Source organism: Elaeis guineensis, chromosome 6, assembly GCF_000442705.2.
Source record: "Elaeis guineensis isolate ETL-2024a chromosome 6, EG11, whole genome shotgun sequence".
NCBI lineage: Eukaryota > Viridiplantae > Streptophyta > Magnoliopsida > Arecales > Arecaceae > Elaeis > Elaeis guineensis.
This window is the reverse complement of record NC_025998.2, coordinates 4450318-4522406: the sequence shown is the minus strand read 5'-3', so window position 1 is coordinate 4522406 and position 72089 is coordinate 4450318. Positions and strand designations below refer to the sequence as shown.

Sequence of the window (72089 nt, the reverse complement as noted above, 5' to 3'; positions counted from 1 at the left end):
TAATCTTTTAAATCAAAAGATATTATGAAATACGTTAGTTGTAAATAAGAAAAGATTTTACTGATAATAAATGGATGCTAGAGAGAAAATCTATCTGATCAAGAAAAGACTCAAAGCAGTACAGGATAGACAGAAGAGTTGGACAGATAGAAAAGAAGAGAATTAGAATTTCACTTCGGTGATCATATTTTTCTAAAAGTATCACCTACAAAAAGTGTCATAAGGTTTGAGAGATATGGCAAGCTGAGTCTGCGATATATTAGACCTTTTGAAATTTTGAGCCGAGTAGGAGATGTTGCTTACGAACTAGCTTTACCATCAGATTTATTCTAAGTGCACAATGTCTTTCATGTTCCACTACTAAAAAAAAAATTATACCTGATCTAAATAACGTGATAAAGTATGAGCCATTGCAAGTTCATGAAGATTTAACCTATGAAGAATTTTTTCTCTAAATTATTGATCGAAAAGAGCAAGTTCTAAGACGACGCATCATTCCGTATGTGAAGATTCACTAGAGTAATCATGAAGAGAGAGAGGCTACATGGGAGCTTGAAGATGATATGAAGACGAGATATTCACACTTATTTGAAAATGAAGGTATGTTAAATTTTGAGGATGAAATTTTTTTTAAGGGGGGTAGAATATGATAACCCGACCCAATTGGGCCCAAAACCAGCCCACAAAGCCCAAACACAAAAAAAAAGAGGAAACACAGGACGAAGACTCCTAATGGGAGTCTTCTTCCTCCTTGTGTCTGACCAGGAGAAGAACTCCCAGGGCCATCAAAAACCCTTGGGAAGAACCCTATAAATCCTCCTTCTCTCCCTCAAAAGCCCGCCACGACCAGCCGTGAGATCTCCCTCTTCTTTCTCTCGAAATTTCTCGTTGAAGCTGCCGACCCTGTTCTTGTGTTCGCCTCAATTTCTTGTCGAAGACCTCACCGGAGTCGAAGGTAAGCTCCGACCCTCCTTCTTCTCTTCCTTCCCCTCATTCTCGAAGCTTCATGCACCCTCGCCGGCTATCGGGATCGTCGAAAAATTCATGAAAAGATAAGATCCTCTTCTGTCCTGTTCGGACGAGTCCTTTCCCCCTCTTTTTCGGCCATCGGTGCCGCCGTTTGCGGCGTCTTACCTTTAGGATAGAACCCTCACCTCTACCTCTCTTTCCATGGAGGTCTTGACTACCGGTGACCGGCCAATGATCGAAAAATAAAAAGAAAAGGGGCGGGTCCCCTATTTTTTCGAAAAAAATTTTCCCGCCGGTCGAGTCTTGCTGCCGGCGATCCCTTGCTCTCCATTGTCGGCCGTCGCTGTCGAATCTCTGACCGTACTGCCGCCTTCGTTGGAGTCGAGCCACCCTCTGGTCCTCCCCCTGTTCGGCCAAGGAAGAGAAAGAAAGAAGAAAACGAAAAAAGAAGAAGAAGAAGGAAGAAAGAAAAGAAAAAAAAAAGAAGAAAAGAAAAAGAGAGAGAGAGAGAGAGAGAATATTCTCTCTCTTTCCTCTCTCTTCTCTCTACCTTCTCTCTATTTTTTCTCTCTAAATTTTCTTCTTATTTTCTCTCTCTAGACCTTTTATCTCTTTTTATGGATTTTGTCTCTCGAGGATCATTCTCTCTCTCTGATTGTATCACAGACCCTAGGATAAACTTGAGATGAAAATATGATAATCTGATATTGCTCCGAAATTCATGCAGTAGATCGAATCCCGATCCGATCCTTCTTCGAAATTGATAACATTGATCATGGTTAATTCATATTAAGTCATCTTGATATAACCTCTGATGATCTCAATCATGATTGTCACTTTTGAAGGATATGAAGATTCTCTCTCCACTTTCTCTCTCTACTTTTTCTCTCATGATTGACTTTCTCTCTCTAAGAAGGTCTATGAATCCTATACCAAGTCATGCCTTCATCTTTTAGGGACTTATGTTGACTCTAACAAGATGATCCAAAGTTGCTTTGATATCCATGCTGTATGTCAACCTCATTTGATCATATCAAGTATCTTTCAAATTCATTATTAATAAACTCTATTGATTGATCTTGATCTAATCTATGCTTTACAATTTTTTGATCAAGTCACTTGAATCTGATCCTCAGATCAGAGATCCTGAATTATCCTGGTATCTAGATGGTCCAACACATCTGGTTAACAGTCTTCTTTCCTTATGATTTAATCTTGTTATAGTTATGGAATAGAATTTGTTAATGATTTGATATTTTAAATAGGATTAGCTGATTCTTCTAACGAAGTCTGAAGATTTAAGATGAACGAGGTAAGTAGATCTTATGCTCCTTATTTATTTTTAAATGATCATATTTTTATGCAAAAAATTGCTATTGATGAAATCATAATTTTTTATAAGATAAGGATCGACATATGTGATATGAAAAAATATATTTTATTATGAGTATTGATTTCATGAATATGTCTTATGAAAATAGTATGATTATAAAGCATGAATTTTATTATTTTTCTGTCTATGTATATGTATGCTTTAAGAAAAAGGATATAATGATTTCAAAGGCTCTCAGATGGCTATGAATGAATCCCTTCGGGAAGGTTGACATCAGGAGCTAGCATCCACACGAAACATGGCCCTGTCAGCGGGTATAAAGTAGGCACATGAATTAAGAACTCTGTCAATTAAAAAATATGATCCTGTCATGGGTATAATAGAGATCTTAGCACGAATATCTGTAAGTAATATTTTGAAACATGACATGAATACATGATGAAAATGATTTACGATTCATGATTGTGAAATATACATGATTTATGCATGCATGATGAGTTTATAACTTATTTTGTTATATGCTCTATGAAATACTTTATTTTGTATTATCTGTAATTTTTTAAATATTATATTATCATGAAAAACTTATGCTTAATCCGATAAGGAAGCGCAAGTTCTACTTACTGGGCTAGTGTAGCTCATATTCTTTTTATTTTCTTTTTGTTTGAATAGAGGAATAAGATTAGGATCGGCAAAAGGAATTCAGGCTTGAAGATCTGCATAGCAAGCTTGAAAATTTGGTAGCAGAAGTTTAGTTTATTTTATAATTACGAATTTATAATTATTTATGAATGTTGAGATTCGGATTGGTACTTGCTTTTGGATTTAGATGCTCTGAACCAATATTGGTTCGATTATTTGATGAATAATAGAATTGAATCTTTTTATTTGATGAATTTTAGATGATTATGATGGATTGGCTTCGTGTTATCATGGGCTCCATCCCTCGGTAGTATAGCTGTGTTATGTCTCGGATTTAGGGCGTGACATTTTGTCTCGAATATATTGCGGGTGTGACGTCTTTCATGAATGTGGCATCCAATCACACTAGAGAAGATTGGAAAGCTCGTTGTCCATGTCGTCGATGTAGAAATTTATTTTAGTGTATCTTATCGGACATTCAAAATTATTTATACGAACACGGTATAGATGTGACTTACAGGAGATAGACTTGTCATGATGAAGATTTGCTGACTAGCTCGAGCATGTTGTCCAGGAGTCTCACAAATACATCGTCAGCAGGTGGATCATCCAGTCGTGAAAGGCAAACACTCGGTGCAGAAGATAGATAAATTTTGGAGGATCTCCATCCAGAGTTATTTGAAGCAAATATGGAAGCAAGATCAGAACATCAGCATCTCATTTCGAGACAAGAAGCTGAGGAGGACAGTAACATACCTATGAATGATAGATTCGAGCATTTATTAAGAGATACGCAAAGTAATGTTTCTCCTGGTTGTAAGAAGTACTCTCTGTTATCCGTCATAATAAAGTTATTACATATGAAAACATTGGGTAAGTGGTCAAACAACTCATTTAATTGGTTGCTCATATTTTTGAAGGACCTATTGCCTGAGGGAGAGTTACTTCCGTCAAGTCATTACGAAGCCAAAAAATTATCGAAAGGACTCAGGTTGGGAGTCGATGATTTGAGCCTATACTGCGAAAAGATACATACATATCCGAATGATTGTGTTTTATTTTGGAAGGACAAAAAAGATCTACAAGCATATCCGATTTGTCATTCAAGCAGATGGAAAGAAAGTCGTGGTAAGGATAAAAAAAATATATTATGCAAGATTTTATGGTACTTTTCGATTATGCCACGATTGCGTCGATTGTTCATATCACGGCATACTGCCTGTGGCATGTGATGGCATAAGGAGGAAAACAATATCGATGATGATGTCATTAGACATCCATCAGATGGAGATGCATGGAAACATTTCAATCGTGAACATCCATGGTTTGCAGCTGATTCACGAAATGTCAGGCTAGGATTGGCAATAGATGAATTTAATCCATATGGTAATCTTAGCACTATATACAGTATGTGGCCTGTTATGGTATTTCCTTATAATTTACCACCTTGGAAGTGCATGAAATCACCATTTAATCTGCTGGCTTTGCTGATCCCAAGTCTCCGTGCCCTTGGAAGAGACATAAACATATTTTTAGAGCCGTTGATCGAAAAATTACAATACTTGTGGAAAGAAGGGTGTGAAACATATGATCATATTGCATGAGGCATCTTTTGCATGTATGCGGCACTGTTTTGGACAGTTAACAATTTTTCTGCATGTGGCGATATTTCTGAGTAGTGTACAAAAGGATATAAAGCATGCCCAACTTGTAACGATGATATTACATCGACCGTATTCATGAAAAATTTATTTCACCGGTCATCGACGTTTCTTGTCGGATGATGATAGATGGAGGAGAAGTCTTAAGTTCAATGGCAAGCATGAACGACATGTCCAGTCAAGGCTCTGATCTACGGACAATATTTTAATCAGCTATCTGACCCACAGGATGTCATATTTGGTAAGGGTCCGACCATCCAAGTAGGCATGCGAACAAGTATCGAAAATTGGAGAAAAATGAGCAAGTTGTTCGATCTTCCATATTGAAAAATACTTCTTCTTCGACACAATCTTGACATCATGCATATTGAAAAGAATATATTTGATAATATATTTTATACCATCCTCAATATCGAAGAAGAATGAAGGATACCGTGAAGGCTTGTCTTGACTTGGAGGACATGCGGATTAGAAAAGAATTACATTTGATTCGACAGGAGGATAGGTTGGTGAAGCTATTGGCATGTTATGTACTAAATCGAAGAGAGAAAAATTAATTTCTCACATATTTGAGATCAGTGAGGTTTTCTGATGGATACGCCTCAAACTTAAAATGGTGCATCAAGTGAATGATGGAAAGATTATCGAGATGAAAAGTCAAGATTGCTATGTGCTTCTACAATATGTGCTCTCAGTTGGTTTGCGTGGATTGTTGTCGGATAATATATGTGATGCATTACTTGATTTGGAAACTTATTTTCGAGACTTATGTACGAAGACGTTGAGGTGAAGTCAGATTGACATATTAGAGAAGAAGATTATCATTACTCTCTATAAGCTCGAGATGATATTCCTCCCACCTTCTTTGATATCATGGTGCATCTTTCAGTTCATCTTCCACGTGAGGCTAGACTGGGTGGACCAATACATACAAGATGGATGTACCCAATTGAAAGGTAATTACATGATATTATAATATTTATTATTTATTATTATATTTTTATTATATATGTATATCAATTGATAATTTATTGGATAGGGAGATGCGAGAATACAAGAGTACCGTCGCTAACAAAGCATGGCCGAAGGTTCAATAGTGGAGGCACACATTATGAATGAATGTCTGACATTCTGCTCTCTGTACCTTCAGAGAGTGGAGATTAAATTTACGAGGCCATAACGAAATGTCGATGTTGACGATATTCTGATCGATGGATTGTCCGTGTTCTCCAATGTTGTCCGACCATATGGTAAGAAAGATTTTCGAATGTTGACACTATAGAAAACGGACGACATGCATTGGTATGTGCTAAATAATTACGAGGAGGTGGAAGTGTACATGATGTAAGTATACACATTTATTTATTTTTTTGTTGATATATGCATGAATATACGTACTCGTAGACTTTAAATTAAAATATACATGTTATTACTGTATTACTTCAGTGAGCACGAAAGTGAGCTCAGAAAAATTAATCCTACATTAACAGCGGCATAACATAGGAATCAATTCGCATCATGGTTTGACGAATGGGTAAGTTATGTTAATATTCACCATGATTTAAAAGTTCGTTTATATAGTATTTATTTTGTCAAACTTAACCTATTTATTATTCTTTTAATTGTAGATAGCTCAGCTACGTATAGACAATCCTAACTGTATCAGTGATAACTTAGCCGCACTTACACGAAAATCTGACAGATGTGTATCGGTATATTCAGCATACATAGTCAATGGTGTGCGGTTCTTAATGAAAAATCACAATTGCGATCGAACCACACAAAATTATGGAATAAGCATGGAGGGAGAGCACAAGAGTAAAATAATAGATTTTTTCGATGTTCTGCATGAGGTTATAGAGTTAAGAAATAGTGATCTTTGGCGGATCATATTATTCAAGTGTCGATGATACAATTTAGGACGACACGGATCAATTGTTATCGACCTTCAACTCAGCAGTGTCCACACTGGTCATGTGTGATACGAAAGTGATCCTTATATTTTTGCAAAGCAAGTGAGACTAGTGTAGTATATTGATGATACCAAAATGAAAGAGCCTTGGCAAGTTGCAATAAGGGCTCAGCATAAACATTTATTCGATCTCGTACTTTTCACATATCCGAATGATGAAGATCTAGATAATGAAGTCCGTGCAACTATTGAAAATGTAGCATATCAAATGCAAGCACCAGATAACATATTAGTACAGATGATATGGTTGACATAGGACAATTGCAAAGAGATGACTACGAACCTGAGGATGTTCCTATTGTTGGAACATCGGTAAGGGCAAGGGCATAGGCACGGGCACGATCCAACATTAATTTGGGGTTACAATCACATATGGATGATGACTTCATCAATGATAATGATGATAGCACTTCAGGGTCGATGCCTTCTATGAGTGCTGCTGAGGATGACTATATGGACATGAGTTTAGATTCTGAGAACAATAATTAATATGAATAAGTAATTCAATTTATTTTTTGTTACATCATGTAATACTTGAGTTTTTTTATTACGTGTTGATTTGAATTATTTTAATCATTACAGCATCGTGGCTGGTCCTGGATGTGGACGTTCGCAAGGTAACAGCAACCCCACTTGATGATACACATCCTCACTTTAGCATTTTGCATGACAAGTCAGAGAATTTAGATGAGACTCAGCTGTCCGAGTCCACAGAGCAGACTAGTGCTCAGCCAAAACCTGTCCAGTCGGAGGTCATGGCACCACAGCATCATTCCTCTGCAGATACATATCTATCAATTTATAAACTATATACATTTTTTTGTTATATACATCCATTGGTAGATGATGTATGTTCATTTCACGAATTTTCATATGCAGAAATATAGTAGTGATGCGCAGTGCGTGGTCCTAGTAGGGACCTCATTTTGGAGAAATATGTACATACGTACAATGAAAAGTCAAAAATACAATATTTCGGGATCATTCGATTGGCACAGAGGCTAGTATAGTCGCAAATCAGATCAATCTGTATATGTAGAATCATTTTTTGTGGGCCGTCAAAAGTTTCAAGCATGTAGCCCCTCGATACCGCGATGCCTTAGTCTCTCACATCAAGGTAAGAATTAACTTCGAATATCTTGCATATCATTACATGATCCATATTTTTTTTGTTATATGGATAACTCTTTATTACATGAATAATTCTATATCTTTACTTTTTGTTATGATGAATATTTCTATATGTAGGATAATATTGACTTTGAGGATTACACCGACGAACAAGTGACGGTATATATTCTCAAAATTACTGCAAATAGATACAGAGATCGACGATGTAGGCTTCATAAATACTGCAATGAGCTGCAGACGAAGGGGATTGATCCTATGACTCAGTCTTATAGAAATTGGGCTGGGTCTAGTGATGATTGACGATGGTTATGCAAGCATTTTGGGAGTGAGACATTTCAAGTATGTTTAATATTTCAAGTTATTTTGATATTGTTATATTATTTATTGGTTATAATTGTATGTATTTTTTAGCGACAATCGAAAGCGAATAAGGTGAATAGAAGTAAGATTGATTATATTCACATGTAAAGAAATGCCTCTTTTACATAGGGAATGAAGAGAATGGTATGTAACTACATTTACAATTGTACTCTGTCAGTTTTTATTGAATATTTAAATTACTTTGATGTCCTTTTTCTTCTTTTCTTTTATTTGAATAGGGACTATTTGGGGTCGATGCCTATGATAAATTCTATCAAAATAAGAGTGGTGAGTTTGTGATCGAAGAGGCAAGACAGCGTCATGTAAGTATGGTACTATATTTTGAATGGTTTTAAAGATTTTGAAATAAATTTATGGTTTATTTGGTCTATTGTGAAGAAAAAATGTTACAATTGAGAGAGCAGACGACGAGAGAGGTTGGATCTGACAGCGATGTTGGATCGCAGTCAGTTTGTTCGATGACAGATGATGCGATCCTGGATGCCGTTCTGGGGCGGCAGCTAGGATCTGGACATAGCATGCGATCAAAAAACTTTTTAATTCATCGTCTGGTTGGTCTGATGATGCCTCAGTGCCAGAGGTAGTTAGGACATCAATGAGCATGATGCAGGATCAAATTACTTACTGGATGAATCGTAGTCAGACGCTCGAGAAGATAGTGTTGTAATGGTGGGACGGCTTGATATCGATGCTTCTAAGTTAGTACATCTATAGCCACATGATGTCATCTCTGCACAGCCATCGCGACACACATCGGGCCAGAGATCGACACTGGAAGAGGGAACGAGGCCAACGGCTCTGATGCTACATAGTTTGTAATTTTTTAAAATTTTAAATGATGTATGAACTCATATTTTTGCATATGACAATAATGACTATAAAATTATTGTTATTTGAATTTTGAATATTTTTATTGTGTTCATATATTTTTATGTAAAATATATTTATCTGATGAAAATTTGTATTTAAACAGATACTTTTATGATAAAAAATAAAAAATATTTTATTTTATCCATAATTTAATTTAGTGATGAAATATTAATTTCATCATAAAAATAATTAAAAATTTTGATGATCCTAAAATATTCAAATTTTCACTACATATTGTGATAAAATTTTTTATTTCATCGCTAAAATTATGATGAAAAGAATTTTCATCGCTAAAAATATTTTTTTTTCATAAATTTTATTTTTTTAGTGATGAAATTTATTTTTCGTCACAAAAATTGTGATGAAATTTTTTTCATCATAAAAATTATGATGATTTTTTTTTTCATCACAAAAATTATGATAAAATTTTTTTCATCGCAAAAATTATGATGAAATTTTTTATTTCATCACAATTAATATTTCATCGCTAAATTAGCGATGAAATTTTTTTTTATCGCTAAATTGGCGATGAAATTTTTTTCATTACTAATTTTTGTGACGAAATGCTATTTTTCATTGCTAAAATTAAAAAATAATAATAAAAATAAAAATTTTAAACGAATAATATTTATTTTTGATGATAAAAATATTTTTTATCATAATTTTAGTATAAAAGTTTAATCTTTGCGATAAAAATATTTTATTGCTAATGCTGCGAATTTTTTTGTCATCCGGTTGACTACTTTTGGTGACGAAATAAAATTTTTTTGTCGCTAAGATCTTTTGCTATGAGATTTTCTTTACAAATTTTTAGTCACAAAAATTTTTATTGCTAATAATTTTAGCAACGAAAATTTTATCTTTAGCAACGAAAAAATTTTGTCATAAAAAATTAGATTTTTTATCGTGCTAGCAAATTAACGAGATAGGATGCCACCAATCGATAGGTGAATTGGTGTAGTTTATAAAATTATCACTTTAAATTCTCATGAAAAATTATTAAATTGATTAGATCTATAGCAAGTTTAGAGTGAAATGAATATACCTATCATGATTTTGTTCTGAATCCACGATAGATTTGGTCCAACTAATAATTTATCTAAATTTTTGCAAGTTGAGTGCCGAAGTTTTTAATCCTATATAATTTATTTTAAAATTTATATTCAAATAAGAATAGGAAATCCTCTTATTGTCTTCGAAGAAATAAAAAGCCTCGTGACTTAAAACGAAAAAAAATAGTTCAGTATGGCATGCGGTAGAAGGGGATATGTATAATCTTTAAGAATTGGTATGATGTAGAAGGATTTTTTTTATAATATTTTTAGTAAAAATTGTAGGAGGGTCGGTTAATAACCCATTAAGATGTCCTCTGGTCTATTGCCTGCTAGACAACAAAGATGTATAGATTGCAGACCATAGCTTCATTTCACAATAATAATAGCTTTAATAGAGATTCTCCAACTTTGATCATGTGACTAGTTGTAGGCTTGCAGCCTTCCTCTATCCAAAAAATAACATAAAATAAAAAATAAAAAAAATGTGACATTCTATTTTCTATTTTCCTTGCCAGAATCACAACCGTCCAAATTCTGTCTCCTTTGTATGATGATCGTAGAAGAAAAGACTACAATTATACTTGTATGTTAAACAATTACTAAAATAATCCATACTTTCGTCTCTCTCGTATTACGAACATGGAAGAAAAGGCCACAATTATACTTGTAGGTTAAACAATTATTAAAACAATCCATACTTTTGTACTAAAAGTTCAAAAGAAATCCAGACTTCAGAGGAAGAACAGAATATACGAGGTTAGATGAAGGAATTCCAGAATCATAAAGGGAGAAAGTGAGAAAGGAAGCCTAGTTTATGTATGGCAAAAAGCCATACTTGCTCCAGAATTTCAGACATGCTAAGTTGCTCGACTTCCAAGTGGAATCCTTATAGCCCCATGCTAGAGCAAATTATATCTTACACCATGCACACCATATCAATTAAATCATCTCCTGCCCATGGGCCAATTAGAGAGATAAATACATGATGAATGGGGTTTATATATAAGAAAGAGATTAGGATATAATTTCTCCATCTCTCTGAGGTGACCTTGTGGCCTCATCCATTTAAAATGAAGACCAACGAAAGGCAAGATATTGAATGGGGCCTCTTTTTTCTTCACTCTTAATTTGCTATTTTGTTCTATTTGGGGTGTTCTCCCCCCTCTGTAACCAAAAAAAAAAAAAAAAAAAAGCAGCAGCAAGATATTGAATAATTGAAATAGTAATATGTGCTTATTTATAAATTATAGTTTGAAAATGTAAACTGTACCTCTTTTGATTCAATGTTTATGATCAAGTGAGCAATGTCATGGCAATAAATGTCACAACCAACAATCTCGTTATTTAGCTATTTTGATAATAAAATTATACTTATGCATTATTATATATAATTAACTAAAGAATTTTTTGCATGTATATAATCCTACTTATGCGAAATTATATGAATATCCTCGTAATGTTGCATTTTGTATATACATCCTTATAAAATACTTGTTTTATATGTGATATATATTTTTTTTTGCACATGTATCCATACTATATAAGCACCATTCAAAATAAATAATTTAAAATTAAAATGATTGAAATATCCTCACTAACAGACATGCAAAAAAAAATTATAATAATATATATACAAATAATAAATTTATAAAAATATTTATTTAATTTTATAAATTTAGGAGGCTATGTATTGAAAAAAAATATTGAAAAATGATCAAAATCCAGCTGAGACTTGGAAATCTTTTAGGACTTAGCTAAATTGATAAATTAAAAAAAAAAATCACGTAACATTATCATTTTTTCTTTGTTTAAGATATTAAATTGTTCAAGCAACAGATCTCTAGTTGCATGGAGAAACTAGAATATCCTTTAATGTAACATGCAACTGAACATTTTGATGTAAAACCAAATTGTTCTTTTTACATGAAGCGTGACAATATTGAGATGGTTGTAGCATGTGACTGCCAATGTTATCCAATTCTTCAGAAACGATCGATCTTTTCCTTCGCAAGGCCCCAAGCAAGCTAGCTTCCCACCCCCCATCCCTTTTTTTTTTTGGCTGGAAGATTCAACAGATTAAGAGGAGTTGGCGTCCACATCCAAGTCTCAGACAGTGGTGAAGCAGATTTTTTTCCTGCACCGACATAAATTTTAGGGATCTCATAATTTATCCTGAGCTCTTCCTCCCTCCCTGGCTGTGTGGACAGAGTTATATTTTTAGTTGCATTTCTTTTGTCATCTCCAGTACCAACCGTCCTTTCCGCAGCAAACCTTTTGTCCCATCTCATTGATCAGCCTCCATTGAGCACATGCTGTCTGTGAATGGCAATTTAATTAGTATCAATTAATGCAGCGGACCTGAAATTTGTCGTTCCTTAGAAACCGGTGTTTCAGGAGAAAGACGATAAAACTTAGGTGACGGCGAGTATCGCTCCCAAGTGCATAGTAATTAGATAAAGATAAACATACGTTAAAATAACTACAACATTGTATTGACAACCGAGCCCCTAACAATTGTAATCTCGACACATGCATACGTAACTCGATTTGCAATCCAGAGATTGATGACTCTAGTTATGTATTCATAAATTAATTGTAAAGAAGTTCTTCCACAATACACTAAAGGAAAGTTTTTACTTGTACAAAAGTTATTCTTCCTCAAATGATTGCAATCATCCATGTGTGGAAGTGAGAATGTGGAAGCAAAAGCTTGAAGCAAATGTAAGTATTTGCTAAGAGACAAGTCATATTTTGCCACATGCTTTGGAAGTTACTGCTTTCGAGCATTGATCTGTAGTCCGAGATCTATAATATTTTGTAACAGTTCAAGGATCTCAGTCCATGATTGAATAAATGGAAACTAGTCCCAGGCATAGAAGCAACAGCGAACCGGTACTTGTGTTTTGGATGCCTCTGTTGTCAATATATGAGATCAGAGGTGGTAATTTTGTGGCCAGTGAATTAACACGCCTTTATGGTCACCTTTTCTGGTGAGGGTGGGCGAGTGGATCAGTGCATGATTCTATTGGTCACCTTTTTTTTTTTTTCATCAAAACGAATGTGTGAGAGACTACGTACAAAACAATAATCACAGTGCGTGCGAAACTCCGCTTTGCCGCCACCGCCAGACTTGCTGACGTAGTGGCTGCCAGAAAACTTTGGTGGAAGACTAAATGCGATTGGCTTGACGCCTGAACACAGCTAACGACGACAGTACGCTGTCCGGGTCACAGGTAAAACATTAATATGATGTTAAAATGCACTTTGAGAAAGCCGGGCCCCGAGGCTGATGGGACAAGATTTGTTTACAATTTGTTATATATATTTTTTAATTAATTGTTTCTCTGTCGCTGATTGTCCGATTTTTTCATCCTGAAATTGGGTCCGGCAGCAAGATTGTGGGCGATTACAAAATGAAAATGAAATACTAGACCTGATGGTTCAAAGGTTCTTGCAGGGATGTAGAATGGTTTGATCCGCTTCTTGGTCTCTTGCTGTTATTTCTTTCCCTCGTAATTTGAAAGCTACATGTTGGCATTGGAGGGATGGTCCAAAGTAAGGAGAACCACAAGGCTGGTTGCTCCATGGTAATCGTAATCGAATTTGTATAAATTTTTTTGATTTTTTATATGAGGTCAAAATGTGAAAGAGCAACGTAAGATGTTATCACCACATGTTTTTCTGTGGTCTCCTCAATGTTTATACATGCCCTAATCTATGCACGATATCATTAAATATTGATGATGTAATCCCTTCTTTTAAGAGACAAAAGTTCCACTCAAAAAATATAAATTTATTTCTTTTTAAAAAATAAAAAAATTTATCAATCCGTGATTAAATATAGGCTAAAATTTGAGGCCATCAGCACCAATTTTAAAAAACTTTATCAACGACATATATTTTTATATGTTAAAAATATAAACTTAATATTTACTTGATCTACAATGAATGATTTTAGATACAGAATTAGATCGTATTATATAGAGAACCACCGCTTGATATATTTAGAATTGTAGATATATCAAGTGAGTATTAGATGGTAGCCATGCATCATGGATTCCATTCCATGGCCTATTCCGATCAGTGACCTAATTTTCTATTTATACAAAGAATGCTTGAATATTTTTAAATTTTATTATTTATATAATTAAATATTTATTATATATAATTTGATAATTTGATATGGTGATAAGGTACTATAAAAAAACTAACTATTAGCGACAGCTGTTTGCCATCGTTAATAGTCAGTTTGTCGTTGCTAATACTATTAGTGACGATTTTTATCGCTAAAAAGTCGACAAAAATATCTTCATCGTTAATTATCATTATTAGCGACAATAATTTTACTATCGCTAATAATACTAATTGATAATGGTATTAGCGATGTACCATCATTAATAATTTTTTAATTTTTTTAATTAAAATTTTAAAAAACTAGTAGCGACGGTTTTGTTGTCGCTAATATCATCACTAATAATTTTTTTATTTTTAAAATTAAAATTAAAAAAACTATTAAGCCATTGCTAGTATCGTCTCTAATAGTTTTTTATTTTTTAATTAAAATTAAAAAACTATTAGCGACGGTAGTCACTAATGCCGTCGTTAATAGTCTTTATTTTTTAAAAAAAATTATAATTAAATTTTTTAAAATCTACTTTAATCATATTAACAAATAATAATAATTTTTAAAATCTATTATAAATAAGATAATAATTATTCAACACAATCATAAATATAAAATTAATTATATTATATTAAAAATATAAATTACATAATTCTATTTACAAATATTACATTACAAGTATCAAATTGTATACATATCAAAAAATAAAAAATCATGTAAGATCCTTCTCATCATCCTTCTCATCCTCCTTCTGCTCCTGTATATCCTCTTCAGCAGCTAATGAATGAGAGTCGGATGTCCTAATATTCTGTAATAAAAAAATATTATTAATAAATTTTAATATGAAAGTGGATGTATCGATATGGAGATGTATATTTCGATATACTACTCTAATTCTCGAACATATTATTTCTATATATTTCATTCGATGATACGGAGCTATAAACACCTTCGATCCATCGTTTGGATGGTTAGATTGAATTTTTATCCTCTAGATTTTATTTCTAAATTATTAATAAGTTTCGATATGAAAATATATATATCGATACGGAGGTGTTTATTTCGATATACTATTTTGATTCTCGAACAGATTATTTCTATATATTCTATTCGATGATACAGAGCTATAAACACCTCCGGTCCATCGTTTGGATGGTTAAATTGAATTTTTACCTCTTAGATCTCATTTTCGAATTATTAATAAGTTTCGATATGAAAGCGTATATGTCAATATGGAGAGTATATTTTAATATACTATTTTAATTTTCGAATAGATTATTTTTAATATTTCATTCGATAATACGAAACTATAGATACCCCCGGTCCATCATTTGAATAGTTAGATTAAAATTTTATCCCTTAGATCTCCTTTCTGAATTTAAATTTCGATACAAAGCGTATCTTTCAATATGGAGGTGTATCTTTCGATATACTCATCTGATTCTCAAATAGATTATTTCTATACATTTTATTCGATGATACGGAGCTATAGATATTTTTGCCACATCAATTGGATGGTTAGATTGAATTTTTAATTTCTAGATCTCCTTCTCCGACTCAAGCCTAAATATGTGAAGCTTTTAAATATAAAATTTAAAATAAGTAAAAGAATTTACTAATAGAATTATCTGATGTGATGGTTGGAACAATAATCTCAGTTGGTCGTGCAGCTGTAGATCTCGGAGAATCTCTATGACCATGTGTCTGCGGCATTCTGGAAGCTCTGAGGTCGCTGGCTCAGAAGCCTCTGCATGACATCCTCCAAATGCACATTGCTCTAAGTCTAGAACGTCGAGGCCTGTGATGATGCTAAAGAGTATCGAGCTACTGGAGGGTCGAAGCTGTGGCTGACTCCTATGATCTGGCTCCTACTCACCCCTTCAGTGACCTTAAGCCATCTCTCAAGATCATAGAGAGGCTGAATGGATGGATCATTGTCGTGCCGTGCAACGGCATACTCGCATAATCTGCCTACACAGTTCAGAAATACATTAGTTATAATATACGTATCAGATCTTATAACAACTTAATAAATATAGTTTAAAATTTTTATCATGATTTATCGCAATCTAGAATCCAAGTAATCACTAGTCCTCCTAGACTAATGTATGGCCTCCCACAACCATAGCTAGCCTGGTGGATGATCCAGCTACTGTGTCTATAATAAGTAAATAATAAAATTAAATTAATTAAAACATACATATAAGAGTTTTTACAGTTCTAATGAAAATTTTGATATAGATTTTTTATCAGTCTGTCGACCACAACATGTGTGTCCACGGAGCCATCCGTATGCCTGATCGGATCCTATTGGATGGTCCAGTTCTATCGGACCCTCTGCCACATACTGGAGTACTCTTCGCTGCTCCATTGATCGTAGAGGATCTCTCATATGTCCGCTCGCAACCAGTCTGATGGTGACGGAAAACTAGAGTGCTCGATGACAGACTGTCAAAGACTGTGTAGCCCATCTCGAACCAAAAATCGAGTTGACTCGGCAGGCATGCCAGCCACAGAAATTTCAAAGTTTCAGACCATATGAGCCTTCTTTTCACGGTCTTCCTTTTAATTCATACAGACACCCCTTCCACCATAGTCCTTTATGTTGAACGGCCTTTATCCTAGATTTTGAGAAGTATCAGGCTATTTAAAAAATAAACTATACTACACATATCATGTATGCATGTAAATAAAATCAGATCTTGATAGTATTGTATGAAATATCAATAAATCAAATCAATTTTATTTTTGATTTATTAGATGTCAGATTTATGCATTTATGTTCATGTCAACAACCTGGCTCTGATACCACTGAAAGTTTGCAGGTAGTTTCATGCATATAATTCAAAATTTTTTTTTGAATCTTAACGCAGCAGAATGAATCTGGATTAAATACTTCAATCAAGCATGCATTAGATCTAATCTAAAAACTACCTTAGCAAGGATCTTATGACTTTACATAACATGCATAACCTATAATTTAAAATCAAAAATATAGATCGTATCTACAATGTAGATTATATCTACTATGAAGTTGAGATTAGATCTCTATCCTGAGCGTAGATCGATATACACCATAGTTGATAATCGTAGATTTGTCAGGTTCTTCAAGACGCACAGCAGCTGCACAGATGGGACATTGGCTCGAAGACAAGATGCCGGCTTGAGGACATGACCGCAAAGATGAGGGCATAAGGATGGGGTCGCGAAAAGGCAGTGTGGGTCGGTACCGAGGGGTCAAGCCAGTAGGACAGGGCCCACAAGGTCGGGTTGGCGGGGCAAGGGCTGCGGGGTCAGGCCGACGGACTAGCAGGGTCAGGCCAGCGGGGCTGGGGACAACGGGATCGGGCTGGTGGGCTCAGGAAGGTAGGAGGCGATCAGGGGCTCGATGAGGCAGGAGGCGGCCAAGGGCTCGCGGTCAAGAATTGGGGAGGCGAGAGGCAGCTAGGGCTCAGGGGCTCGCAATCAAGGACTCGAGGAGGCAGGAGGCGGCCAGATGCTCGTGATCGGGGGCTCGAAGAGGTGGGAGGCGGGAGGCGATCGAGGGCTCAAGGAGGTGGGAGACGATCGGAGGCTCGAGGAGGCAGGTCGGGGGTCGGAGAGGCGAGAGGCGGCTAGGGGCTCACGATCAGGAGCTCGAACAGGCGAGAGGCGGTCGGGGGCTCGCAGCCAGAAGCTCGGAGAGGCAAGAGGCAACCTGGGGCTCGCAGTCGAGAGCTCGGGGAGGCGGGTCGAGGGCTTGGGGAGGTGGGAGGCGGCTGGGGACTCAAGGAATCAGGAGGCAACCTGGGACTCGGGGAGGCGGTCGGGTGCTTGCGATCGGGGGCTCAGGGAGGTGGAGGCGGGGGAAAGAGGGGGTGGGGGAAAATGAGGGGGGTAGGAGGGTGTGCAGGGGAAAATGAGGGCGCACAGGGCAAGAAAATTTTTTTTATTTTTTTAGATAGACTATTAGCGATGGCATTTTCTGTTGCTAATACCGTCGCTAATACTATTAGCGACGGTATTTCCGTCTCTAATGTCGTCGCTAATAGTTTTTAAAAATATTTTTAAAATTATAAATTAAATTTTTTAAAATCTATTTTAATCATAGTAATACATAAATCACTGCTATACAATATATGGTAGCGGTTGTGCAATCGCTGCGATAGACCTATAGCAGCGGTTATTACGCAACCACTGCTACAGAGGCAGAATATAATTTTTTTTTTATTTTTCTCTAAATATGATATAATTTTAAAATTTAAAGTCTATCTTCATCATTCATTATCTAAATAATTATTGTTAGAGTATCGTCGCAAAAAATTATCTTAATCCGATAGTCTTAGATATGTCAATCAATAAAATTCAATTTCGATGGTTACGAACGATCGCATGATGATCTGATAAATAGATACCATCGATGGATCTAAAAATTTATAATAATGATCTTGATAATATTTATAATATGCTGTCAAAATTTTACTTCAATTGGATATCATGATCATATTCAATTTAGCATGAGATGATTTCGATCGTTAAATTAAAAATGAATGATTAAAAGGTCAAACGACATCTGATTAAGATAATTTTTTAGATAAATGATCTTTGCTACTACTTTAATTATTTTTATAGTTATGATCATAAAATTCAAACTGTGCATATATAAACAATCCATGTTAAGCAAATCTTACAAAAGTATAAGTATAATTATTTAAAGACTTTAAGAATGAGTATCAAGAGACATATAGTTTTAGATCATTCATATATGTGTGGTTTGAATTTTACGATCATCACTGTATAAATGATCAAAGTAGTAGCAAAGATCATTTATATAAAAAATCATCTTGTAATCGAATACTGTTTGACCTTTTGATCATTCATTTTTTATTTAACGATCTAAATTATTTCATATTAAATTGATCATGATAATGATGTCCGATTGAAATAAAATTTTGATAGTATGCTACAAATACGTTGAGATTATCGTTGTAAATTTTCGAACCCATCAGTGATCTTTATTCATCAGCTCATCATACCGTCGTTCGTGGCTATCGAAATCAAATTTTATTGATCGACATAGCTAGAGTTATTGGATCGAAGCAGTCTTTCGTGACGATACTCTAATGATAATTATTTAGATAATAAATAATAAAGATGAACTTTAAATTTTAAAATTATACTATATTCAAAAAAATAAAAAAAAATTATTTTCTACATTCAGTATTCGTAGCGGCATATGCCGTCGCTAATAGTCTTCCTGCCGTCACTAATAATTTTAATAAATAATTTTTTTTTATTTTTTCGATGATGGATACCATCTCTAATACTCTTTTCACCATCGTTAATAATTTTAATAAATAATTTTTTTTGCAATGATGAATTCTGTCGCTAATAATACCATCGCTAATGATTATTACCGATGGCTTTACTGTCTCTCGTACCATTTTCGCTGTCACTAAAATTACTATTAGCGACGATAAAAATACCATCACTAATAGCTATCGATAAAATAATTATTCATGATAGAAAAAATACCATCGCTAATATCTCCTATTAGTGACGGCAAAAATATCATCACTAATGGTCGTCACTAATACTTTAATTTCTTTTAGTGAGATTGTCTCGTTATAATCTAAATATTATGAGTTTGAAACATTAAAAAAAATAATAATAACAAGATAATTTTTTATTTTCTTTCTCAGTTTCAAAGGTTTTTTCTTTTCAAAATATGAAAATAGAATTAGGACGTATATTCTCCTTTGAAAAAAATGAAAGATATTTGTTCCACAGAGGGTGGTTGAAATGGTGCGAGACATAAACAACCAGGCCATCTATTGATTACTCTGAAGTTCTAACCTAGTGTCAACTGTTAAGATAGAAGAGCAGTTAAGCAAAGTGGTTATTGGTTGGGCTAGATCTACCACTCAATTAATGGATCAATTCGACCATGGAGCAGCACCGGCATAGTGGACAAAATCGATTGGAGTGCAATACACACACTTTCATATATATTGTTTTGTGGTTGGACTGGTCCACCAGTTTAGTTGTGGATCAAATTCTATCAAAAAATTATACTCACAGCCAAGTCTAAAGCTTCAATAAGTATAAATATATTATTTAATATCTTAGAAATTAAACTTGCGGTCTAAATCATTGAAAATGAAGACCAACTAAAGACAGAAAATTGAATAATTGAAACTGATATATTTGCTTATTTATAGATTATAATTTGAAAATGCAAATTGTACCTTTTTTAGTTCAAAGTTTATGAACAGGTTGGCAATATCATAGCACAAATATCGTAGCCAACTGCCTCATTAATTATCTATTTTGATAATGACATTGCATATACATTATCATAATTAATTTAAAAATTTTTTATATGTATATCATTGTACGGATGTAAAATTATATGAATATTGTCATAATATTGCTATTTGCATATATATCTATAAAATATTATTATTATTATTATAATATATATATTATTATATATATATATATATATATATATATATATATATATATATATATATATATATATATATATATATATATATATATATATATATATATATATCATATCATGTAATACTATTAAAAATAATTGGTTTAAAATCAAAATAACTGAAATGCCTTTATAGATAGACATGTAAATAAAAATTTATAAGAATATACATATAAGTAGTAATTTTGTGAGGATATTTATATAATTTTATAAAATTAGGAGACTATATAGTGAAAAAATTTAAAAAAAATGAATAAAATTTGGTCGAGACGTGAAAATCTTTTATGACTTAGATACATCGATAAATCAAAAAAAAAGGTCAAGTAACATTATCAATTTTTCTTTAGTTAAGATATTAAGTTGGCCAAGCAACAGTACTTTAGTTTTATAAAGAAAACTAAACTGTCCTTTAATGTAATATGGAATGAAGCATTCTGATGTAAAACTAAGGGTGCGTTTGGTTAGCCATTAAAAAAATATTTTTTTATTTTTAATTTTTAAAAAATAAAATTAAAAAATAATATTTGATAACATCATAAAAATTAAAAATTAAAATTAAAAAAATTAAAATAATTATTTTATATATAAACTAAAAATTTTTTATTTTTCAAAACTTATTTTTTTATTTTTTTTATTTTTGTACATCTAAAATACTAAACTAAAAAATAAAAAATCCAAATCTTTCTTCTTATCGAGCTCTTCACCTCTCCACCCCATTCTCCTTCCTTTCCTGAATCTTTCTCCCTCGTCGAGCTCTTCGTCTGTCGTCCCCAAAGTTGCTTTTTGCTTTATAGCAACGTAGTTATCAAATATATTTTTTACTTTTTTACTTTTACTCAATACAAAAATAAATAAAAATAAAAAATATTTTTTAAAAATAAAAATAAAAAGTATAATCAAATGCATTCTAAGGGTAACTATATTGCTATAAAGCAAAAAGCAACTTTGGGGATGGCAGTGAAGAGCTCGACGAGGGAGAAGGATTCAAAAAGGAAGGAGAAGAGGGTGGGAGGTGAAGAGCTCGATGAGAGAGAAAGATTTGGACTGTTTATTTTTTAGTTTGGCGTTTTAGATGTGCGGAAGTAAAAAAAATAGTAAAAAAATTTTGGAAAGCAAAAAATTTTTGCTTTGCATATAAATAATTATTTTGATTATTTTGATTTTATTTTTTACTTTTCATGATGTTATTTAATATTATTTTTTGATTTTTATTTTTTAAAAATTAAAAAATAAAAAAATATTTTTTAATGACTAACCAAACATATCTTAAATTGTTCTAACTCGTTACACGAAATATTTTACAATAATATTGGAATGGTTGTAGCATGTGATTGATAGTGCTATCTAATTCTTCGGAGACACGACTAATCCCTCCTTATAGACTTGTCAACGGATCGGATTCGGATCGGAATCTAGATATCCAGATTCGGATCTAATTTTAGTTATTGGTACCAGATCCGGACCTGAATATCCGACAAGTCTAGTCTTAAAGTACCGGATCCGGATCCTAATGGATCTCGGATATCCGGACCCAGTTTCGGGACTAAAAGATAGAGGGAGAGAGATTGAGAGATAGAGAGAGGGAGAGAGGGAGACTGAAAGACAGAGAGAGGGAGAGAGATTGAGGTCTTAAAACACTAAACCCCTTACCTCCGTCGACCGGCGTGGGTCCGGGTCCGACCACCGACGTAGTGGAGATGGAGAAGCAGCGCATCCGGAGATGGAGAGGTCGGGGAGCGCGAGAGGAGCTGAGGAGGGGAGGGAGAGGTTGGAGGAGGGGAGGGAGAGGCCGGAGGAGCACGATTACGCGAGAGGAGCGAAGGAGGGGAGGGAGAGATCGAAGGAGCGACTGCGCGAGAGGCCGGAGGAGGAAAGGGAGAGGCCGGAGGAGCGATTGCACGAGAGGCCGGAGGAGGGGAGGGAGAGGTCGGAGCGGAGGCACCATCGGGATGGGAGATCGAGAGACAGAGAGAGAGGGAGAGAGATTAAGAGGGACGGATGACTGACGGGGTTAACTGGTAAGGGGTTTATGTTAGGATTTGATGCTTCAAGATTCAGCCCACATTGAGCCCACAACGAGGTTCGCGGTGAAAAATGGAGTCCAACGAGACCAAGATCACCTGAATCGGAGCTCGGATGGAGGAGATACGAGCTTTTGAAGTCGGCATGAGAATCGAGGCGGCGGAGGACCATCGGCGACCGGCGGCGGGCGGCAGCGGTGCGGCCGCAGGCGGTGGCGCGCGGGACGCGCGACCCAGGCCGACGCGGGACGCGCGACCCAGGCCCGCACGGCGGGGGCCCGGGGCCCAGGCGGGCACGCGGCCCAGGTGCGCGCAGGCCCACGCGCAGGTTCGACCCAGGCCCGCGCGCGCGGGCCGGCCCAGGCCAGCGGGCTGCTGGCCCCCTTGCCCAGGTCCACCGTGGACCGGGTGGTCCACGGCGTGGTCTGTGGACCGCGTGGGCATTTCCCACGCATTTCTCGCGGTCCACGGCACTATTCCGTGGACCGGAGCGCGATCGGAGGGTCCAGGTGATTCCCGATCTTGATCCGACGGTCCAGGAGGGTTTTTGGCTATGTTTAGGATTCCTAATCCCTCTCTAATCAAGGATGCCTTTAAAAGGCCTGAGACGAACAGAGGTTGTGTGGATTCGGGTTTTCGCCGCCGTACGAACCAGAAGAGAGAGAGAGGCGTGAGGCGCTGTGAGAGAAGGAGCAGGAGGCTCCTGGACAGCGATCGCCAGGCTCTTCAGGGGTTCAGGGGGGTCTCCAAGAGAGAGAGAGCTTTTGTGAGGGGAACTTCAGGTGAGAGAGAATTGGGTGTACAAGGGTTGAGGGTGAGGTCTCCTCTTGTAAAATTTTCTTTTCATAGTGAAGTTTGCATGCCCCGTGGAGGCGAGCCCTTTTGTGGTTGATCCACGTATTTTGATTGTTTTTCCTTTTGTTTTGTTTCTTCTTTCTTCCTGCTACATCGCGTGGTACTGAAAGGATCTTGGGAGGTGGTGTCCTGGCCAGTCATCCACCTACAAGTGGTATCAGAGCAAGGCGGTACAAGGACGCAGATTGCAGTGGTGGTGAGCAAGACTGAAGATGGAGAAAACAGGAACAATCAAGATGGAGATCAACAAGTTCGATGGTAAGAGCAATTTCTCCTTGTGGCAGACAAGGGTGAAGGACGTGCTCATCCAACAGGGGTTGATCGATGCTCTCTTGTGCGATGAGAAGCCGACCACCATGGAGGTGCGGGATTGGAAACGGTTACAGATGCAGGCGGTGAGTACCATCCGCATGTACCTGAAGGATGAGGTGGTGATCCATGTGCTAAGCGAGACTTTCCCGACGGTGCTGTGGTCGAAGCTCGAGGAGTTGTACATGGCGAAGTCTCTCATCAACACACTTTTCCTCTGGAGGCAGTTTTACCAACTGCGGATGACTGAGGGACAGAGCGTGCAGGAGCATTTGAGCCACTTCCAGAAGATCCTCACCGACCTTCTCAGCGTTGGCGAGAACGTTGAGGAGAAGACCAGGGCACTGGTTTTGCTGACGTCGCTTCCCCTTTCATACGAGTCCTTGGTGACTGCTCTTCTAGTGGGGAAGAGCACTATCAAGATGGACGAGGTCACCGCGGCGATACTCCAGAATGAGGTTCTCAGGAGGGAGAACCCAGCTTCGAGCTCAGGTGGCAGTAGCTCAGCTTTGGTGGTTTCTGGAGGAGCAGGAGGCGGTAGACGGAGTGACAGGAGATCGCAATGAGGGCGGTCTAAGTCCAGAAGGGACTTAAGCAAAACCAGGTGTTACCGGTGTGAGGAGTTGGGGCATCTAGCCAGAGATTGCCCTCAACTGAAAAATCGGACGGTGGCTGCTGTAGCGACGGCCGGCAGCGATTCAGATGGAGATGTCCTAGAGATATCTGACGAGGTATCTACTTCTTCCCAGCAGTGGATATTAGATTCTGCATGCCCCTATCATGTGTGTTGCAGAGAGGAGCAGTTTGACTCCATGGAGAACAGTGAGAGCACTGTATATCTGCCGGATGGATCGAGCTGTGCGATCAGAGGCATTGGGACGGTCAGCTGGAGGACACATGACGGTGCAGTGAGAAGATTGGGGGAGGTCCGATACATACCCGATTTCAGACGGAATCTTATCTCACTTAGCAGACTGGATTCGAGAGGCTACAGGACGGTAGCTGGTGGAGGAATCCTGAGGGTGCTACGTGGCGATAGGATTGTGCTGGAGGGGAAGAAGGGGAGCAGAGGACATTATTACCTGGCAGGGAGCCCAGTGCGAGGTGGAGCATCGGAAGTCAGGTGGAGCCCAGAGCGAGGTGGAGCTCCAGGAGGCAGATCGGGCACGAGACAAGAGACTCGAGAGGACGAGAGGCGACGTCGCAAGGTAAGATTCCTATTGCCGCAGGATGATGCCCCGAGCAGGTCTCAGGTCAGGAAGAGCACAGCATACGATGGAGATGGGATCGAGCAGCCTGGCTCGACTCTCATGTTTGCCCATCCATGATCAGCAGGCGATTGCCCCAGGGCATGGGGGCGAAGAGATCCAGAAGCTCTCGGAGTTTGGAGGAGGCCGAATATCGAGTCGAGGTGGAGATTGTTAGGATTTGATGCCTCAAGATTCAGCCCACATTGAGCCCACAGCGAGGTTCGCGATGAAAAACGGAGTCCAACGAGACCAAGATCACCTGAATCGGAGCTCGGATGGAGGAGATACGAGCTTTTGAAGTCGGCACGAGAATCGAGGCGGCGGAGGACCATCGGCGACCGGCGGTGGGCGGCAGCGGCGCGGCCGCAGGTGGTGGCGCACGGGACGCGCGACCCAGGCCGGGCGCGCTGCCCAGGCGCGCGCAGGCGCGGCCCAGGCCCGCGCGCGGGCCGGCCCAGGCCAGCGGGCTGCTGGCCCCCTTGCCCCGATCCATCGTGGACCGGGTGGTCCACGACGCGGTCTGTGGACCGCGTGGGCGTTTCCCACATGTTTCTCGCGGTCCACGGCACTATTCCGTGGACCGGAGCGCGATCGGAGGGCCCAGGTGATTCCCGGTCTTGATCCGACGGTCCAGGAGGGTTTTTGGCTATGTTTAGGATTCCTAATCCCTCTCTAATCAAGGATGCCTTTAAAAGGCCTGAGACGAACAGAGGTTGTGTGGATTCGAGTTTTCGCCGCCGTACAAACCAGAAGAGAGAGAGAGGCGTGAGGCGCTGTGAGAGAAGGAGCAGGAGGCTCCTGGACAGCGGTCGCCAGGCTCTTCAGGGGTTCAGGGGGGTCTCCAAGAGAGAGAGAGCTTTTGTGAGGGAAACTTCAGGTGAGAGAGAATTGGGTGTACAAGGGTTGAGGGTGAGGTCTCCTCTTGTAAAATTTTCTTTTCATAGTGAAGTTTGCATGCCCCGTGGAGGCGAGCCCTTTTGTGGCTGATCCACGTATTTTGATTGTTTTTCCTTTTGTTTTGTTTCTTCTTTCTTCCTGCTGCATCGCGTGGTACTGAAAGGATCTTGGGAGGTGGTGTCCTAGCCAGTCATCCACCCAACAGTTTATCTAGGATTTCAAAAGTTTTAGAAATCCTAAATCGTTGGATCTCTGATCCAACGATTCAAAATAATTATATATATAATATTATATATATATATATATATATATATATAATATATATATATATATATATATATATATATATATAATATATATATATATATATATATATATATATATATATATATATATATCGGATCTCAAGTCTATCGGCGGGTTTGGATATTAAATATTCAGATCTTATCCGTTTATGTAATGGTTAATCGGGTCTGGGTCTGAATCTGGATAAATGGGTCCAGTACTAATATCAAACCTGAATCTATCAGGTAAATACTCACGGATCTTGAGTTTGGATCTGATCCGTTGATAGCTCTATTTTTTTAGATCCATTATAAAAAAGTTATTTTTTTTATTTTATTTTTTTATGAAAGATGCAAATAGATAGATTAAGGGGAGTTGGTAAATATATTCAAGACTCGGACAGTGGTGAAGCAGATTTTTTCTACACAGATAAATTTCAGGGATCTCATAATTTATGATCCTGAGCTCGATCTTCCTCGCTGGCTGCGGGAACAAAGTAATATTTTTAGCTGCATCGTGTTTGTCATCCGGTACCTCCCATCCTTTCCGCAGCAAACATATTGTCCCGGCCCATTGATCAGCCTCCTGTTGAGCACATGCTGTCTTGATGGCAATTTAATTAGTATCTATTAATGCAGTGGACCTGAACTTAATTTGTCGTTCCTTGGAAACCAGTGTTTCATTTATTTTAGAAAAAAAGATTTTCAGGGACTTAAAAAAATAAAGATATCGATACGTTAAAATAACTCCAACTAGCTGAATTGTATTAACAACAACCAAGCCCTCGGTCCAACTTTTCCTCGCAACTACCGGGACTCTATTTGGTTCGCAAAAAAAAAAAAAAAAAAAAAATTAATATAATTTTTTAAAAATTATTTTTTTAAAATAAAATTTTAATATATTTAATGATCATAAAAAATAATTTATTATAAAATAATTTATATTTGAATAAATAATTATTTTTTTAAAAAATTATATAAAATATCTATTATATCCTTAATAGATATAAAATCATACATTTTTACTCATAAATTTCATATAAATATAAATATTATATTTATATTAATATAAATATAATATTAATATATTATAATATAATATTATATCATAATAATTTATTATGTTAATATAATACTAATATATTAATATTATATTAATATAATATGAATATTTTAATATAATAAATTTATTAATATAGATATAAATATTATATTATATTAATATAAATATTATATTAATATTAATAAAAATATTATATTAATATAAATATTAAAATAATATTAAAATATAATAAATATTAATATTATATTTTATAAATATTAAGATGATATTAATATAATATTATATTACTATTCAGTATTTCATCCTAATCGTCCATTGATATTTTACTAAATTTTAGCTATGGATTTTAAAAAATATTTTAGGAAAGAAAAAAAATTATCACTTCTCATGTCATGGGAAGTGTCAAAACCACTTTCTTCATGAATTTTTATTTTTCATAAAATGTAGAAAAGTGCTTTTGCCATTCTCTCTCCTTTTAAAACTCCAACAAAATAAGAGATTTTTTTTTACTTTTCAAAAAATATCTCTTATATCCTCTATTTTCCGTCATTAAGCATTGTAATCTCTACACATGCATATTTAACACGATTTGCAATCCAGAGATTGATGAGTTTAGTTATTAATTCATAAATTAATCGCGGAGAAGTTCTTCCACAATGCACTCCAGAAAAGATTTTACTTATACAAAAGTTATTCTTCTTCCTATGATGGCAATATCCATGTGCGGACGTGAGAATCACAGTATACCCCCCTGCATTAGATCTGTCGTTCAGAGTTCCCCTCTTGTTGGTCATCAAAACCAAAAAGAACATGCTTTCATAATTCTCTTGTTTGCTAGTGAGGGTGGATGGTGGATCGTTACATGATATTCTATGGATCACCTAATTCTTTTCTACACCCAAGCTCTTGTGGTATGTCAAAGACTACGATACGATGATCTCACCAAACACTGTCGCTCACGTCACTGACTCAATGTAGCCGTTGGCGATTGGTGGAATGGGCTTCAAAGACTCCATGCCACACCAATCCCTAGTTGCCACGTTGGATTGTCAATCCAATGATGTAAGGTATAGTATATATTAGTACTCCTTACAGCTTGATATATATTTTTTCAATTGATTGCTTCTGTTGCTGATTTTCCGATTTTTTCATCCTGATTGGGGTCCAGCATCAACATTGTTGGTGATTCAAAATAAAAATGGGAAATTGACAAAACCTGATGGTTCAAGGTTCTTGTGGGAATGTAGAATGATTTGGTCCATTTCTATTTTCTTGCTGTTATTTCTATCTGTCACACTTTGGAAGCTACATGTTGGTGTTGGAGCGCTGGTCCATAGCAGCGAGAACCATCAGGCTGATTGCTCCACTGTAATTTTAACCGAATCCGTATAAAATTTTCTAATTTGTTATATGAGGTCAAAATGTAAGATGTCATCACTACATATTTTTCTGTGGTCTAATCTATTTTTGTACATACCATAATCTATGCATGACATCATCAAATATTAGTGGTGTAGCCCCTTTTTTTTTTTTTTTTTTTTTAAAGGCCAAAGTTCAATTCAAAAAATATTTTTTTTTGAGAAAATGAAAAAAAATTTACCAATCTGTAGCTAAATGCAAGCTAAAATTCGTATTGAGACTGTTGGCACCAATTTTAAATAACTTTATCAATCGCATATGTTTCTATATATTAAAAGTATAAATTTAGTATTTGCTTGATCCATAATGATGGTTTTAGATGTAGGATTAAATCGTAGAATGCTCCTCTGATATGTTTAAAATTATGGATACACCCAGTGGGCATTAGATGGTTGTCATGTATGGATTCCATTCTATGATTTATTAAGATTAATAATCTATTTTTTTATTTATATAAAATATGATATAATATTTTAATTTTTATTATTTATATAATTAAATTATTATTATATATAATTTGTTAATTTGATGTGGCAGTAAGATTGTCTCATTATAATCCAGATATCGTGAGTTCGAAACATAAAAAAAAAATCAACAACCAAATAACTTTATTATTGATTTTCTTAGTTTAAAATTTTATTTTTTAAAATTTAAAGATAAAATTAGGATGGTATACATAAATTCCTCTATATATATTTCTCCACGAGAGGATAGTTGATATGGTGTGAGATGTAAGACAAACTTCCGTATGTAATTCATTTTTGAGAGCATGTCAGAGTATGATTTCAATTTTATCAGAAGCTGCTATTTTAAAAAAAAATAAAAATAAAAAATATATTATAATATAAAAATTTGTAGAAAAATTTATCAAAGAAAGATGCGAAGAGGAAAAAAAAAGTTGGAAGTTATTAGGAGTGTAAATGAGTCAAGCTGCTTGCGAACTATTTGAACTCGATTCAAACCTGAATTCGACTCGATTATTATTGAGTCGAACTCAAACAGTAGAATCAAATTTGAATAATTTTTTGAATCGAATTCGAGTAATATGGTATTCGATTCGAAAACTCATGACTTACTCAAATATTTATATATATTTAATAATATTATTTTTAATTATAATCTATATATTAATATATATATTTTAATGGATTAAAATTTAATTTCGAGTTCAAATTTAAGTTCGAATATGATTTGATTTATATTCAAATCGAATCAAATTAATCTCAAATTTTATTTATTTTTTTATCGAATCAAATTTAAATTTAAAATATTAAAATCTGGTGGAGTCCGAATCAAATTTTAAAGTCGAATATTTTGGATTAATTCGAACTTTAATTTTTACCAATTTGACTCGGCTCGATTGCCTCCCAAGTTTCCTTTTAAAGCACCACCTCCTCCTCTCTCCTTCGGTGTAGTCCTCCCTGCCCTTTTTAAGCACCACCTCCTCTCTCTCTCTCTCCTTTGGTGGAGTAGTCCTCCGTCCTTCTCTTCCTCCTCCTCCTCCATTACGTCTTCCTTCCACTGTGCTCTGAGAAAAGAGCTATAGCAATAGCTGGCAAAGGAAATGGAGTCGGACGGGAAGCCAAGCCCTTCCTCTCAGAAGAGGGTTGGCCGCTTTCTCCTCAAGTTCTTTGGTTGCGCATTCCTCCTGGCCTTCTCCTACCGCCGCCTCCTCTTCTCGGGTGCCACCGGCTTCTTCGTCTTCTCCAGCTCCCCTGCCTCGGAGATACAAGCAGCTAAAGGTGGGAACTTGAGGAGAGGTAAGAAGATTTTCTGGCTGACATCTTGGGCTTTTGGAGTTTGGTTTTGCCTATAACGTGAAGTGGGAGAGATTTGAAGGGAACAAGGTTTTGGTAATAAAAGAGACTAATGTTGGCTTAATGGCCAAAATGAATCCTTGCTTTTAGAAAAAAGAAAATAAGAAGAAAAAGAAAGCTTAATGAAGCCTCTGTATGATTCCCGGAAGGAATGTTGGTTGAAAGCTCAAGTTAAGAGGTCAAAAAGGGTGGGGATTATTCTCATCCTTCTCGTAAACAAACTAGTGATTATATCGCATATTTTGTGGATGCGTTTTTGAAAAAGAGGGGTCTTGGAAGCATGTAGATGCTGGGTGAGAGGAGAGAACATGCAATGCCCGAAATTTATGGGTTTTTAAGTTACGCTTTTCTGCTAATGGTTTTTGGTGATGTGGTCATGCGAGGCTGGTGATGGTGAATGAGTAACCTGCACAAATATTAAAGGGTCAAATCAAATATCAAAGAGGTAATGAGTAATCTGCACAAATATTATGGTAAGCTGGTAAAGGATACTTCATATAAATTCATATGGCAAAAAGAGCTATAGCCCAGTGGTTGCACCTCTCTTCTGCTAAGAGGATCTTGGGAGGTGTTGTCTTAATTGCTTGAACGGGTGATTCTTTCATCAATTTTATCAGTTTATGCAAACAATGATTGGTGCTCATCCACCATTGCTATCAACGGAACGGGGAAAAATGCTGCTTTCTTTAAAAAAAAGCTCTATACTAGCCTCCTTTTATTGTCCTGAACTGTGGCTTATCTGGCTAATTCTGTCTTTTTCTCTACTATAAAAAAAGGTCATATTCAAGCTTTTAATAGTAAATATATGTAAAAGTAAAACCACGTCCGTTATTAAGCCTCTTTGGACCAAAACTGCGGAGTTTCTAATTGGCACTGCTTGATTATAAGAACCATGAGAAATTTTTTCAGAATAAAAACAGAAAAATTATTAACTTCATTATCTTTTTTTGGTGATCTGGCTTTTCTACTGACATCTTCAAGTAGTCCACAAACACAACTGCTTAGTTGTGCACGGTTGAGCATTGTTCAATGTGTTAGATTTTTTTTTTTTTAAATAAAAAGTGTCTGAGAATCATCCACGTTCTCCATTTGACTGAAATATGATTGTGATTAATATAATTGCTTCATTTATTTAGAGCATTTTTCCCTAAAAATGACTGGATATAAACACTCAAATAAAATTGCAATTATTGTTTCAGTATTTAATTTGTTCTGTACTGTGTATAGCCTTTTTCTTCCTTTCTCGTGAACCTGGATCTCTTGTCAGTTTCAGATTATCCTTCAATGGAGAAGACAGATGCCCCATATACTCGACTTGCAGAAATGGTATTGCATGGTAGGAAAGGAGATTCTCTAAAAGGTAGACAATTTCGAATGTTTTATGTTTTGACTTCTGAAATAATTAACAAGAAGAGATTTATACCATATAAAAGGTATTCTGGTAGTTGGCTAGGCCCACATGAATACATGCATGTACAATATCTATACATGTTCAATCCTGGAACATGATAATATTCATTATACTGGTTGACCATCAATCTGCTCAGAGTAAGTCTAGAGTGGATTTGCTTTGGTTTATTAAAAGTGAGCTGACTACGATTCCATGGTTGCTGTCTCATCAAACTTCTTTTCTTTTGCTTTCTCCTTTCTTTATATAGATCTTTTAATAAGTATTGTTCTGATAATTACTTGAAACCTGGATCAATGATACTGCAGAACAATGTGACCTATTCTCTGGAGAGTGGATTCCAAATTCTTCAGGACCGCCTTACACCAATTCAAGCTGCAGTGTCATATATTCAGCTCAAGATTGTTTGACAAATGGGAGGCCTGATACAGGATACCTTTATTGGAAATGGAAACCTTATGGTTGTGACTTATCTCCATTTGATGCAGAGAAATTCTTGAAAATCATGCGAAATAAATCTTGGGCATTCATTGGTGATTCCATTTTCCGAAACCAGGTGGACTCATTGCTTTGCCTTCTTTCCCAGGTGAATTTCATGAATTTTGTTAAATAAAATGATTTTCATAGTTTTTCTGGAATATAATTTTAGAAAAAGAATTTGCAGTGATAAACTTCTACCCTAGTCCTCTTGCTCTTCTTAGACCTCTTAATCTGTTGCCAAAGGATGATGGAGATCGCCCTTTTGGAATCAAGTTAGGAGTCTGGTAAAATGGATATATCTGCATGCCTTTTGCAAGCATGGTCCCTTGACTGTGGGGTTATGAGATTGGTTATATTTTACTATTCCAGATTATTAAAAAAAGCTGCAAAAAAACATCCTTGACAAGGTAAAACTTAGAAGATCAAATTTGTTAGATTTGCCTAATGGGGCTCTGCTACCTTTTGTTGCCTGTTTTGATCTGTCTTCTCTTTAGATGAAGAGACATTTCTTCCTCTAAATCTTCAACAGCCAAATATTTCATATTCCTCATCTTTTCATGTGCCTATCACATTCATCCATTGTTCTGATTGAGGAAGATTTTCAAATGCCAAATTAGTTTTACTGGCTATAAAATCTGGAAACTAGAACATGGTTGGCCTTGCTTGTTATGTATAGAGCTTGGAAAATTAAAACTTACTTTCACAATTCAAGCTGCAGCTTGTCAATTACCTTTTTTTTGTTAGAAAAAAAAAATAGTATGCACTCATAGTTTTCCATCAAAAGGCCTGTGACTGGCATGTATATTGACTATCAGGTGGAAGAAGCTGTTATGATCTATCATGATGAAACATTTGAATCCATGACATGGTACTTCTCCTCCCACAACCTCACTCTTGCATTTATCTGGGCTCCTTTTCTGCTAAATGCTGAGATAAAAGATTTAGGCCACTCACAATATGATATTCAGCTTCATATTGACGCCCTTGATAATACATGGACAAGCCAATATAATAAGTATGACTACATTGTGATGTCTGGTGGACAATGGTTTCTCAAAACAGCTATTTTCTGGGAGAACAGCACCATCATCGGCTGCCACTACTGTCCTGGGAAGAACTTAAGAGAACTTGGGATGGACTATGCTTACCAAAAAGCCCTGGAACTGGCTTTCCGCTTCACTACCACATCTGATCACAAGCCACTTGTTGTTTTTAGGACTTGGACACCGGACCACTTTGAGTATGGGGAGTGGTACAACGGTGGGATTTGCAACAGGACAGAACCTTACAAAGAAGGTGAGTTTAGGGGCAATCCAGTGGACCAAGTTATGCGAGGCCTGGAAATAGCGGAGTTTGAGAAGGCAGCAGCAATTGGGTTGGAGGATGGGACGCGCCTGAAACTCCTTGACATTTACCATCTTTCGCTGCTGAGGCCTGACGGACATCCTGGCCCTTACGGGAAGTTTCATCCTGATATCAGCAAGAGACCCCAGAATGACTGCCTTCATTGGTGCTTGCCTGGACCAATAGACACTTGGGATGATATACTAATGGAGATTGTGCTGAGGGAGGGGGACCAGAGGTCTTCAACCTGAGAGAAGAAAACCTTGCATCCACTGTATCCGAGCAAAGTGAATGAACTGAGATGCCACTGGACTGGAGGAGAGAGTTCATGATCTTCTTGGTGTAAATTATCAGTGACCCACCATCATATTTTTCATGCTTGCAAATGGAATAGCTGCTGATATCCCTTTTTATTTTTTTAAAAAAATCTCCACCACCTCACTCCCCCCCCCCCCCGGCCTCAGTTTCAGAACCAATTCTGTTCATCCTATGTAGCGTTGTTGTTTTATATTAATAAAGGTTGCTAATATGTCTTTTGAGAAATAGCTAGCTTGTGAATTGTGATTTGAATATAATAGCTTGAGGCATGAGTATATGACTTTGCTTAATACAGAATTTGCTCCGTGATCTCCGATGATCAATCCAATACCTGATTTGTTCACCAGGGTTGCTATATCCACGTTGTATTTGGGAGATCTGACTTTTGTTATGTTCAATGACTGGATCAACTTTCAACAAAGCATACCCAGCACACAAGTTACGAAGCTTATTATACATTCTGCACATGCACGTTCATGGACAAAATTATATCATCCAGCAAATTTGGACCTTAATCTATGCTCTGCATGCATGGTCACACATGTACAATGATCTTTATTAGTGCTGTAAAAGGACGGTTGTCTTTGCGAAAACCAAAAAACAAGAATCATTCAAAAAGAAGGAGAGACTGTGTGCAGTAACAAAGGAAAGAAAAAATTATGAAAATATTTTTTTAATTTTAGTTTAATTTTATTTATATCTCTTGTGTTTTTGAAGGTATCAAATTGATCATTCTAATTATCAACATCTTCTAATATGATCCAGCCGTCTATCTCCGTTAACGGAATGATATCACGTGATTATCACATGATATTATTATTTTATAAACTGATGAAACTTATCTCCATCCCCTCCCTCCTTCATCCTCCATCTTCTTCAATTGATCCCCTCCTCATCTATTTCTACTCCTCCATGGTAGCTTCCTCTGTCTCCATCTATTTCTTCACCGCCTCTCTTTTCTCTTCATCCTCCTTCAAACCACCCATAAACCATCCTCCTCCATAGTGGCCCCCTCCACCTCTATTTTTTTTTATCGATAATCCATCTTTCTCTCTTTCCTTTCCCTCCATCTTATTCTCCTTCTCCAACCCATTCATTGCCGGCAGTATTTTTCTTATAATTTTCCTCCTCCAAACCCATCCATGGGTCCTACCGCTCTATGATGGTTCCTTCCGCATCCATTTCTTCTCACCGGCAATTAATCCTTTTCTATCTCCTTCTTCTTCACCTATTTCTCCTTCTCTGGTATTTATATCAATGCAATAAATTTTTTACACGGGCAGCATCTATCATGATGCCTCTTTTCTTGATATTTTCATCTAACTATTCCTTTTGCTTCCATTGCTATCACTTTTGATTCAATGAAATATATTTGAGGCCGAGAAATTCTTTGTGCACCGCAGACAGTATGAAAAATCTGACATAGTGAACACCGTGTTATCCCATTAGTCCACATAGCCATTACTTTCCAACGCATATTTAATGCCTACAGCTTTATTTTTTTATTTAAAATTTTGAATAACAAAAATACTCCTCTTTTTTAGAAAAATTATGATATCTTATGTCTATATTATGATATCTTGCATCAAAAAGCCATAATTTTTATTCATAAGATGTCATAATATAATGCAGGATGTCATAATATGCACAAGATGTCATAATTTTTTTCAAAAAACAGAAACATTTTTGTCATTCAAAATTTTCAAACGAAAAACTAAAGTTGCAGGTATTAAATGCGCATTAAAAAATGATCGAACAAAAATGCTCCTTCCATATTATGATATTCTGGACCAAATTATGACTTTCTATATGTGCGAAGGCATCATATGCTGCAGTATATCATAATATACCACGGGATGTCATAATTTTTTTCATAGGATGTCATAATATAACGTAGGATGTCATAATATACTATAGGATGTTATATTTTTTTCTAAAGAGTAAGAGTATTTTCATCATTTAAAATTTTAAAAAAAAAAAAAAACTAAAGATATTAAGTACAAGTTGGAAAGCAGTGGCTATATGAATCAATCGGACAAGATGGTACATTCTACGTCTAATTTATCATTTGAGGTCTGGATAAATTTTTTGTGCACTATGGATGATGTAGAAAATTCGACGTAGAGTGCATCGTCAAGGCCTGAGGCAATTCCGAACCCTTCAAAGGCAATACGGATGGCGTATCCAAATGTCACGTTGACATTTAGGACTGTTACCGGACCGGGCCGGGCCAAGCAGCCTAAATGCAGGAGCTGGTCAAGCAACAGAACTTGAGTTTGACGGAGAAACTAGACTATCCTTTAATGTAACATGGACCAAACATTCTGATGTAAAATTAAATTGTTCTAACTAGTTACATGTAGTGTTTTACGACAATATTGGAATGGTTGTAGCATGTGCCTGCCAGTGTTATCCAATTCTTCAAAGACATGACCAATATTTCCTTACCACCACTGCAAGCAGGCTAGCTTCCCTTATTTTTTTTTTTTTAAATGCAACAGATTAATGGGAGTTGGTAACTTTATTCGAGACTCGGATGGTGGTGAAGCAGATTTTTCATACACACACATAAATTTCAGGATCTCATAATTTATCCTAAGCTCTTCTGTTGGCTGTGTGAACAAAGTTATATTTTTAGTTACATTGTTTTTGTCATCTGATACCTCTTGTCCTTTCTGCAGAAAAAATTTGTCCCACACCATTGATCAGCCCCATTGAGTATATGCTGTGTGAATGGCAATTTAGTATCTATTAAAGCAGTGGACCTGAAATTTGTCGTCCCTTGGAAATCCGTGTCTCAGGAGAAAGGCAATAAAACTCAGACGATGGCGAGTATTGCTACCAAGTGCACAGTAAGATAAAGACATAGATACGTTAAAACATCTTTAACTGGCTGCATTGTATTAACAGCCAAGCCCTTGGTCTAACTTTTTCTTATCCCATTGGCCTAGCAAATTATATCCTACATCACGTATCTCATTATAGTATACACCACATCAATCAACTTATCTTCTTTGTGGATCAATCATTAAGATGAATGCATGATGATTAAGATCTATATAAAAAAAAAAGAGATAATTGACATGATGCACAGTCACGTGGTGCATGCAGTATATGATATATTTTCTTCATTACTCTATAGTGACCTTACAATTTGATTCAAAATAAAGATTAATTAAAGATAGGATGTTGAAATGAAGATATTTGCTTATTTATATTTTATAGTCTCAAAATGTAAATTGTACCCTTTTTAGTTCAAAGTTTGTGATCAAATTAGCAGTGTCATAGCAACAAATGTTACAACCAGCAACCCCTTGTTTAGTTGTTTTAATAACAAAATTGTCCTCACACATCATTATAATTAATTAAAGGGTTTTTGGCATACATACTATTCTACTTATACAAAATTTTATGAATATTTTATAGTATTGCTGTTTGCACATGTACCATCATAAAATATTTCTTTTATATATATATATATATATATTTTTTTTTTTAACATATGTGTCCTTACCATCCAGCATTATTAAAAATAAATGATCTAACATTAAAATGACCAAAATACCTGCCAACCAAGCCCTTGGTCTAACTTTTTCCTGCAACTAGTTAAGCATTGTAATCTCTACGTAACTCGATTTGCAATATCCAGATATTGATGACATTAGTTATGCATCATATATTAATTGCAGAGAAGTTCTTCCACCATACACTGAAGGAATGTTTTTACTTGGACAAAAGTTATTCTTCCTCATAAGATTGCAATATCCATGTGTGCATGGAAGTGAGAATGTCGAAGCAAAAGCTTGAAGTAAATGTTAAGTTTTGTTGCATATATATGATAGAGTTCATGCTCTTAATGGAGCTATTCGCCAAGAGACGAGTCACATTTTGCACATGCTTTAGAATTTATTGCTTTCAAGCATTGTTCTGCAGTCCAAGATCCATGATGGACGATCAAGCTGTCACAGTACAAGAAGCCAAGGATCTCCGTCCATGATTGAATAAATGGAAACTAATTGCAGGCATAGAAGCGACAGAACACCGGTACTTGTCAATATATCAGAGGTGTTTATAATTTTGTGGCTAGAGAATTTTGTAAGTTTATGTCAAAAATTAAACTTCACACAGTTCACCCACCCTCCATTTATCTGTCCTTTTTTTTTTTTGGTAGAACATTAGATTTGCCCTTCAAAGCTCCCTTCTTGTTTGTCCATGAAAGCCAAGAAAAAATAAAAACGTGCCTTCGTAATTCTCTTGTTTGCTACTGAGGGTGGATGAGCGGATCGGTACCTGATTCTATTGGTCACCTTTTTTTTTTCATCAAAAACAAAATATGTGAAAGACTACGTACAAAACAATAATCTCAATGCGTGCGAAACTCCTCTTTGCCACTGCTGCCAGACTCAGTAGCTGACAGAAAACTTTAGTGAAAGATTAAATGCGGTTGGCTTGATGCCTGAACACAGCCAACAAGAACAGTACGATGTCAAGGTCACTGGTACCACACCAGCTAGGAACATTAATGAGAATCCGGCCTCTAGGCTGATGGGACACGGATTAAAGAGATCGCCTGGAGTTCCTGATGAGAATTTTCCTCCTTTTTTTTTCTTTTTTTTTTGGGTTTACATGATGTTGTACCTCGAAAGCACTATTGTTAAGAGAATTATGAAATGAGAACGGCAGAAGATTTCCCCACCAAACAAAACATTATTAGATGGACTCGTTCTATCTGACACAATGTAGCAGTTGGTGATTGGTGGAATGGATTTCAAAGACTCCATGCCACATCAATCCCTAGTTGCCACGTTGGATCATCAATCCAAGTATGTGAGATATAGTGTATATTAATATTTCTGCAAGATTTATTTACAATTTGATATATATTTTTTTAATTAATTGTTCCTCTGTTGTTGGTTTTCTGATTTTTTCATCCTGATCGGATCCGGCACCAACAATTTTGATGATTACAAAATAAAAATGGGAAACTAAAGTTGGTGTTCAAAGGTTCTTGCAGGAATGTAGGTTCGTTTGGTCCGTTTTTTTTCTTGTTGTTATTTCTATCCCTCACAACTTGAAAGCTACACGTTGGCATTGGAGAGACAGTCAATTGCAAGGAGAACCACAAGGCTGATTGCTCCAAAGTAATTATAATCGAATCTATATTAAACTTTCTGATTTGTTGTATGAGGTTAAAATGTGAAAGAGCAACGTAAGATGTCATCACCATATTTTTTTTTGTGGTCCCATCTATTTTTGTATATGTCACGATATCATTAAATATAGGTGATGCAAAAGTTCAACTCAAAAAATATAAATTTATTTTTTTAAAAAAAATTAAAAAAAAATCTATCAATCTATAACTAAATACAAGCTAAAATTTATATTGAGATCATCAGTACCAATCTTAAATAACTTTATCAACCGCATAGGTTTTTATGTATTAAAAGCATAAATCTACTATTCATTTGATCCGTAATGGACGGTTTTAGATATAAGATTAGACTGTATTGTACAGAGAACAACCATCAGATATGTTTATAATTTTGGATATATCAAGCGAGTGTTAGACGGTAGCTGTACAGGGATTCCATTTTATGGCTTATTTAGATTAGCGAGCTAAATTTTTATTTATAAGAAATATGATCGGATGTTTTTAATTTTTATTATTTATATGATTAAATGATATTGCATATGATTTGATAATTTGATGCAACGGCAAGGTTGCCTCGTTATGATCCACGGATCATGAGTTTGGAAGATAAAAAATTTGATAATTATATAATTTAATAATGACTTATTTAGTTTAAAAGATTTTTTTTTCAAAGTCTAAAAATAAATTTCAGATGGTACATTCCTCTTTGATATAACGGGGAATATATTTGTTCCACAAAAAAATAATTGTAATGGTACAATACCTGAGACAAACAATCAAAACCATCCATTGATTACTCTGAAGTTTTGTTCTAGTATTCACTTTCAAGATAAAAGAGTTGGTAATTAAAATAGTTATTGGTTGAATCAGATCCACCACCCAATTGGTGGATCAATCCAACCATGGAGCAACGTAGACATAAATGGATAAATTCATTAAGAGTAGAATACACACATTTTCATGCATGTTGTTTCATGATTGTACTGGTCCCCTAGCTTAATGGTGGATCATATTCTTCAATAAGTACAAATATAATATTTAATATGTAGACAATTAAAATGGTTAGGTGTGAGTTCAGATGTTGGAGCACATGAGGTTGGTTATGCCAATGAAAGTGACCTATGGTCCCCCTTGAAGTCACCACACATCACGATGGAGACCACTTTTTCCTCGTCTATATCAATGCTCAATGAATTATAGTAACTCAGTAATGCATTGGCATCTTTGTAATTAGATCAAACTGATGACACATCAGTTTTCACAATAATATAAAATGTATAAGAAAACAAAAAGAAGGGCAAGCTACATAAATAAACTAAACTAGGTGTAGAATACGTTCTTATACATAGTCCAGAAATGTTTTTGCAGTTGAAAAATTAGATTCCAATACAGTTTTCTTGCACTTAAAAAGTTCATATTGTTTGAATATTATTTTAGATGACAACCATTGCTCAGAATAGGGACATTAGAATTTGAATCGGTGAATGATTAATTGAGACATGAATGTGAATGGTGAATTATAATAATTTAAATCAGTTAGCTGATTTATTGGTTCGTTTAAAAACAAATAATGAAATTTTTTTAAGGTAAACAAGCTAAACAAGAGTACTTTATAAGATTTTGAAGCAAAAGGAGAGAGTTGACCTTGGAAATTTTGACTTTTCATAGTAGACTGAACTATGTTGCAAATTGGTCCATTCATGCTAATTTATAATTTATTAATAATTTAGTCAGTTAGATTATCATGTTTTAAAATTATTATAAGATGTGAAAAAGTATGATAAATTTACTTATATGAATTAGCAAAAATAAAATTTTCAGAACATGCTTAATATAAATAATTATGTAATATAGAAAATTATTATTTTATTTATTACAGAGAAGAAGTTATCATGTGAGAATCATACGGTATAAGGTGTGTAGAATATGGGATTTACATATCAATAAATTACAGATGGTCAGACGAGGATAAAAAAACATGCATCTTCTTTTGCACAAACCATATGTTTCAACATTGACAGCATGCTAAATGGTGCAATTTGCAGCAATTTGAATTTCAATTCCATCAAGCCGTATTGACATGATGTTGGGATGTTATCTATTTTGATATTATTTATTGGGGATGTCTGATCGAGACACCATTTTTATTGGATCTTTTTGATATCACGTACCGCAGTAGAAAGAAAAAAAATAAAAACAGAAATACTATCAAATACGTGGATCAGCCAAAAGGCTCGTCTTTACAAGGCATACAACTTTCACTATGAAAAAGAAAAAATTACAAAAGAAGATCACACCCTTAACCCTCGTACATCTAGTTTCTCTCTCACAAGAAGTTTTTTCTCACAAAAGTTCTCTCTCTAGGAAGACTCTCTGAACCTCTAAAGTAACCGTTATTTGCTGCCGACAATTTGCCTGAAGCACCCCTGCCTCTACTCTTTGACGACTCCTCTCGGTCTGCTGTTGCTCTGAATCTTCAGCCGAACACGCCATGCCACACTCTACGCTCAAGTCTCTGATATTTCGCCCACAGGGCCTCTTAAAGGTCCTAAAATCCAAACAGTATCGGAGTTACATCTCGATCAGGACTCCAACAGCCTCTCGCCCATCCGATCAGCATTGCAAGGACCTCCGCATCGTCCGATCGTGCCTCAGATCGAAGATTGACCATTGGATCGTGTCCCATCACATCAAATCACGTCTCTGATCTCTCTAGGATGGCTCACAGTCATCCGATCATGATCGTAATCATCCGTAACCATTCGATCGTGTATCAGTCTATGAAAACTCATTGTGGACAGCGAGAAACGGCCCTAAAATACCACCGGTCCATGATAGACTGTGAGAAGTGGGCGGAAAATGCCCCATCGGTCCACCGCGAGACCGCATTAGAAATTCACACGGGCCGTGCCTGCACGCGTCTGCATGGGCCTGGACCGCGCCCGCTTGGGTTTGGGTCGAGCACCACGTGCTGGGCCGCACGCTCGCGATCAGCCCATGCACCGCCGCGGCTTCTGTCGGTCCGATGCTGGCCTTCGTTGCTTCGTGGATCGTGCCACCTATTTTGAGCTTCTCTCGTGCATATCTTCTCTATCTGAACTTCGTTTGGATTGATCTTGAACTCGTTGGACTTTGTTTGTCGTCGCAGATCTCGCTGTGGGCTCAGTATAAATCGAATCTCGAGACATCAAATCCTAACACATAAGATACATGTAAAATTTACTGTGAGTGCAATATATTATGACGTAAATTAGTTTAAGAAAAATAATATTTTTTGAAGGAAAAATAGAGGAAGCAAAATATCTTCCCACAACTTTTATTTAGTAAAATATAAAATATGTACAAGAGTAAAAGATCAAAAGTTACAATCAATCAAGATGGGTGGGAATATACAAGGGAAAAAGAATACTCATAAGCTGATAATGACTCTCTTTTGCTTTGCCATCACAGAGATTTCTCCTAGTGTTAGAAAGCAAAATTAATCTTATGAAGAACCAAAGTCGGAAAAGATTTTTTGTCGGCAAAAATTGTTGCATTTCGCTCCAACCAAATTTGCCAATCACAAAGCAAGCTGAGCCCAGGCACTTTTCAGAGGAGAGATTTAATTTTTCCGCAGGGCCATGAAATTTAAAGATTAATCGGTAGCTTAGAGAATTTGAGGAGTGCCTTCAAGGATGGCCAAATGGTTCTCATAATGAGCACTTCATGGACATGTGTTAGGCGTGTAACAGACTCATCATTTGCACCGCAGGAAGAATATCCAGTGATAATTCCCTAGCCATTTTTTTCCCCATGATCTCCTCCGTTTGTACATTATTTTGAGGGCAAGTAAGAGTTCAGCTTTCTCGGAAGCTGCTGCCCTCCAAAGATCAAGAGATGCCATTATAATATAAAAATTTGTCGAAGAAGTTTGCCAAAGGTAAGTGCAGAGGGGGGGAAAAAAAAAAGAAAGAAAGACTTGGGAGCCACAAAAGTGTGGCAGCTTGCAGGTCGTGTTCCATCGCCATACTCGTGACGCTTGGAATTTTTTTTTCTCAGTTAATTTTTTACCGAGAGAGTGCCGTTGGCATGCTCCCCTCTCCTCCCTTCCCTTTTTAAGCACCACCTCCCCTTCCCTCCTTTGGTGTAGTCCTTCCGTCCTCTTCCTCCTCCGCCTCCTCCGTTCCGTCTTCCTTCCACTGTGCTCTGAGAAAAGAGCTATAGCAATAGCAAGGGGGATGGAATCGGACGGGGAGCCAAGCTCGTTCCCTCAGATGAGGGTTGGCCGCTTTCTCCTCAAGTTCTTTGGTTCCGCGTGCCTGCTGGCCCTCTCCTACCGCCTCCTCTTCTCGGGTGCCACCGGCTTCTTCGTCTTCTCCGGCTCCCCTGCCTCGGAGATACCAGCAGCTAAAGGTGGGAACTTGCGGAGTGGTAAGAAGATTTTCTTGGTGACATCATGCGTTTTTTGAGTTTGGTTTTGCTTATAACGTGCAGTGGGAGAGATTTGAAGTGAACAAGGTTTTGGTAGTAAAAGAAGCCAATTTTGGCTTAATGGCCAAAAAAGAACCCTTGCTTTTAGAAAAAATAAGAAGAAGAAAAAAAAAAAGGCTTAATGAAGCCTCTGGATGATTCCCAGAAGGAATTTTGTTTGAAAGCTCAAGTTAAGAAGCCAAAAAGGGTGGGGATTATTCTAAACAAATAAGTGATTATATTGCATATTTTGTGTATGCGTTTTTGAGAAAGAGGGCTCTTGGAAGCATGTAGATGCTGGGTGAGAGGAAAGAACAAGCAATGCCTAAAATTTATGGGTTTTTAAGTTACAATTTTCTGCTAATGTTTTTGGTGATGTGGTCATGTGAGGCTGGTGATGGTGAATGGCTTATGTTCTAAGTGACTAAAGGGGCAAACCAAATATCAAAGAGGTAATGAGTAACCTGCACACATATTATGGTAAGCTTGTAAAAGATACTTCATATAAATTGATATGGGCAAAAAGAGCTATAGCCCAGTGGTTGCACCTCTCTTCTGCTAAGAGGATCTTGGGAGGTATTGTCTTAATTGCTTGAACGGGTAATTCCTTCATCAATTTTATGCAAACAATGAGTGGTGCTCACCCACCATTGTTATCAACAGAAGGGGGAAAAATACTGCTTTTGTTAAAAAGAGGCTCCATAGTAGCCTTTTTCCTATTGTCCTGAACTGTGGCTTATCTGGCTTCTGCCTTTCTTTCTTCTATAAAAAAGTTCATTTTCAAGCTTTTAATAGTAAATATATGCAAAAGCAAAATCTCGTCCGATATTAAGCCTCTTTGGACCAAAGTTGCGGTGTTTCTAGGAACTGCTTGAATAAAAGAACAATGAGAAATTTTTTCAGTATAAAAACAGGAAAAATTATTAACCTCATTGTCTTTTTCTTTCATTTGGTGATATGGCTTTCCTACTGACATCTTCAAGTATTCCACTAACACAACTGCTTAGTTGTGCACGGTTGAGCATGTTCAATGTGTTTGAGATTTTTTTTTTTTTTTAAGTAAAAAGTGTCTGAGAATCATCCACATTCTCCATTTGACTGAAATATGATTGTGATTAATATAATTGCTTCGTTTATTTAGATCATTTTTCCCTAAAAATGACTGAATATAAACCCTTAAAAAGAATTGCAATTATTATTTCAGTATTTAATTTGGTCTGTACTGTGTATAGCGTTTTCTTTCCTTTATCATGAACCTGAATCTCTGTCAGTTTCAGATTACCCTTCAATGGAGAAGACAGATGCCCCATATACTCGACTTCCAGAAATGGCATGGCATGGTAGGAAAGGAGATTCTCTAAAAGGTATACAATTTCTAATGTTTTATGTTTTGACTTCTGAAATAATTAACAAGAAGAAATTTATACTATATAAAAGGTATTCTAGGAGTTGGATAGGCCTACATGACTACATGCATGTACAATATTTATACATCTTCAATCCTGGAACATGATAATATTCATTATACTGGTTGACCATCAATCTGCTCAGAGTAAGTCTAGAGTGGATTTGCTTTGGTTTATTAAAAGTGAGCAGACTATGATTCCATGGTTGCCGTCTCATCAAACTTCTTATCTTTCTTTTGCTTTCTCCTTTCTTTTTATAGATCTTTTAATAAGTATTGTTTTGATAATTAATTGAAACCTGGATGAATGGTACTGCAGAACAATGTGACCTATTCTCTGGGGAGTGGATTCCAAATTCTTCAGGACCGCCTTACACCAATTCAAGCTGCAGTTTCATAGATCCATATCAAGATTGTCTGACAAATGGGAGGCCTGATACAGGATACCTATATTGGAAATGGAAACCTTATGGTTGTGACTTATCTCCATTCGATGCAGAGAAATTCTTGAAAGCCATGCGAAATAAATCTTGGGCATTCATTGGTGATTCAATTTTCCGCAACCAGATAGAGTCATTGCTTTGCCTTCTTTCTCAGGTGCATTTAATGAATTTTGTCAAATAAATTGATTTTCATAGTTTTTCTGGAATATAATTTTAGAAAAAGAATTTGCAGTGATGAACTTTTACCCAAGTCCTCTTGCTTTTCTCAGACCTCTTAATCTGTTACCAAAGGGTGATGGATATTGCCCTTTTGGAATAAAGTTAAGAGTCTGGTCAAATGGATATATCTGCATGTCTTTTGCAAGCATGGTCCCTTGACTGTGGGGATATGAGATTGGTTATATGATACTAGACCACATTGTTAAAAAAGCTGCAAAAAAACATTCTTGAAAAACTTTAATTTAGAAGATCAAATTTGTTAGATTTGCCTAATGGGGCCCCGCTACCTCTTGTTGGCTGTTTTGATCTGTCTTCTCTTTAGATGAAGAGACATTTCTTCCTCTAAATCTCCAACAACTAAATATTTCATATTCCTTATCTCTTCATGTGCCTATCACATTCATCCATCGATCTGATAGAGGAAGATTGTCAAATGCCAAATTAGTTTACTGGCTATAAAATCTGGAATCTTAAACATGGTTGGCCTTGCTTATTGTAGATCTTGAAAAATTAAAACTTAGTTTCACAATTCAAGCTGCAGCTTGTCAATGACTTCAAAAAAAAAAAAATAGTACGCACTTGTAGTTCTCCTACAAAAAGCCTTTGACTGACATGTATCCTGATTCTCAGGTGGAAGAAGCTGTTGAGATCTATCATGATGAAACATATCAATCCATGACATGGTACTTCTCCTCCCACAACCTCACTCTTGCATTAATCTGGGCTCCTTTTCTGCTCAAAGCTGAGATAAAAAATTTAGGCCACTCACAATATGATATTCAGCTTCATCTTGATGCCCTTGATGATACATGGACAAGCCAATATAATAAGTATGACTACATTGTGATGTCTGGTGGACAATGGTTTCTCAAAACAGCTATTTTCTGGGAGAACGGCACCATCATCGGCTGCCACTACTGTCCTGGAAAGACCTTAAGAAAACTTGGGATGGACTATTCTTACCAAAAAGCCCTGGAGCTGGCTTTCCACTTCATTACGGCATCTGATCACAAGCCACTTGTTGTTTTTAGGACTTGGACACCGGACCACTTTGAGTATGGGGAGTGGTACAATGGTGGGATTTGCAACAGGACAGAACCTTACAAAGAAGGTGAGTTTAGTGGAGATCCTGTGGACCAAGTTATGCGAGGGCTGGAAATAGTGGAGTTTGAGAAGGCAGCAGCAATTGGATTGGAGGATGGGATGCACCTGAAACTCCTTGACGTTTACCATCTTTCACTGCTGAGGCCTGACGGACATCCAGGCCCTTACAGGAAGCTTCATCCTGATATCAGCAAGAGACCCCAGAATGACTGCCTTCATTGGTGCTTGCCTGGACCAATAGACATTTGGAATGATATACTAATGGAGATTGTGCTGAAGGAGGGGGTCCAGAGGTCTTCATCCTGAGAGAAGAAAACCTTGCATCCACTGCATCTGAGCAAAATGAATGAACCGATATGTCACTGGACTGGAGGAGAGAGTTCATGATCTTCTTGGTGTAAATTGTCAGTCACTCATCATCATGTTTTTCATGCTTGCAAATTTAATAGCTGGTGATATCCTTTTTTATTTTTTTTTAAAAAATCTCTCCACTGCCCCACCGCACCCCCCCTCTGTTTCAGAACCAATTCTGTTCATCCTATGTAGTGTGTTGTATTATATTGATAAAGGTTGCTAATATGTCTTTTGAGAAATAGCTTGTGATGTGAATATAATAACTGGTGATATTGTATATTTATCTCTTGTTAGAATCTATTCTGTTCATTTCTTGGAGTATCTTGAGCATATTGATTGTTGCATCCTGGCCTGTGGATAACTTTTATTACTACTGAAAATTTATTTCTTCTATCTGCGATTATGTGATGGATGTATCATAAGGTATCAAGTCTGTTTACTAAGCGGAGCTTGAAATTAGTGTCCACATCTATGCACTTGTTGTTCCAATTTGTCTAGTACTGAAAGCCCTTTTTCAAAAGCATATGCTTCTGTTTCCTAGATCAAACATGGTGCTTGAGGTATGAGTATATGACTTTGCTTAGTACATAATTTGCTCTATGATCTCCGATGATCAATCCAATACCTGATTTGTTCACCAGGGTTGCTATATCCACATTGTATTTGAGAAATCTGACTTTTGTTTCCACTTGCATATTGTCTATTTCTCGAAGAGGATTATTAGCAAATTTTCCCTCCTCTCCAGTAAATATGCACTGGCTCTTCTATGCCCAACTGATCTTTGATATTCTTGGCTATGTACATGCTTAACCATGGTGCTGTGTATCAGCAATGGTAGAGAACAGCACGGCCTCTGCAACATTTTGGATGAGCTTCATGGACTTGTTTCTGTACTCCTACATGGTGCTACAAAATCATTAACGCTCGTGCCACATCCTGATGGTTTGGATGCTTGTCTGTTTGTGGGGTACATGATTATATCATTTCTATCTCCTTAGCATGGAATCTCATTCGCTCAACAGTAATTACAGAGAAACAGGTGCTATCTCATCTATTTGTTATCTTGATTCACATCTGATGGAAATTTTTCTGAATCGTAATAAAGGCCAGGTGACTGTTTCGCTTCCCATTTAATCAAAAAGAAGAGAAAAAGAAGAGGAGCATCCAACACATGTTTGAAGCACAATTAAATATTGAGGAACATATTATTTTTCATCTTTTTTTGTTTGAAGATGATGCTAGCAGATATGCAAGTTTGTATGTTTCATTCATAGTTGGTTACCTGGTTTCCATTTTGGTTGTTTTTGTTTAGATTCCATTAGCCGAAGTTGTTCTAGTTTCTGTTGAGAAAAAAAATTTTGTGGTGAAAAAAGACTTGCATCAGTGGCATCCCGCAATAAAAAAGAAAAAAGAAAAGAAAAAGAAACTTACATTTATCATATTACAAAGAGGACTATGATATTTTCTAGATTCAGCAGCTCTTTCTTCAAGTTCCTTAATTTTATTCTTCAAACTCGTGATGATTTCATCCTTTTTTTCACAGCTTCAACCTGAAGATGGCTACAATGTTGCTGCAAGCCATCACTACCCTCCTTCAACTGGTTATCTGAACTAGCACTGGCCTGGTTTTTATTTTTGTTCGGGCCAGGTTCAATTGAAGCTTGCAAATTTTAAAACTATGCAAATGAGAAGGGCTTTCAAAAGCCACTTTTTCTTCCCTTGAAATTGTTATTTGCTTTAGAGTTGATTCATACATTTTATATTTAGGGAATTCATGAGTTCATCCACTGAAAATTTTTCCATACTGTACTAGTTTCATGTCAAAAATCTAATGCACGTTAACCTCTCCTTTCATCTACAACCATAATATTTTAATAATTATATTTACCAACCGCTTGATTAATGCAGTGGGCAATCTAAGAAAAAATTTTGAACTCATCATTGAAGAATATTGAAGTTATCATGTCTATATCATCGTAAGCTGAGCTTAGTATAATACTTAAAAAGATTTTTTTTGCATGTATATCCTTTTAAACATTCAAATTTACATGAATATCTTTTCAAAATTAATATTTATATGTATACCCTCATAAAAAACTTGTTTTGCATGTATATCCTTCTTTTTTCTTTTTTTTTTTACATATGTACCTACGTCATTTAACACCATTAAAAAATTAATGATTTAAAATTTAAATGACTAAAATATTCTTATGGGTAAATATATAAAAAAAATTATAAGGGTATATATATATATATAGCAATTTCATGAGGATATTCATGTAAATTTGAATATTTAAAAGGATATACATGCAAAAAAAATTTAATTTAATTTTTATCTATTTCATCTAGATGGATTCAGATCCTCTTACTCTAAAATGTAGTAATATATTACATAATATAACGACACGATGACGATATTATATAATATTTTATATATTAAATTATATTTTATTTTTATGCAAGATGGAATGATTATGTCCGTCTTATAACAACATGATATACTTTATACACTTTATAAAGATATTTTTGATAAAAATTTTTAAAATAAAATATAATAAGATTATAAATTTTTATTGTTATATGATATCCAATTCCACAACTATGTCCATTCTATGTAAATGTACAAGCTATTCATCTAATATCAGATTTAGATATTTTTTCTAGAAGCATATTATTATACATTAAAAAAAATATGAATGGTTACGATTTGTTTATTTTTTAGATAAAATAATTTTAATCTATTATTTGATAAAATGATCATTTTATCTATATAAATTAATAAATTAAATAAATTTATTATTTTAGTTATATATGTTAATTTTTCTTTATTAGAATAAGAAAATAATTAACAAACCAAAAGAGGTGTATTTATGTTAAGAATTTTTTGCATGTATATCCTTCCAAATATTCAAATTTGCATGAATATTCTCATAAAATTGCTATTTGCATATATATCCTTATAATTTTTTTTTGCATATCTATTCATAAAAATATTTTAGTTATTTTAATTTTAAACCGTTAATTTTTAATGGTGTTAGATGGTATGGGTATATATGCAAAAAAAATATTTTATAAGGATATACATACAGATATCAATTTTGAAAAGATATTTATATAAATTTGAATATTTGAGAGGATATACACATAAAAAATCTTACTTAAAAATTATCCTTTAGTGTCATTTGAATGAATGTATCACATGTAGAGGGTGAACCTTGGTGCATTGGTATATTCTGATTTCAAGATTATAAATTCGAAACATGGAAACAACCTTGGCACATATGGATAAGATTTTTCTGTACCCTACAATAATAGGAATCTTATGTGCAGGACAGCTTTTTTTTTATTAAATGGATGGGCTCACAGTAGAGACTTATTAGCTTATATTTGGTTACATTTAGAGGCTAAAGTTAACAAAGTTAAGCTGCATCGTACAAGACTTGCTATCTTTCCCCTTCTAGCAGCATCAACATTCATTCTTACCTATTGGTGGATGCAAATGGTTGAATGTGGATCAATTGACCCTATAAAAAAATAAAAAATTATTAAATATTGTATATATAGAGAATTAGAGATAAATCCCTATCTATACTTTTAACTTAAAAGTAGCTATTCACTTGAGTTTTAAGTAAAAGTAGCTATCCATTTGAAACATAAGTTTAAAGCAACTATCCATTTTTACTGAAATGATCATTATATCCTTATATCTTTTAAAATACTATAATATTATATTATCATAGTGTAGTATTTCTTTACAATAAGATAATATTATATTATATTAGTATAGTATTATTTTATAATAATACAGTATTACTTTATTGTATTATATTAATGTAGTATTTTTTTACAATAAGAAAGTATTACATTATATTATAGTAATATTTTTTTTATAATAACATAGTGTTGTTTTGTCATATTATACTAGTATAGTATTTCTTTACAATAAGATAATATTACATTATCATAGTATAGTATTCTTTTATTATAGTTTTACTTTACAACAATGCAGTATTGCTTTATAATAGTGCAGTATAATTTTATAATAGTATAATATTATTTTATAATAGTGTAGTGTTATTTTATAATTGTAAGGACAATGAGATCATTTTATTCTTATTTGAATAGTTACTTTTAAGTTATGTTTTAATAGAGAGCTGCTTTTATTTGAAACTCAAATGAATAGCCACTTTTAAGTTTAAACTTAAGTGGATAGTTTTCTCTAGTTTATTCTTATATATATATATTAGTAAAAAAAATCAAAATTGATTCTATTAATTTTATGAATTGACCCCATATCTCATGCAATATTTTAAAAAAGTAAAAGATAAAAAAGATCAGATCAAAAAAGTAATTATGACATACATTTTTTCTCTTTAATAACTCATATATTCTACTACTCTCTTCCTCTTCCTCTCTCACATTAATTTGACTTTCTCTCTCTTTCTCCTTCTTTCTCTTTCTTTATTAATTAATTAATTATTTATCTTTTAATATACTATTTCAATCTCATCCATTCACCTCTTATATTTAAGAATACGCATCCTTTACTGTGATAGTACGCATCATCCATTGCATGATGAACAGCTGCACGGGACCTCGCGGAGTCATGCACTGTAGATGCATGCCCACGTATGACCGCATGTAGCCATCCATCATACGATGGACAGTATACACGATATTTTTTTATAATATTTTATTATAAAAAATATTTAAGATATTACACATCATTATTTTTATAAATTTTATTATTTTTTAAAATAATATTTATTTTTTTTCTTTTTCTTTCTGTAGCTCTTCTATTTTTTTATTATATTAACCTCATAATGTAAAATTTTTAGATCCGCCGTTGTTCTTACCAACCATAATTCATCATAGCCGATGGAAAAGGATCAGATTTTTCTATATAACTAATTTATAATAAAAAAGATAATATGCAAAAATAAGAGAGTAAATTATAAAATTTTTCTTTAGATTATGGATAAGTTATATTTACATCCAATAGTTTGAAAAATTTATATTTATTTTTTTGATATTTATTTTTATTCAATATTTTAATCCATGATTTATTAGAATCTTAATCAAATTGTTAGCCTTAAATTTGACCCAAATGTTGTGTCAAAAAAATTTAAAAATATTTAAAATAATTTTAAGTGATATGACAACCATCAAAAAATATAAAAATATATGTGTATCCTCCCCCTATCCAAGAGTAATATTAATTTTTTATATGAGATAAATAGTTTCACTAAATATTGTTAATTTAACTGCAACTATAGATTTTATAAACTATCAAATACAAGCATAATAAATGTACACTTCGAGGTATTTTTATAATTTAATTTAAAAAAAAAAAAAAAGCATTGGCCCGCCATTCCATAGTTTCTGGGAAGCGTGAGGAAGGGGCAGGCGCGGCGCTCTTCCGAAGTCGGCAAACCAGAGACCGACGATGAAGGAGGTAGGGAACGGCGCGTTCTGCCGCAGCTGGAACTACTGCGGCCAGAGGCTTGCGGTCGGCTACGACGACGGGTCCATCTCCATCCACGACTCCCTCGACTCCTCTTCTTGTTCCTCCAAATGGAAGGTCTGTACCATCTTGCCCTCCTTAAACCCTAGCGTTTCCAAACCACCACATTATCCTTTGTTGTAGAATTCGCTTCGAGAAAACCTACTTGAATTAATCTTTTTATTCTTGATCATGTTCTCGTTTTTTTTTCCTTTTCTGCTGATTGCAATGACCTTTGCTGTTCTGATATTTGTGGAATTCGATTCAAGAAAACCTAATTCGTTCCTTATTTTGACTTGTTTTATGGTTTATTCTCGCTGATTGTGGTGTCAAGAAGACAAAATTATTTTTGTCTTTTGGATTTCTTTTCTGCTGATTATTATGATCCGTCCTGTTCTGATATTTGTGGAATTTGCTTTAAGAAGAGCTAATCAACGGTGTTACTTTCTTTCTTTTTCGATGTCGATTTACGGTTTCTTTTCAGCTGATTATTGGGATCTGTCTTGTTCTGGTTGCGGAAAACTTCAGGAAAACCTAGTCAAATCAGTTTTCAATTCTCTTCTTTCTTTCTTTCTTTCAGGGTTTCTTTTGAGCTGATTATTATGATATCTCTTGTTCTGATATGTGTGGAATTTGCTTCAAGAAAAACATATCAAATCTTTATCAATCTTGTTCTTATCTTATTCAACACATCAGGCCACTGAGTCTTAACCAAGATGCAGGAATGGAATGTGCCATCTTTTGGTGAATCATTTGATACACATTCTCATTGACTGATTGTTTGTTACCGTCTTCCATCCATATATAAAAACTAAATGAGCTACTCTTAATTTTGAGAGGACTCTTCTTTTGGATTCAATAGTCTCAAGCTTTTAATGGTTTTGCAAAGGGTTGGTGGTTGCACAGGCCATGTCATGAAACTTACTAAAACCCCACCCATGGAACTAATAGTCTTGACTTAAAGTAGAATTTTCAAATGTCTTGATTTTTCTTTTTTCACTTTCCCTTTGCATTGATTTTTTCTTTGAGAGTCCCACTTTATTACACCTGAATTTCCTACAATTTGTTAGCTTGATGTAAACATAGAAAGGTAAAAGTCAATTGTGGAAATTAGATCCTCAAACATCAATTGGATTTTATTAAACACCATTCTATGATTATGTGTTCATATGGAAGGAAGTTGAAAGATCTCCAAGTAATTTACTGTGGTTTTAAGTTATAACTAACCTTGTTTATATGGTTGTATAACTAACATTATCCATTTGTGTGGCTACAATATAACATTGTCAGTGAAACATTAGACAGTCCACTCCTAGTTGGGTGGCCTTTGTCTTTCGTCAATGCAGCTTGAAAGAGTGAACCATAATGCTTTATAAATATATGCAAATATAAATTGTAAAAACACCAAATGTACTTACTAGTAATTAGTTTTCTTACAGTTTCATCATCTTTTATATCCACAGAATAGATAGGAGACATGTTTGAGTTAACAATTAGAATCAAAATAAAGATGTTGTTATGGGAAGTAGGAAAAAGAATCCTTTGGCTTGAAGTTATATAATTTACCTTTTTGCAGTCTTACTGTAATTAAGCTTCTTGTAAGGTATGCAATTATGAGGTGACTTTATAAACTTTTCTTATTGCCTCTTATAGGTGATTAACTATCGACAAGTCCTAATTTTGGCTGCCTTCAAACAAAAGTTGATGTTTTTCTTCATCTTATTTCTTATAGGCACATGCAAGTAGCATTAAGAATATTGTTTGGTTCCCTCCAGAATTTGGTGATGCCAGTGCTTGCATTTGGGCTGATGGGTCAATGTCTTTGTGGGAGGAAGTTGAAGAAGATTTGCAATTTAATCTTTGCTAATACTCTTTTAAAATTTATTAGGAGTTTGACCTATCATCCTGTGATAGTGCGAGATATAGGGCGGAGTGTACTTGGCTTTTGGGCCAAGTTTTCTTAGGGGTTGAGTCACCTGAATGGCTTTAGGTGGGAAGAGAGAGAAAGCAAAAGTGAGAGATAGGTGATAAGAGATCAACTTGCTATTGTTCTAGGTTTATCTCAAAAGGGGTGAGTTGAAGTGATGATGATGGTACATGTAGGTGATTAATAATTTTTAATATATTAAATAAAAGTTAGAATTATATTAATGAATATTAAATAATTTTTAAATATATGAATTGACCCTTCTAGATGCTTCCATCCACACCCATTCCTGTCTATGTGGATATGTATGGAGCTAGGGTGCCTTATTGAAACCTAACATTCGCACAACATTGATCATGTGCTAGTGCCTGGCATGTGATGGTGCATGCATGTGCCGGTGCTAGGCTGGCATGGCATTGGCACATCATACTTTTTACCCTAGGGAGGAACAATAACATAGGAGTTTTAGTGATTGAGAATCAATTGAGAGTTTGCTGATGTAGAGGCCTTAATCAAAAGAGGTGTTTGGATATCAAAAACCTTGTGATTTTGGATGTAACTATTGATATAAGTACTTGGCAAAGGACTCATTAAGTTGGCCACAAATAACTGGATCAAACCTTGATGGTTTTGGGCACATATTTAACTTTTGATTGATTTTGTTGGCAAGTGATCTGAAGAGCTTGTGTTGATCCAGAATTTATTCCTTCATGAGAATAAATGTGGAAGAAATACCCACAAAGCCAAACTTAGATGTGAAAAACTTTGTTAATTATTATAGAATGTTGGCTTGCTGCATTTCTTTTTCTAATGTTAATTCCTTATTAAAATATCTGTTTACATGCTGTATGAGTATGTTATCATTAAAATGGAAAATGATTTCTCTCATGTATTGAAACTTCAAGAGATTTTTGGGAGTTTGAAGATGTGCATCAACATCAGCTACCAGCTGTAGAGTAGGCGTTCCCAGGTGACAATGGTGATAGGGCAAATGCTGTAGCTTGGGCTCCCAATGTTGGCAGGTACATCTTCATGCGCAAACCAATATTACCTACATTTGTGCTTGTGATAGACTTGAAATTTTGATTGTCCCAGATAATCAAATTTACGTAAATGCATGCCGGTTTTTTTTTGTTTTTGGTGTCAAAATCCAGAATATTTCATCCATATGATGCTGCAAAATTTGCATCCTTATCGATAGTTTTCTTCTTTAATTGATTTGAATATGCTTACTGGAAGTTCCTTATTAGTTAGAGAAGTGATGAGTAGGATATTTCGTTCAACTCCTACTTTAAGGTTGATAGTAGAAAATGTGTCATAATGTAAGGAGATTGTTACATTTTGTTGGTTTTTCATTCTATCAAATTCATATGTGCCTCCTTTATACTGCAATTACAGGGGTTTAAGTGCTCATGTTAGTGGATGCACTGATGAGTGGTTGGCATGGTATTTGCCATGCCAAGACCAATGAGGAATAAAACAGGCTTCTTATAAAGTGATACCTAGCCATATCAACCCATTACAAACCAGCATGGCTCTATACGGGCTGAAAGGGCCAGCATGGGTTGATAGCCCGGGATACACAGGGTATCAGGGCTGAGATTCAGCACCAGCCTGGCAAGGTTGGCACATATGAGTATTTGTATCCTTGGATTACATATGGTGCTGCATAGCTCAATAATTTAGCTTTTACATTTGTGAAAGCACATTAGAAACAACCATTGCATTGTCACCACTCCTCTCTTGCTGACATCCTTGTCTCCACTCAACTAAGTAATTCAGAAACCTAACATGCACCAATGCCATCATCTGCTCTTGCTGAGGATAGCTGTGTCCATGTAACTATCTTATGGGATTTCTATTTACCACACTTACACAGGCTTATTGGAGAAAAACAGTTGATTAACACCATTCCTTCAATTAATCTGCACCTTTCTTATCTTTCATTTCTTATAATGTGTGAATGAAGATACAAATATGAAAGTCCATTCTTGTTCATCAATAGTGACTGAAGACTTTGAAAATGCATATTTTTGACTTGCCTATTATGATAACTGTAATATGTTATGGTGAGAGTAGGATAACTGAAATACTCAAATATTTCTCGTTGATAACTAAAATTCAGTATCATAAGATGAGCTCCTTACATTCCAATTCTTAGTATCTTAAACTAATTTTAACTTATTTTTCATGATTTATCTCTATGCTGTATTTCAGTCATCCTTAACCGACCCTGCAAAGCAAAGATAAAGCATCTTTCTGTCTAGCATCATTAAAATTAGTTTGACCCTTGACAGTAAGCCATGCTACATGGCTTTGCACAAAAAAAACAATATGAATTGAACTAAGTGGTGAATGTACATGAATTACTTCATCCTTGACAACTTTAGCATCTAATATGAAGATGATGCTTTGTAACTATAAGCATGATGTTATCTAACTGGTGGTGGCAATGCCTTGTAACTACAAACATGATGTTGTCTAACTGGTCTTAGTATATAGGTTGAGATGTTGTTCATGAACCTACTTAGGAAGCTTGATGTTGAAGAGTTGCATGCAAGAGTTTGTGAAATCCTTTCGGCCCATTCATGGATGGAACCCAGCAATGCTCAAATTGAATGGTGGTTTACAAGTCAGATACTTCCATTGACCAACATTTTCTCCAAGACAGTTTTATTGCTCTTTTGTTTTTCTTAGGGCATTCCTGTTCTTATGTGCACATTGTAGCTTGATTTTATTTCGCTGCTATGAATTCTTGACCCATAAATAGCTGTCGCAACTAGCTAGGGGATTGCAATATGGCATGTAAGGTTGAATCCTGAGTCTGAGGGAAGACTCTCAACAGAGAAGGTTGCCTTACTTTCTGCCCATAATAATAGGTATGTAAATGTTTACTTTTAGAATGGTCTTACATTATTTGAGAATGTTGAATTATTTCTGGAACCCACTAAAGCTGCACTTGATGATGGTTTGACCAATATTTTTATCTTTATTTTTAAGAACTTCCATCAGTCTAGTGTTCACCCTTTCTGTTTCAGTTGATTATGTCACCTATACGTAAAATGCACCGGACAGCCTTCCCATTAGATGTCACTGGCTTGTTCATCTGTGAATTTAGTTGCCTGAAGTTGACTCACTTGCTACACCTATTGCTGCTGGGAGCTCGATGACCAGTATGCTAGTTATTGCTTTCTCATGTCTTTTTACGTGAATAATATGCAGATCCAATATCCCTGATTCTCCTCATCACTTGCAAAATAGATTTTCTTGGTACTCTTAATAATGTATAGGTTCTTCCTCCCCACTCTTTTTCATTGGTTGTGTAAAAAAATTGCCTCAATGGTACCTTCAAACAATTTCAACTGCCATTCTCTAACAAGTATTTTTATCTGCCAAGAAGGTCACCTTTTTCATTATTTTTGTGGTTGCCAAAGCAGCCTTTACCTTTGTAGTCTATGTCTGCAACTTCTTATGTATGTATTTTCTTGAGCTCCATTCTCTTAGCATGTTACTCATGGGACAACCATCTCCATCTTTTAGTACTAAGTTCTTTCATAAATAGCTTACTCATCCTGCAAACATCCTAGGGTCTTTTTGTATTCATGGGCCCAAAATTCCCTAGGATTTATGGTTTAGGCCTATACAATTAAGAAAAATGAGTTTTGGTTACATCTGTATTCAGAAATATTCAGGAGCTTGTGAAGTAGACCGGCTTGAATCTCATAGGAAGAAAAAAATATGGGATTCGGACCGGTCCACTTTACAGGCTCCTTGGTTTGTCTAGATACAGATCTAACCTAAGCTCATTTTTCCTAATTGTATAGGCCTAGACCATGAATTCTATAGAATTTTGAGACCATGAATCCAAACAGGCTCTAATATGTGCTGCAATCCCTATGTTTTTTTATCCTCATTATTTTCTATGCTAATGTCTTATTCTTTTTCTTGTAAGTTATTAAAACCATCAATCTCTACTCTAGTTGCCTATCTTTGACCTTCCCTAATTTTTCTTATACCTTTCAAAGTACATTGCATTTCAATCTTTCATCATATCTTGGGGGATTGTTTGATGTTCTATTGACAGCATGATGCTGATGTGCCTAACTCTTAATGCTGACTTTAATATCTCTCTCTCTTGGTTTCCATTGTAGGTATGGCAACTGGGGGAGGATGAGTGGCATGACATAAGCATCAACAGGTGCTGATGGCATGATTATGGCAGTCCCACTTAAATGGTATATGGCATGAACAGGCAGCCCTTGAATGCAACAGGTTGCTGCAATGAGAAGACCAATCAGGCTGCTGATTGCCTCGCTACACTTACCTTGAGATAGAAAAGCTGCAGCAATTCTTGCATAATGGTTACAATTGTGTGGGGATATGTATCACTTGTATCTAAACCCCATGCTTAGGGAAGGATCTATGTGCATTATCTTAACACACGTTGCAATGCGGCTTAGCAGAGGAAGGCATGTCTCATTCAAATTGTGGATGCTTTTTTTTTTTTTTCAAAAAGAAAAAAAATAAAAAAGAAACTAAAAATCCATGTCTTGAGTTTTCGAAATGTTGCCGTGTGAAAAATGAAATATAGTGCACATGTCAGTTCTTGAAGTTTTCGGATGCCTGGCTGTGTTATTTGTGCGATGTTCATTATATAAATGACCGCAAGTCCAGTTAGCAGTGAGTCTAAATTTAGTCCAGTTTTCCCTTGCGTTGATTCCTCTCGGTAGATTGAAGTCTACAAGTAATATTTTCCGAGAGGTAACCAAGGCTGCTTCAAGGTATGGTAGTATTGTGAATTAAAATCAAGATTAACTGACGAGCTGTTTTGGGTGAAATTTGTTATAGAGAAAGCATCAGTGGTTTACCATTTTCTTTACACCATGAGAGATGGCCGCAGTTTATCCACACCAATCATCATATATAATGCATATCATGATTGCGTTTTCTCTCAATTCATTGGGTTGGGTTTCGCTTTTATGTTCGTAGAGAGAGACGGAAGAAACATGATCATTCGTTTTTTCATTGCCATATTATTTGTTCTTTGGAATCCAATGACTTTGGTGAATCTATTCTATGGTCATATGGAACATCTAATCTTCAACATGACATCAGCTAGGTTTGCATGCTAATACAATGGAACAAGAATAATGTATCTAAGCGTGTTTGGAAGGCTAATGGGCATGAATGACCATTTAAAACCATCTCCTCATGTATATGTATGCAATATATGTCTGCCGGTTTTATCTTTTATATTACATGATCCTGCACGCTAGCGCAGGCGGCTGCGTCCTAAATGCCAAATGCTCGCGCGTGATAACAGCGCAAGGCATAATTCCGGGGGAAGATAACCAACCATTCGCGGTTCACCTGTGGATAGAAGGGGCGTTGGCCGCGCCTGATTCCAGGCCCCGAAAGCCAAAATGATCACCAACTGCGTCCACCCGCTCTCCCCGAGCAAACCCCTTCTTCGCCCTTCCACCTGCAACGGTTTCACGGGATTCCCTGCTCTCTTAACTGCTCGTGGATCCACAAGTCGTAGAGGATTCAACGTCCGCAAGAGGAGGAGCTCTTGTAACGGGGCGAAAACCTCGTCAGGCTCTGTAGGAGTGGTGTGCGGTCTCTTGCCGGTGGATCCCTGGGCACCAAACATCGACTCCCAGAGCGTGGCCTCCCAGCTCTTCGCCGTCTCCCTCTTTCCCTACCTGGGGTTCTTGTACTACATCACCAGATCCAAGACCGCGCCCAGGCTCACCCTCTTTGGGTTCTATTTCTTGCTCGCTTTTGTCGGAGCCACAAGTATGTCTCTTCCTCTTCCCATCTTTGGTTTTTTGTATGATTCGATTAAACGTTGTTATGGAAAATGCTCATGAATTGATCACATATGGAGGAGGAAAAGATGATGTGAAGACGATGTTGGATTTCGTTCTACATTAAAATTAGGCTGAATTTAGTTCCCAAAATCGTTTTTTTCAACGAATTGGACGGTGGTTCTTCTTCATCGATTTGTGCAATTAAGTTGCTACTCATGTTTTTGATAGAGGAGTAATTCACTTTCTTCCCTTCCATCGTCCTACCCCCAAATTTAGAGCTACATCTGTACCATGCGAATACACACGAATGCTTCCATATGTACTGTTTTGATGGTCCATAGGATGTAGAAATTTATATGATCCGCATTTGCCTTCGGTAGATGCGGAGAGTTCTTGGAGGTTCTCCGCAATTGGTTCTGCCGAATTTTTGGGACCTCGTACTTATCTTTTTCTCTGTGTCCTTTCTCTAATCTGATTTCAATGCTGCAATATTTCAGTTACCGTCTGATTTTGGCTTAAATTTTGAACCGTTGCTAAAAGCTTAGCAGGCATTCTTACCATTAAGGATGCATCTTGGTACACAACAATATCATCAGCAGTTGTGAACCGTTTATTACTCGAAGTGAATACACGTTTTTGATACTACAGAACTTTGCAAAGCACAAAGTGCCCGAAAATAACCATCAAAGCTAAACAACCTGCAAAAAATTTCCGAATGGAATCCAATCTTATAGCTGGCATCACACCTGTGATGCTGAAATGCAATATCTTGGATTAAATCCCTCATGAGTCAATTGTTAGATTCTTTTAATTGGTAGATTTTAGTATGCTTACTCTGCTCCTGTTATTCTTGCATCTACTAACTTCTTTTGTTTCTTTTCATGTTACATGGTCCAACATTCTTCATATAGTCCCTGCTGGCATATATGGTAACCACTTTCCCAAGCTACTGATTTTTGTGTAACTAGAAGCATTTATTTAGGGTTACTTTGTTGTAACTTGAAATTAATTAATTGTTGGACAGCAAAAGTGCACTATGGAACCTCCTTGTCCAATGTTGATTGGCTGCATGGTAGTGCGGAGTCCTTGCTTACTCTCACCAACTTGTTTATTGTGTTGGGACTGAGAGAAGCATTGAGGAATGCAAAGGGTGCAAAAAAGAGCACAAATCAAGTTGTTTCAGAAGTCGAAGAAAAAAGTTCTGTCTAGCGAATATATGCTGTCTATGTTAAGCTGCCATTCTCAACTATGCAGTGTCACTTTGTTCATTGGTTGGGATCAATTATTTGGCATGCCAATCTATGTCTGGTTTCTGTAAACCAAGCAACCAAACTGCCATGTTAGTTCGGTGCTTCTCGCTGTTGTAACAAAAATGCTGCAACGCAACCATGATGGTTTAACTTCTTTATAATAAGAGATCAGGAAGCTTATGCATGATTTTCCACATATGTGATCTGACAAAAGTAAACATGTGGGCAAGGGCAGTCTTCTTGTTGATAAGGCTTGTAAGGGGTCCTTTTGTATGGATATATTACCATCTGTAGGTAGGCTTGAGTCGAAGAGATATGTTCTCTTTTTATATCTAATGTTCCAAATTTTACTGAGAGTGCGTTGGTGGAAGACTTTGTTTAGTGAATTGTATGGATACTGAATTGTCATTAATTGACTTATTTATTTATTTACTGCATTTCTAGAAAGCTTCATGTTATACCAAAAAAAAAAAAAAGAAAAAAAAAAAGGACACAACAACAACAACAGCCCCCAATATAATGATTAATGAGCATGTACTGAGTATATATCTAGATGGGACTTCTGAAGAGATCTTTAAACCATATTTCAATAAAATATTTGCCTTCGATTTGAATGAATGGTTCAATCAAATTTGTGCTCTCAGATTCGTATGAATATAAAAAACCTTTCTGGTGATGGTTTCGGTTATCTTATAAAAGATTTAGAGCAAGAAAATGCAACGGCAATTTAACGCCAATTTTGTGTCTGACTAGAATTTTATATCAGCAGATATGCTGCAGTGGAATAGTGCAGTGCATTCAAGGGTTATTCCAATTGGATTCCTTTCATTTGTATGAGCTACTTACTCGAGCAGCCCAGCTTGACAATGGATCTTTCCCTGTTCTTGGTTTATGCAATCGTTGAAGTTGTTTGGGCAGTAAAGGCTGCATCCTGATATGGGGAGGAAAATTTTAACTTGGATGAGCTGATGTACTGGATAGCACAGACAAGGCCGGCTTTTTGTCCTGATCGCCCAAAGTACTTTCACGATCCACCCGCACCAGCATTTTTGGTAAAGATTTGCTTTTGAATTGCAATCTAAATTGCATGGGCCGGATAAATATAAGATCGGAGGTAGCAAACATATCTCACCGGATAAGACAAGAAATAACAGTTGTATCTTGCCGATAAGACAAGAGTAACAATTCGATTCTCCTTCTTTCTTATGGCATCTCCATCCTCATCTATAAATAGAAGGCCAAAGAAACCCCAGGATAAGTTCTCATCTGTCTCTCAACTCATTCCTCTCTCGTGTTCCCAGTTTTCTACATCCTTCTCTGATTGAGCCAAATCAGCCAGAAGACCAGTAGCAACACATCCAATTTGTGGATTCTCTCGTGATAATTCCATTTTTAGTAAGGATATTACTGATCCTAATTTATCACCTCGCAATTGTTGATCTGCATCATGTATATATTTAATGCATATTGTCTATTGTCATGCAGAACAAGAAAATGTATGAAGAATAACATCTGACTCTAAATGAAGCTCTTAGGATATTCTCATGCTGAGCAAACTAGAATTATATAGAATTTTGCCTCATGCCCTACACGTTCTCTCTATCATTTTACTGATGTGATGCAAAGTCCATGAACTGGTGTAGCATCAATGGAAGTCTATACTTTGGGAACATGATGAGGTAATGGTAACGGTCTTGAAACATTCAGCGATTTTACACATACACAGACCCGTTTAATTACGACCAGTTTTATCGATGGACTTGCCAATATGTAGCATCTCTTCTGAGGATACACTGAAGATGGAAATGGAGAAACCATAAGAGTTGGATTAGCAGTATGAGAACAGTTCATGCTAACTGAGATACAATGAGACAAATTGGTCTTTTCTTGATGAAAACAATAACAGTTACAAACTAAACAATCCAAAAACGGAAACAGAACAGAATTGGCCCCTTCTATTTCTACCTACATTAGCTATCAAACAAAATCACTCAGCCTATGATGAAGGCGGCCTTAATAGAATCAGAACTACTTCTGCCACTTGCTCCTTTGCTGGCCAGGATTTTAGGCCAAGCACCCATCTTACAGTCAATTGGATTCTGACTCTGAGCTTTATGAGTAGAAGCTGGAAGCATCAAATTGAAATTTTGGGTCGAACTCCATTGGTTCAAGCAAGAAATCCATGCCCATCAAAGGAGAATCGGTAGCCGAGGTGGCAGCTGATATTATTTCTGTGAGCTCGGACTCGGCTGTTGGAAGATTGAACCCCCCTCCATAGTTACCCATGCAGCAAGGGGACATGGAGAAGTAGTTGGACTCTGATGTTGCCGGCGAGACGAATGAAGGAGAGAAGCTGCCCATGAAACCATTATCCAGTTTCGAAGGCGAGGAAAAGATATGGTTCTCGGCCTTTATGCCGCCGACCGGTGTAGGGGGGAAGGAGAAGGATAAAGAACTCAGGTCCCGAGTATCCGAGTCCAAGCCTTGTGTTTCAACTTTGAGGCCTCTTTGGAATGTTTGAAGCAGGTTGTTGTCGTCCTGCTGCTGCTGCTGCAGAGCATGCTCCTGGAAATAAGGGTTGTTTTGTTTCGGCTCTTGATACGGGGACACTACTGCTTTTGGGACGGATGGGGACCTCTGGAGGCATGTGTGAGTCCCATGGTAGGTGACATCAAAGACCAAGGGGTTCTCATCAGATCGCTGCACTTGTTTTGTTGCCAGGCAGCCCTGAGTGTTGCGGTGCGTGCACCGATAGTAGCCTCTGCAAGATGCGCAACAATGCCTGGTTAGAGGGAAGGAGATGGTGCTAAAACTGGTTATAATAAATATCCATGATGGTGTTCCTAGTTTTGATGAAGCACCAAGGATATTAGTTTTTAGCTGAAAAGAGAACGTTATACATACTTATCTAGTTATCTCTACTATTTTCTACCATGACATGTGAATGTATTTGTATGCATGTATGTATATGTTCGGAGGTACATGTCAATGATTGAGGCATCCTGACGCGGCACAAAAAGTGAAGCCGCGGCCATGCTATGAAAAGGATGAAGCGATGAGTTTGAGGTGGAAAGGTAACTAGATATTACTATTTACTAACCTTGGATATTGGCTCCAAGTATATCTTTCTGCCCATATTTCCTCCAACTATAGCCATCATCTAAAGGCCCTTCGACTCCTGCCCCTGGGCACACCGTTACCTGGCTAGTCCGCCTTGGCAGTGTCTTCCTACAATTGCACGGATTGGGGAAACCATGTTAAAAGTGGGGCTGATGGTTCTGATATCAATCCTTAAACCTCAAGATATCTTAAGAGGAAAACAGGGGAGTAGTGTCTCTGTACCTCTTCTTGGACATCTCTTTGCGGTCACAATCCTTGAAGGCTTGATTGGAGTTCTCGCTGCACGGGCTCTCGGTGGCAGAGCGTGGGGATTCAGTGCCAGCAAGCCGCTGCTGGCCCTCTGAATCACTCATTTTGGCTATGGAAATGGACCTCTCAATAGAAGGCAGTATCTGTCGTGCTAAAGATTTGCAGAATTCGATCGGGGAAGGCTGATCGAGATGCGCTTCCAGTTGCCTCACTAGCTCCTGAACTTGAATTAGCTCAGAAACTAGCAGGCTTCCGCCGCCCCCTGCTCTATGCTCCATTATGGCCTTGGGGAATACAAAAAGCTATCAGGCAAAGGAAGCAGAGCAAATGGGTGGGATAATGGAATTGGAGAGCTTGTAGAATGAATTATAGTAAAAATAATAGCCACGAAGTATTGCCTCTCTCTTGTAGTTAGTCTTAAATGAATATTAGTGAAGCATGGTAGTGGTATCGGAAACAATGTAAAATTACTACTGAAGAAGAGAAGAGGTAGTATAGGAGCCAGCTGAATTGGGAAGTGAATAGAAGACAGTTGAACAATTCACTAAAAGGAGTGGTTCCGAAACTTTTTTTTTTTTTTTTAAAGCTAAATTTACATGAAACAAATGGAACAAGTAAAGATAAAGCAAGAAAAGAAGCCGAGTAATGGTGTTCAAGAACAAAAGGAGCTAATTTTGGAAGTGTTTGCAGGCAGAGTGTTGTTTGGATACTAGCTAGGGGTTGAAGGATCAATCAAGCTATCTTAAGAAGAGAACCTGGCGTGGCACTTCAAACCTTGCCCTGTTTCTACCCTTCTAGCTTCAGTTAGAGGGCAAGAGAAGAGGAAGGGAGGTCGTGGAAGAGTGATGGAAGGCGAATAAACGAAGGGCGTACCTTATAAATACCGAAAGGGAGCGGGCAGTAACGCGTTCGGGTTTAACGCTTTGTCTCGTTTGTAAAATATATGCGTGGGCTTGACTTAGAATAGCGAGCTCCCCTGTTTTATTTTCTGTCCTTTGTCTCCCAAAGACCGGTCTTTGGTCAGAAGAGCAATGGGAGATCACAAAGAGAATGGAGAAAGAGCTTAATGCTGACCGTTTCTCCCTTTTGAAAGAGCTTTCCCTTTCTTCCAGACATGGACGGGTGGCGATAGTGGGGAGGTCAGAGATGAAGATTCTTCGAACTGACCAAGAATCTCCCAACCTACGCGTAGGAGAGAGAAGAGAGGGGGAGTGTGTGTGTGGAAAGGTCGTTAGCTCATCATGTCCCTTCGCTTACGCAAAGGGGCACCAGCACCACATGTGAGGCACGAGGCCGTAGGAAGGGATTTCGAGCGGAACAAGGAACGCGGTTTCAATCTGATGGGAGTCATGGGACTATGCAGTTCATGGTGGCTGCTCAAAACCATGGGTGCACCATAAATTAATCAACAAGATGGGGACTCTAATCTCCTTGTTTATGATTGGCTCTTTGCCACCAACCTCTTTGAAACTTTTAGGAAAAAACTTGTCACACTCAACACATAGTTTAGTTGGTGGGAAGGGGGTTGTAGCTTTTGTGCGAGAGAAGGTTTTATCTTCTTTGGTACAAATCTATCGTTGGATCATGAAATCTATCGCTGGATCGTGCAATGATCGTTTCGAAATCTTTATTTAAAAGAGTTTAAAATTTTTTGAGATTTGTGCAGCATGTAATCTAATGATCAATATTGCAAAACAAAATTAATCAATCTTTCATGTGGAAGATCCAATCTAAATCTTTTGTTAATGTAATTTTTTTTTTTCACTACTGAATACTTCTTTTTTTTCCTTACCTTTTCTAAGCACATAGTAGCATGCTCTGATGTTAAAGCGCGTTTTTTTCATTTGTTATTTTATTTGCACTTGAGCATCAAAATTATGTCAATAATTTTCTCTAGAAACTCTAGGTATGTCAACAATAACAAACTTGCTTTTGTTTAATAAGTAGTCCATTTCTATTAAAACATGAGAAAATCAAAGTTGAAGAATATTTCCAATTGAATTTTGACTTACCTAACTTCACTTCTAATTGGTTTTTCTTCCATGAAGGAAAGAAAAGAGGAAAAACCCATCCACCCTAGAATCACTAAAACAGTACCCATGCTTGGGATGCACGCAAAAAAAAAATCAAAAGTGAGGAGCTTTGCTTCAATTTTGACTTACCTGTACTATAATTACTAAGACCTCAACATTTGGAATGGACCAAAATTCTAAAATTGAAAAAAATTAAAGATTTGAACTTGAACTTTTGCTTGCTAAGCAAAATGATATGACTACCACTACAAGACCTTGCTAGCTCATCTTTGATTATAAGAAAGAAAATTTAAAAGTGACAATGAGCCAAATTTCCTCTTATATATGCATACTTTTTGCTAAAGCTTGCCTTGCAAAGAATCTAACATTGCATACCATTCTGATCAAGAGCAGAGTTAATATTGTCTTGGCCGGTACACTTAGCATCAACTGCTCAGCCAATACTATTCCTATTATTTAGTCAATTTAATGTGGACATAGCATTTCATACACTATAGAATCTGCAAATATGAATGCTCTATGTCCTGGATCTTTGCATATATATTCTCCGGTAGCAAACATAAAACAGCAACATGAGCTTTTGTGTGGAGCCCCCATGGCTGGTCACCGTTCATGTTTGAAGAGTGACACATGAAGCATGCATTCAAGAGCACGAGACCACCTCCTAGGTAGCTTGTAAGGCTCCTGTCAACTGCCATTCCGACAGCTGGACATCAGTAAAAATCAATTAACGTTCCCCCCCCCTCAAAAGAGACATGACTGAGAGAACCTCGAACTTTTACTGCATTCCTTTTGCGGCTTCTTTTAGCCCTTGCATGATCCACGCCAGAGAAAGTGCCATGCAGCCACCACGTAATTATCGCTACTGTGAACGTGTGGACCGTTCCGAGTATGGACGGTGGTACCACCTTTTTTTATTTTTTTCATTTTAGAATTCGTGTGCAAGGTCACCATCCCCTTTGTGTAACCATGGATGCATGCTGCATGCAATATATGCCATCATTGTCCGTGGTGCGAATGGGCATTCTCGTACATGCACACGAGCAATTTCCCACGCGGATGCGCGTATAAATCATTTTAGCTTTCAAGGCATCATCAATAATGGAGGTAGAGTAACTGACCAAGTCATCCCCTGACCACCAAAAGAAAACAGTGGAAGGTGTGGAATAGCATCCAACGACCATTTCAAAGTCTCAGTTTCATTGCCCTGTTTATTTGGTGCACGGATGGAAGAAGTGGTGGAAGAGAATCTTGGGACCGATGGTCCACGTAAGAAACTGTTCAATTGTCAGGATTTTTTATTTTTTATTTTTAACAAACCTGTGGGGTAAGCCACCGTACAGAAATGATATAAAAAGAGTGAGATGAGAGGGGAACAAAGAAGGGAAACGGGGAAGCCACCTAAGCCGAAGTATCCTGGCCCAATCCACGATAGTGAGATAGGAGGGGGCGGGGGGAACAAAAGCAGCATATAATTTTTTGTTTTTGTTTCTATTTTTCTGGGTACAAATGATGGTCACATATTCTAGTAAAGTACAATTAGAAAGCCAGAAAATAAAATATTTTTTTGATCCTTGACGTCATGTAGTCTCTAGTATGCTCGGCAATAAAAGAAATAATTCAGTGTGCAACACTGATAGCTTTTCAAAAAATATGTCGAACAATCATCTCGATAGAGTGATAAAAAGATCTTCAGATGTCGTAGAGAAACAAATGAACATTGCTTTACCTCATTTCGGATCCAGTCGATGATTGTAGTGGAGTCAATCTCTATGAAAATTCTCTCACCTGCAACTCTTATCTCACGCAAATAATGTGATAACCCGGCCCAATGGGCCAAAAGCCCACTAACCCACTTAGAAAAAAAAAAATAGGGAGGAAGACTCCCGATCGGAGTCTTCCCTTTCTCCGGTTTCGATCAGGAATCGGAGTCCTAGGCCATTAAAAGACCTAGGACGAGCTCTATAAGAACCTCCCTCCTCTCCTCTAAGAGAAGACACAACAGTCACCGACGATCGCCGGAGTTCTTCTCCAATTTTTTCGATTGAAGCCGCAGCCCCTCGACTCATGCTCGCCGCGATTTCATGCCGGTGGGGGTCATCGGAGGCTGTGGTAAGTCCCTCCTCCTCTTCCTCCCTTCTCTCCCTTCTTTCCGTGCCGGTGGGCATGACTGCCGGCGACAGGAGTCGTCGGATTTCGTCGGAAAAGGGAAGCCCTGTTCGGCCTCTCCCTTTTCCTGATTTTTAAGGCGCCGACGGTCACGCGACCGCCGGCTCTGGCCTCTTCGAACTCGGGAGAGTCGCCCTTTGCCCCGGCCACCGTCGGGCAAAGTACGACGTGAATGGTCGGTCTAAGGTACGGGGACCTCTAGATCCCCTGTTTTGGCCAAAGAAGGTCACGGGAAAAAGAAAAGGAAAAAGAAAAGAAAAAGAAAAGAAAAGAAAAAAAAAAAAAGAAAAAAGAAAAAAAAAAGAAAAAAAAAATATATATATTTATATAATAATAATAATAATAATAATAATAATACACATGAAAGGAAGTTTCTCTCATCCCTCTCTAAAGTCTTTCTCTCTCTAGAATTGGACTCTTTCTCTCTCTACTTTCTCTCTCTAAAAATTTTCTCTCTCTAAGAAGCCCTATGAATCTCCTATTAGGCCATCTTCTCCACTCCTAGGGACCTATGACTTAAATCGGTTTAGAGCCGAAGAGAGAGATTTATTGGACTGATCATCAAATCGGTCATTTCTTTATATTATGTAATTTTATTAAATATATGAAATAAAATTTATTGATGATTTAATATTTTAAATAGGACTGTCCGATTCTTTTAAGGAAGATTAAAAGGTCCAGGACGATCGAGGTAAGTAGATCTTATGCTCCTTATTTATTTTTAAATGATCATATTTTTATGCAAAGAATTGCTATTGATGAAATCATAATTTTTCATAAAATAAGGATTGGCATATGTGATATGAAAAAGTATGTTTTATTATGAGTATTGATTTCATGAATATGTCTTATGAAAATAGCATGATTATGAAGCATGAATTTTATTGTTTTTCATCTATGTATATGTATGCTTTAAGAAAAAGATATAATGATTTCAAAGGCTGTCAGATGGCTATGAATGAATCCCTTCGGGAAGGTCGACATCCAGACTAGCATCCATACGAAACATGGCCCTGCCAGCGGGTATAAAGTTGGCACATGAATTAAGAACTCTGTCGATTAAGAAATATGGTCCTGTCACGGGTATAATAGTGACCTTAGCACGAATATCTGTGAGTAATATTTTGAAACATGACATGAATACATGATGAAAATGATTTACGATTCATAATTGTGAAATATACATGATTTATGCATGCATGATGAGCTTATAACTTATTTTATTATATGCTCTATGAAATATTTATTTTTATAATAATTATTATTTGCTAAATGATGCATTATCATAGAAAACTTATGCTTGATCCGGTAAGGAAGCGAAGTCTACTTACTGAGCTGGTGTAGCTCATATTCTTTTTATTTTCTTTTTCATGTACAGAGAAATAAGGCTAGGACTGATGGAAAGGGAATCCAGGCTTGGGGATCAGCAAAGCAAGCTTGAAAATTATGCACTAGGAATTCAGTTTATGTTTATGGATTGTAGTCATTATGAATTTTTAGGCTTGAATTATTTTATCTTTAGATTTAGATGCTCTGAACCAGTTTTGATTTAATTAAATATTTGAATTGAACTTTATTATTACATTTATTTACGATACACCTGTTATTATATTTAAAAAGATGAATTTTGGTTTCGTGTTATCGTGGGTCCATCCCTCGGTAGCATGGCCGTGTTATATCCCGAATTTGGGCGTGACATTTTATGGTATCAGAGCGATAGATTTAATCAAGGGTAGAACTTAAAACTAACAGTGGGTAGTTAGGTTACGCATAGTTAGACTCTGACTTAAATTATTAACTGTACTGCAACTCTATTATAAAATAATGTAATAATGTTGGCATTTGAATAGGAAGCGATGAGCAATAGGGAGAGCGAGACCTTGACAAATATGGTGCTAGGACAAGAGAAACAAGAGGAGCAAGACTGACGTCGCGGGGAGCTACCAATCAACCAGTTGAGCGGGCTCCTGACGCACCGACCACTCAGGCGGACATTGCTGGTGTATGTCAAGTGATGGCTCAGCTTATCCAGCAGCAGGCACAGACTGCTCCTCGACCGATATTATCTATGGAGTCATACTACGAGAGATTCAGAAGGCTCAACCCACCTCTATTTGAGGGTGGATCTGATCCTATGGCTGCAGAGACATGGATTCGAGAGATGAAAAAGATGTTTGATGCCCTGCAATACCTTGAGAATGTGAAGGTCCGATTAGCCGTTCCTATGTTAAAAGGGAATGTCGAGTTTTGGTGGACTGCAATAAAAGCTGCCTATGGAAATAATGATGATCAACTCACTTGGAAAGAATTCAAAGAGATATTTTATGATCAATACTTCTCGGGATAATGAGATTGGTAAAAGAAAATGAGTTTCTAGCCTTAAAGCAAAAGGATGATATGACGGTGTTAGAATATGCTAACAAATTTAATGAGCTAGGCCGCTTCTGCCCCCAGCTTATTGAGATCGAAAGGAGTAAAGCTAACAGATTCGAACAAGGTCTAAGATATGGAATTCGATCCCATCTGTCTTCTCATATTTTCAATAACTACAAGACGTACTGGAGCGAGCTTTGAAAGTGGAGTCTGAATTGAAAAGAGCAGATCTAGAAAGAGGAGATAAGAAGAGACCGAGATCAACAGAAAATCTAAAGGATCAGCAGAAAAATTTCAAAAATAATAACTCTGATAAGAAGAAAGAATCTTCATCCTGCTCCTACTGTGGAAAAAATCACAATGGACCTTGTCTCAAGAGGATAGAAGCATGCTTCTTATGTGGTGAGAAAGGATATATGGCTCATGATTGCCCAAAT

General features: G+C 36.4%; 4 protein-coding genes and 1 long non-coding RNA gene across 9 annotated transcripts; 4 read left to right on the top strand and 1 right to left on the bottom strand.

Annotated features, from left to right (window-relative positions):
* Window positions 1-30165: 30165 nt before the first annotated feature.
* LOC105047788 (protein trichome birefringence-like 26) lies at window positions 30166-34308 on the top strand. 2 transcript variants are annotated; one of them, XM_073258969.1, is made up of 4 exons: window positions 30166-30482; window positions 31813-31899; window positions 32256-32533; window positions 33243-34308. In XM_073258969.1, exons 1-4 carry the CDS (start codon window positions 30287-30289, stop codon window positions 34020-34022), a joined length of 1341 nt encoding a protein of 446 aa, XP_073115070.1. In that variant the 5' UTR covers window positions 30166-30286; the 3' UTR covers window positions 34023-34308. The 2 variants fall into 2 exon arrangements, with proteins under 2 accessions (XP_073115070.1, XP_073115069.1); XM_073258968.1 differs by having other exon boundaries at window positions 31807-31899.
* Window positions 34309-42990: 8682 nt separating this feature from the next.
* LOC105047561 (protein trichome birefringence-like 26) lies at window positions 42991-47536 on the top strand. Of its 4 annotated transcripts, none has more exons than XM_010926535.4 (4): window positions 42991-43633; window positions 44962-45054; window positions 45415-45692; window positions 46388-47536. In XM_010926535.4, exons 1-4 carry the CDS (start codon window positions 43459-43461, stop codon window positions 47165-47167), a joined length of 1326 nt encoding a protein of 441 aa, XP_010924837.1. In that variant the 5' UTR covers window positions 42991-43458; the 3' UTR covers window positions 47168-47536. The 4 variants fall into 4 exon arrangements, with proteins under 4 accessions (XP_010924837.1, XP_010924838.1, XP_010924835.1 ...); XM_010926536.4 differs by having other exon boundaries at window positions 42995-43633; window positions 44968-45054; XM_010926533.4 differs by having other exon boundaries at window positions 43000-43651.
* A 5047-nt stretch (window positions 47537-52583) lies between these two features.
* LOC105047562 (uncharacterized) lies at window positions 52584-57409 on the top strand. Its single transcript, XR_012141992.1, has 3 exons — window positions 52584-52796; window positions 55551-55667; window positions 56044-57409. It is a non-coding gene; the product is annotated as an uncharacterized lncRNA (long non-coding RNA).
* Window positions 57410-59955: 2546 nt separating this feature from the next.
* LOC105047563 (uncharacterized) lies at window positions 59956-61904 on the top strand. Its single transcript, XM_073258966.1, has 3 exons — window positions 59956-60444; window positions 61370-61387; window positions 61483-61904. Exons 1-3 carry the CDS (start codon window positions 60069-60071, stop codon window positions 61665-61667), a joined length of 579 nt encoding a protein of 192 aa, XP_073115067.1. The 5' UTR covers window positions 59956-60068; the 3' UTR covers window positions 61668-61904.
* Window positions 61905-63568: 1664 nt separating this feature from the next.
* LOC105047564 (probable WRKY transcription factor 53) lies at window positions 63569-65927 on the bottom strand. Its single transcript, XM_073258967.1, has 3 exons — window positions 65051-65927; window positions 64809-64936; window positions 63569-64467 (listed from the first exon to the last, which is right to left on the bottom strand). Exons 1-3 carry the CDS (start codon window positions 65353-65355, stop codon window positions 63821-63823), a joined length of 1080 nt encoding a protein of 359 aa, XP_073115068.1. The 5' UTR covers window positions 65356-65927; the 3' UTR covers window positions 63569-63820.
* Between the last annotated feature and the right edge of the window lie 6162 nt (window positions 65928-72089).

Excerpts from the sequence above, each read along its gene's own strand:
- LOC105047788 (XM_073258968.1), top strand. The coding sequence starts at position 30,287 with ATGGAGTCGGACGGGAAGCCAAGCCCTTCCTCTCAGAAGAGGGTTGGC. Across the intron at positions 31,900-32,255 it reads GAAAGGAGATTCTCTAAAAG|AACAATGTGACCTATTCTCT; the intron begins GTAGACAATTTC and ends ATGATACTGCAG. Across the intron at positions 32,534-33,242 it reads TGCTTTGCCTTCTTTCCCAG|GTGGAAGAAGCTGTTATGAT; the intron begins GTGAATTTCATG and ends ATTGACTATCAG.
- LOC105047564 (XM_073258967.1), bottom strand. The coding sequence starts at position 65,355 with ATGGAGCATAGAGCAGGGGGCGGCGGAAGCCTGCTAGTTTCTGAGCTA. Across the intron at positions 64,937-65,050 it reads AAAGAGATGTCCAAGAAGAG|GAAGACACTGCCAAGGCGGA; the intron begins GTACAGAGACAC and ends GTGCAATTGTAG. Across the intron at positions 64,468-64,808 it reads ACTTGGAGCCAATATCCAAG|GCTACTATCGGTGCACGCAC; the intron begins GTTAGTAAATAG and ends CATCTTGCAGAG.
- LOC105047563 (XM_073258966.1), top strand. The coding sequence starts at position 60,069 with ATGATCACCAACTGCGTCCACCCGCTCTCCCCGAGCAAACCCCTTCTT.
- LOC105047561 (XM_010926533.4), top strand. The coding sequence starts at position 43,459 with ATGGAATCGGACGGGGAGCCAAGCTCGTTCCCTCAGATGAGGGTTGGC. Across the intron at positions 45,055-45,414 it reads GAAAGGAGATTCTCTAAAAG|AACAATGTGACCTATTCTCT; the intron begins GTATACAATTTC and ends ATGGTACTGCAG. Across the intron at positions 45,693-46,387 it reads TGCTTTGCCTTCTTTCTCAG|GTGGAAGAAGCTGTTGAGAT; the intron begins GTGCATTTAATG and ends CCTGATTCTCAG.